At 38.7% G+C, this 54175-nt stretch overlaps 2 protein-coding genes across 2 annotated transcripts; both read left to right on the top strand.

Moving 5' to 3' along the window:
* The first annotated feature begins 296 nt into the window (after window positions 1–296).
* On the top strand, window positions 297–8874 carry LOC112053087 (trypsin II-P29-like). The gene is made up of 8 exons (XM_024092370.2): window positions 297–338; window positions 2063–2087; window positions 3027–3177; window positions 3506–3663; window positions 7626–7712; window positions 8170–8261; window positions 8520–8586; window positions 8819–8874. Exons 1-8 carry the CDS (start codon window positions 297–299, stop codon window positions 8872–8874), a joined length of 678 nt encoding a protein of 225 aa, XP_023948138.2.
* A 7138-nt stretch (window positions 8875–16012) lies between these two features.
* On the top strand, window positions 16013–31401 carry LOC112053085 (cytochrome P450 6B1). The gene is made up of 9 exons (XM_024092367.2): window positions 16013–16860; window positions 19298–19496; window positions 20943–21530; window positions 22434–22552; window positions 23257–23352; window positions 25500–25715; window positions 26936–27075; window positions 28658–28760; window positions 31201–31401. Exons 1-9 carry the CDS (start codon window positions 16569–16571, stop codon window positions 31371–31373), a joined length of 1926 nt encoding a protein of 641 aa, XP_023948135.2. The 5' UTR covers window positions 16013–16568; the 3' UTR covers window positions 31374–31401.
* The last annotated feature ends 22774 nt before the right edge of the window (window positions 31402–54175 follow it).

Below are 54175 nucleotides of genomic sequence, written 5' to 3'. Positions count from 1 at the left end.
TTAAAGATTATTGTGTAAGTTTTTATACCTCACAGTTATGGATTAATTATACAAAAAAATCCTTTAATACCCTCAGAGTTCAGTATAATAATGCACTCCGCATTTTGTTAAAAAAAGCCAAGACGCATCCGTGCCGTGTTGCGTACGCTCTATCTGAGTATTATTCTTTAATCTGTGCCGGATTTATAGATTTTATGGTTACCCTACAAAGTAGAATAAGTAGAGAGATAATAAATTAATTAGTTCATTGGTAATTACCCAAAAAAGTTGTAGTGGTTTATTGACTCTGGAACAAGATGAAGGCGTTCGCTCTTTTGTGCCTCGTTGTAGCCGTTCAGGTAAGAAAGAAATAACTATGGGTTCCTGAATAAAAGACAAGAACTACCGACATAACTTTTTTTTTATAAAGCCAGAACCTATACGAAAACATGTAGTAGCTAGATCTTTTTTATTTTATATTATGGTAATTACGGAATGTCTACCGTGGTGGCTTTGGTAGATGGTTTCCAGACCTTCAGTTATCCGATTATTATAAAACGTAATTTAAAATTATTTTCTTTCCTATATAACTTGTAACATTTCCTTGACATTTTTAATTCTCGCCTTATTGTATTTTCGTCCGTTTTGATTCTTGCCAGTGAAATAATTATTTTTTATAGAATTTGATTAGGTCTCAAAGCATAGAAAACATTGTATAGGTAAGCTCATACGAAATATTATACGTACTTTGTTTTTTATTCATCTTTCTCATAATGGTAGGTGTCCACAGATCCGCATAGTATTTCCAATTCGCATCGAATTTTAGTATAGAAAGTCAAAGTGCGTCCACTGATCCACCGTACGGACCAAACGGTTATGTGGACGCCTACGTTTAACAACCGATAGACGTCCTCTTCTGAACATAGGCCTTTTGCATGGACTTCAAAAAACCAAGGTCATCAGCATCCAGCGGCTCCCGCTGCAATCCGCTTTATATTCGCTATCCACCTACTGAGAGGTCGATCAACACTACTCTTTCCAGTACCTTGGCCTTGGGACACCAACGTCCATCGTCTCTTCGAACTATGTGGCCTGCCCATTGTCACTTGAGCTTCGCAACTCGTTGAGCTATGTCAGTGACTTTAGTTCTTCTACGGATCTCCTCATTTCTGATTCGATCACGCAGAGAAACTCCAAGCATAGCTCGCTCGTGACTCTAGGCTTTCCTATGAGGCAAATGGTTTCTTATTAGTTTGATCAAAATTCTGACTATGAATATCTATCTAATTATTCTATTAGGTTTTCCCCACACATTTTCATCGACGGAATCTAATATCTAATCAGATTAATTAGTTATACTGAACTAGATGATTGAATAATTGTAGATAGGTTAATTACAATTTTGCTAATTACAACGATTTATAATTTTCGAAACTATGATAACTATCTGCCTTTGGAATCGTTAGTACAGGATGTTAATATATAATACTATATACCTATAGGTAGGTATATAGTGTAGGTATTCTATTACCTATACCTACTTATTTACTTATACTTATTATTGTAAAGACATTATAGTGTTTTTCAGATAGCATGGGTACGGTGACAGTTGCCTTATGACGTTCATAATAGTTAATACGTACTATTATCGTTATTCGCGGCAAATTTTCAAGAGTGAAACGAACTGTCAACGTACCCATGCTACCTGAAAAACACTCCATTTGACTCCTAAATGGACGACCGGTCGTATCAGTTACGTGACATGTAAAAAAAATATAAAGTAAACCCACTAAGGGCAATAGGCGAGCACAGTATCATTTTTTACAACAAAAGATGCACAAGATTTTTTAAATGGCTCACAACGGTAGATTAAAACCGCATTCCTTGACTGTCGGCTTCTTCAACGCAGACGGGCTCACCGATAAAATACTCGCGGGCAGCGAATGGTTAATACGTATTATGAACGTCATAAGGCAACTGTCACCGTACCCATGCTATCTGAAAAACACTTTATAATTAGTTTGCTATTTATTTATAATATTAATATTAATTAACTAACATATTATTTTGAAATTCTTTTCAGGGCCGCGTTTTGGATGTGCCTGAAGGTAAGTATTTTTTTTTATTTGGAGAGTGTGCGTCGTGAGCTCCAGCATCTTGTAACCTGTTCCTATTTCCCAATAGGTATTATGAAATCATTAGGTACTTATTCCCCTTTCTACTACAGAACAGCAAGACGTCTCGAACAGTGGCATCCTTACGCGGTGGATATCTAGACAATTCGTATCTACTAAACGATTTGCATCAACAGTTCTATAGCTTGGCAATGGCAAGTTCTTTGATGACTCTCCCATGATATGCGGGGGAATTTGCCGAGCTATAATTCGCACGTTCCTTCTGGCATCTGTTTTCTGCCACCTATAAAAAATCTTTTTATAAAGGACTTACGGACCCGGTCAAGCTTTGCTTTGACTTATGTGCACTTCTTCCCTATCCCTACTCTATATTACTCTACCCCTACCCTACCCCTACCCTTCCCCTACCCTTACCCCTACCCTACCTCTATTCTACCCCTACGCTACTCCTACCCCTGCTTAAAACTCAAACGTTTATATGGGAAATAGAAAAGGGTTGATTTTATGGTTTTCCCAGCTATTATTCTAATTTTTCTCACCTTTTAAACCTTCCCTATACCTCCACGAACATTTCAAGACCAAGATGAGATAAATCCGTTCAGCCGTTCTCGAGTTTTAGCGAGAGTAACGAACAGCAATTAATTTTTATATATATAGATAGATAGGCTTGTGCTTGATTATAATTACGCCTGATGGAAAGCAGTAAAAAAGCAGTTCGGTCTAAGTTGGAGCGCGTTTGAAAACGCCTATTTATTTATGCCTTGAAGGTGTTTCAATGCTTTCACATATAAGCAATTCAGGCATCAGTGTAACGAACGTTTAGACAGAGAACTGCTTCGCGAGTCAGCGGGTTTTCATTCATTCCATCATGCGTAAAGGAGTTTTTACTTATTTCTTTTTCTGCCCTCTCAGACCAGTCCCGCGCTGTAGCCCAGCGCGGCGAGAACCCCTGGCTGGTGCACCTGCGCGTCACCAGGTCGACAGGCGGCGGGCTCCTCGACACCGGCGTCGGCTCTCTCATCGGCACCTCCTGGGTGCTGACTGCCGCGAGTGCCGTGCAGGAGTACGTATTGTTCACTACTAGACCATACCCGCGCTGTAAATAGAGGCCCCCTTACCGGTGCACCTGGGGTCACCAGGTCGACAGGCGGAGAGCTGCTCGACACCGGCGTCGGCTCTCTCATCGGCACTTCCTGGGTGCTGACTGCCGCGAGCTCACTCACACAGAATATTGTTCACTACTAAACCATTCCTGCGCTTTACTCAGCTCGCGGGGCGAGGCACCCTGGCCGGTGCACCTGGGGTCACCAGGTCGACAGGCATCTTTCAAAAAATCATTACTTTAAGACCAATAACTGACACGCATAAAGTAACACTGCTTATGTTCACAGTGCCCGCTTTATCTGGATCCGCTACGGCGCGGTGGACCCCTTCCGGCCAGAGCTGGTGACGGAGACCAGCGTGGTGCAGCTGCACCCTGACTACAGCGCCGTCACCGGCGACAACAACATCGCACTCGTCAGCATCAACAGGCTCGTGCAGTCTACCGGTCAGTGTGTAGTATTCTCCGTTCCAAGGTTTTAGGGGTTTAAGAGTCGCTATTTTGGGCAAACACTAGACTAGCGTAAGTCATTATTGGACGGACGCAGGACTTATAGAGCACTCTCTATCCAATACCGTCCAATAATGACTTACGATAGTCTAGTGTTTGCCCAAAATAGCGACTCTAAAACCCCTCAGGGCAACGATATTAAGGTCCTTCAGAATTGATTCATGGATCAGACCACGGACGCTCCATGGTTTATACGCATTACTGACTTACTTACCTGCTATCAAAAACTTATTTTGAGATGCCACCTACCCCTACCAACTAGTGGTTGCAACTACATCCCCGATCCCAACGCCGATTGTAAATCTAGAGTCTACATTACGTAATATTACTACTGGGCTCCTTGCACGGCCACGGGAGCGTTAGTCCCTTCCCTCTAACTCTAAGCCGAAGTCCGAGTCTCAGAAATATTTATATATTACCTATATAAATACCTACAGCCTGTAAGCATTTATTTCAAAGATACGGCCGAGTTACAATTCTGTTTATTTCTTTATTAACCGCCTCATTGTTATTTGTTATTACTCTGTCTGGTATAAAGTATTGACTAGGGGGACGGCGCGTCCGCAGTCCCCACTATCCGTCCAAAAATTGAGTTCGGTCAACCCAACCGCAGTGCAATGGAAGGGCCTACCAATTGTATCAATCAATCAATCAGTCATTCACATTTCAATACCTCTAAGCGTCAAGTCATACCATACGTAATAAAGCAGTCACACAAAACTCACCGGCGGAATAGCGCGAGGCTTAAGTACAATCGCACCGCGCAGCGACATCTAGCGTGAACGCGTGAAATTATGTAGATTCTGACGTTGCTGGTGTTGAGTTTACGTATGCAATGACATCTAGCGGGAACTGGTGAAACTAAAGGTACGTTACATTGCTGTAAGTTTAACGTTATCAATAGGTGTCAGGTGTCGTGACAGCAACTGAAATTATTTCTACATACTCGTACTTATTTACAAAAAATAAGTTTTCTCGCCATTTGAACTAAAAATTAAAGTACTAAATGGATTTTCATAGTTATAGTTTCCAATACTAGACGAAGTGATTCATGACTTACGCTATGCAGGGTGCTCGGGTGTCTTTCCCACTAGCGGACGCCCGCGACTTCGTCCGCGTGACCTCGTGAAACTCGATGTAAACTTTCAGTCCCTATTTCATCCCTTCTATTAATATTTTTGCATGTTTTCTAAATTGTAGGAAATAGTAGTCTCAAACGGATATGACGTCGCTCAATTTCGTTTTGGCTCGTGCCGACGCTAGGTGGCGCGACTTGTTTCCGTAAAGAGTAGGGATTTAGAGAGGGATAGTAATTGGTTGGCGGTAAAGGCGGAAATTTCTTGTAGTGTATGTCCAGATACTTGGAATAGGCGGGAAGAGTGACTTGAGTGGAAAAGAGGAGTGTTGGTTAACTGTCAAGGGACCCTTAACCCTACACACAACGTTCACAAGTTCGTGAGTTCACTCAAGGTCATTCTCTGCCATTCTAGGATCTTATTTTGGTTAATTTGATTTGTTAATTAAGTTGTACTGACAAATATTGTGAATATTGTAAAACTTTTGTTCTACATTGGTTTTCTTATATTTGTAATCCACTTCGGAGTCTGCTAAAAGTACATACAAAAAAAAAAAACAAAACAAGGAAACCGAATCTGTATCCATATAATATTTTTATCGAATACTAAAATTAAATAAAGTCATACTACTTACAGTGATTTAGATAAAATAGGCTCGAAAGCCTTAACTTCCTTATTTTTTTCATCGACTTCCAAAAAGGAGGAGGTTCTACGTTCGGCTGTATGTATGTTTTTTTCATTTAATTTTTCATTTATTTTCATTCACCAAAATTTCATTTAAAAGCTAAAAATTAGGTCATACCAAATCAAATTTATATATTTAACATTGTCGTGATATTATTATTGTCGTGATATTATATAATTCATCCACCAAATGCGGTTCACCCATTCATTACCAAAATTACGTTGTCAAAATACTTACACGGGTTTTTATTTCTATACAAAAACAAAGCACTGCAATCCGATCAACACATTTAATAGTTCAGTCCTGCAAAGCGATAGCCGTCCCAATTCAAAACTTTCCGTGACAAAAATCACGAACAATAGTTTTCAAAACTACCCACTATTTTCCCAAAACAGAAAAAAAAATCAAACTACAACGCGAAAGTAGACGAAAAAATAGGCCAAAAATAAAAACTAAACATAAAATTGGTTATTCGAAACTGGGCCGAAGTCGGCGCCAACTCTGGACGGCTCTTTAATTAATATAGCAGTCTGCTACGGATTTTAATTGTCGACCTACCCGCCGTTTGGGAGAAGTACTTTTGTATTTTTTCGAGTACTTAAGTGCAAAGGACCGGCCGACTTTTACAGTAGGTGGGTACGAGTAGGTACGTGCTTTGTCGCCGGAATGGTAATTGTTAACGTATCAAGACCCGTAGGTACTTCCAAATATGTAAGAATGTAATTAAATTTTGACTATATTAAGTCAGCCATTGACGGTCAATTATTCTCACGATCCTGCAGCGGAAACGTCAGCGAAGACGTTTCATAAGTCGAGTCGTCATGCACGCATTGACCAATACACGATCCGTGTGCCTAGTGGGGGTTTTCAATATTTTCATACTGTTTCTATCACGTTGACGTAAACGCAAATTTATTAGGAATTGAAACAGTTGTGCAGTAGTGCCACTAGATGGGGCTGTTTCAATTCCTTAGAAATTCGCGTTTACGTTACGTAACAGTAACAGTATCAAACTGCCACTAGGCCCTCAGTCATAGTCGTGGGTGCTGCAGAAGCTTGATAATAATTGATCATCAATGGCGTGCATTATGTATTTTTTATTTACATTTATAATATAAGTAAGTAAATTAGTGAGAGAAATCTGCCCGTGTGATGACCACACACATTTACCAAGGGTGGCAAGTATTCATTTTAATTTCATCATTCATCATTATCGACCCATATTCGGCACACTGCTGAGCTCGAGTCCCCTCTCAGAATGAGAGGGGTTAGTTAGGCCAATAGGTCACCACGCTGGCCTACTGTGGATTGGCAGACGTCCTCACGATGTTTTCCTTCATCGTTTGAATTTTAATTTGATTTATTTTAGTTTTATAGATGGGTACTGAAATGTTGAGTGCCCAAAAACAAGAAGGGTTGAATTTTGTTTTTATTTTAATAGGTAGTGTTTTGTATTGTATTTTAATTACATTGTTCAATATTAAAAAAAAAGGGAAATAAAATATCGTCGCGCATCTTAGGATCATCTCGTTTTAAGAATACCTATATGTTTAGCGTCAATGTGCCAATGGTTGTTTCAACTTGTACCTTGTACTTTAATAAGTAGTGCTAGTCATTGACTAGCACTACTTATCAATGGGGATGATGATTAGGTTTGAATATATTGATTTTAATGAGACATTCGGGTAAATAAGGTCAATATTAACTAATTAATATGTTAAAAACAAAGATTGACTGGATGTTTGTAAAATAAAATTTCAAAATCCACTAAAATTAATCGTAATTAAATTCATAAATTTTTAGCTTCCTTAAATTAAACGTGACATTTTTATTAACATAAACGTACAAATAACAAGGATATTTGTAATTTTTTTTTCTAACGATCAGCGAATCAACGACGTCAGTAATTCGTGCCATTTTGTATGGGGCATTTTTCAACGATCCGTGGTAGTGCCGCAAATCTGAATCTGATCCCTGTAGCTCCGAAAGTAATGATCGCAGATACCCTGTTACTTTTAGAAAATTGCTTTACTATTAGCATACTCCTAATTTATACCTACATACAATTTAATAACTGTCATCATCCTTCTGCAGCGGTAACAGCAACAACTGATCGTGTGTGTATTCTGTGGTTACAGCTAACATCAGTCCCGTGGCTCTGGCGGCGGCGGACTCAGAGGCGCCCTCTGCTGGTCGCTCGTGCGGATTCGGCGGCGACGGCGAGAGTGAGTAACTATGCTTTAAGGTCCGTCTATATCTACAGACATTTAGCGTGCCAGTGCCAGGCGCAATGGTATGCACGATGGATTTACAAGTCGGAGGTCCTGTCCTGGGTTCGATCCCCGGCTGGGCCGATTGAGATTTTCTTAACTGGTCTAGGTCTGGCTGGTAGGAGGTTTCGGCTGTGGTTAGTTACCACCCTACCGGCAAAAACGTACCGCCAAGCGATTTAGCGTTGCGGTACGATGCCGTGGAGAAACCGAAAAGGGGTGTGGATTTACAGTCTAAGATGGAAGCGGGCTAACTTGTTAGGAGGAGGACTCCTAACAAGTTAGCCCGCTTCCATCTTAGACTGCATCATCACTTACCATCAGGTGAGATTGTAGTCAAGGGATAACTTGTAAAGAACAAAAAAATGGTTCTCGCGGGATTTGTGAAAAACTGAATTTCCTTTTTTCCCAGCCCCCGGAGTGCAACTGCAGTGCGTGTCCGGTGACCTAGTCGTTGACGGAAACACCATCGTTGCTAAGGGAGCCGATGGAATACTCTCTAAGGTAATCTCAATTTATTAATATTATTTATTAATTATATAAACGCGAGGCATATATTTCATATTTAGTAGACGTCGCACAGAACGGATATCGACAGGCCCGAGTAAAGAGATCTGAGGGCAGACAAAGTCGCGGGTGTACGCTATTATGTATACAAAAGCTAAAGTTTTTATGTTCAAGTGTTTGGATTTTTGTTATACTATTTTCGGAAGATGGTTTAGCTTTGGTTATAGAAGTTAGCTAAAATTTTCGTTTTCACAGTTCGACGTGGGAAGTCCTTTAGTGGAAGACGGAGTCCAGCACGGAGTACTCTCGTCGGTTCTTGGTGGTACGTAACACTGACTTCTGCAGGGTTACCATAGAAACCGATTTTTGTGACCTTTGACCTTGAAATTTAATAGTTGCGTACACCCTACCATATGTAGGTTTTGAGACAACTTTTAGGGTGTCAATATACAAGTACTTACAAACTTACAACTGGGTATCTTGAATTCCGACATTCTTACCTAATTTAAGCTTAAATAACTGGACTGGACCACTAATGTTTTTCTTTTTTGCAGTATATTTGAAGGTTGCCTACTACCGCTCTTGGATCCAGCAAGTTACTGAAATATAAAACTGTGTACCGCTAGTTTCAAGACTGCCAGTGACGTCACTATCAAGATGCGAACACCATAAAAATAATAAATAAATGCTATTTTAAATTATTCATTAATTTCATTGTACCGTTAATAAAAATAAAATCTATACTAATATCATATGTTTTCTGTGCTAATGTTAAAAAGCTGAATTGTTTGTTTGTTTGGTTGAACGCGCTAATCTCAGGAACTGCTGGTCCGATTTGAAAAATTCTTTTAGTTTTAGATAGCCCATTTATCCAGGAAGGATATAGGTTATATATTATCCTACGGGTACGGGAACCACGCGGATGAAACCGCGCGGCATCAGCTAGTATTAATTAAATCTGAAACAAATCAACAAAATAGACAAACTTATTTTACTTACTTTGACGGCCTCCGTGGTGCAGTGGTATGCGCAGTGGATTTACAAGACTGAGTTCCTAGGTTCGATTCCCAGCTGGGCCGATTTATGCCGTTTCCTTTATGGGTCCAGGTCTGGCTGGTGGGAGGCAGTGGCTAGTTACCACTCTACCGTTAAGTAATTTAGAAACCGAAAAGAGTGTGGATTTTCATCCTACCCCTAACAAGTTAATCGCTTCCATATTAGATTGCATCAGCACTTACCATCAGGTGAGATTGTAGTCAAGGGCTAATTTATAAAGAAAGAAATAGTATGGCTAGTTGGATATGTGTAGGTAGTCTGTTTGTGTAAAATCGTGTATGTTTAAAATACAGGTAGTTTAAGCAATGATATTAAATATTATTAGATGTGTTACTCTCGCATGAAAAATGAGGCGCTCAAAAGAATACACAACTCAATGTTACTCAGTGTAACAACGAATAATTTAAACAAATAATACCTAAATATTGTCTACAATGGAGAGTTGTGTGTTCACGAAGTGTAAAAACTATATATACATAAATATATAATGGAATTAAAGACAAAATTGCGCATGTGTGCGTGAGTGCGTGAGGGTATGATTTTAGAAATTATCAATACTTTATTACGTATCGACCGTAAACGGTATTGATACCTGATTTTCAATTGGTCACTGCAGAGTATGGTCGAGATCTTCACGTTCCATACTTACTTCGGGCTCACAATTGGTATTTGGTACTTATAATTATTATTAGGAGCCTGGAACAGGAGAGGCGCCATACTTGGATTTCGCTCCATTCTAAAATTTACTTCGGGCCGGCGCTGGATCTATAGTATAAAATTATCATTGGCAGTAGGTATTCGTAGGATTGGTCCACGGCGAGCGGCGGCGTGAGGCAACCGATTGCATCGCACCCAAACTATTTGCAATCACCAATTTATGTGCGCCTAATTGCGTGTCACCGCTAGCCGAACCTGCCTTCGACATTCTACGTGGATAAGGAAAGGTCTGCTCAAAGATTTTCTCACAAATTTCCCGAAAGTTTGTATGGGTGATTTTTCCTCTTTCACGCCGGAACTATGGAACCGATATGACCGAAATTTTAAATGGAGATAGATTGTACCTTAGATTAATTTATAGGCTACTTTCTAACCCGGAAAAGTTTAGGGCTCTGTCGGGATTTATGAAAAACTGAATAGGTAAGTAGGTACCTACCTAGTTAATAAACACCGTTGAAATGAGAAAAGTGTAACTATAGTATCGATATCTGTGGTGGAAATCGATTTTGAAGCAAATCTATACTAATATTATAAAGCTGAAGAGCTTGTTTGATTGAACGCGTTAATCTTAGGAACTACTGGACCGATTTGAAAAATTATTTCAGTGTTAGATAGCCCATTTATCGAGGAAGGCTAGAGGCTATATTTTATCCCCTACAGGAACGGGAACCACGCGGGTGAAACTGCATGGTGTAAACTAGTTTGAAATAAATGAATTTTGATTTTTGATTTTGATATTATGTAGGTAATATTGTATCAAATTGTGAAATAGGTGTAGGCAATATCGTCGGGCGTAGGCGTTAAAAGTAATGAGTAAACTTGAAAGTGTATTTGACCCACTGCCGGTTGCCGCGTGTGTTATGTAAGCATCACGCCTCATTGAGCACGACAGATAGTGACGCGTGTGCCTTATGATTATATACAGCTCTCAGCGTGAGTTGCAATGCCAATCAACCAGTAATATGGGATAGATTCGATCAACGACCTTTTAACTATTATTATCATTGGATTCGATGTAAACAAAGACAATTTTCCTCTAGATTTTCACGCTGCAGTTGCTGAGCTCGAGTCTCCTCTCAGAATGAGAGAGATTAGGCCAATAGTCCACGCTGGCCCAATGCGGATTGGCAGACTTTACAGACGCAGAGAATTAAGAAATTCTCTGGTATGCAGGTTTCCTCACGATGTTTTCCTTCACCGTTAGAGACATTTGATATTTAATTTCTTAAAATGCACACAACTGAAAAGTTGGAGGTGCATGCTCATGACCGGATTCGAACCCACACCCTCCAGAATCGGAGGCAGAGGTCATATCCACTGGGCTATCACGGTTATTATTCTTAGCCTTATTGCCCAGAAAAAAAGTTATTCTTTTTCAAATTTTTCAAATTTTCATGCCAATTTTTTTTTTTTACAAATTGTCATTTCTTTTTCATATTGGTGATTAATGAAATCCAGTATAAAGGTATTATTATGTATGCAATGCACCTACCTGAAGCCGGTTTACCCGCGTATTTCCCATTACCGTGGGAATACGGGGGTGAAATATAACTTAGGACACTCAAAATTAACGTGACTTTATAGTAATAAAAAAACATTTAAAATCGATTCAGTAAATCCATAGATGACCCTTACGACACAATAAACTTTACTTCTTTATAATATTATTAAAAAAAATATAGTAGTAAAAAAATATAGATTGTGTATCTAATAAACCAACGAGTAAGTGCGCTCTTGGCTCCACTGGACCTGGACAGTACTGGTTAGTCTAAATGGCACAAAAGGTCCTGAATTCGAATCCTGAATTGTTTTTTTTTCTCCCTAGATCCTGAATTTCAGTCCTGGGCCGAGCAAATAATGATTGATTTTATTCTATGAATTCACTTCACAGACAATTATGATACGAAAAGTGTAAACTTTTGTCTTAAATATAATTTGGTTGATAGAAAGCTTACCACCCTACCGGTAAAGACGTACCCATTCAGCGATTTAGCGTTCCGGTACGATGTCGTGTAGATACTGAAAGCCGTGTAGATTTTCATCCTACTCCTAACAAGTTAGCCCGCTTCCATCTTAGATTGCATCATCATTTACCATCAGATGAGATTGTACTCGTAGTCAACTGGTGACAGAAGGGCTGGCTCATTTTTTGCGCAAAGGATCAGCCTGGCTGTCCAGCGCGGAAATGCAGCCAGTATTCTTGCCACCATTCCACGTGGGCATGATTTGTATAGTTAGTTATTAGGATAAGTTAGCTTAAGTTCCTTATTGTATTCTTTCTCAATAAAAGTAGATTTTAATCTAATTCGTTCCAGCTAGCACTACTTTCCACGCAAAATGACCCACACGCACCTACAGGTGATTACACTTATCGTCTAGTGTGCAAGATGAAAGCTAGGTCAATGTTGGAGTTGTGAAGCTATAGCGTGCGACCAACTTACGCAAGTCGACTCAAGCGGTCAATATTTAACGTTCATCTGTTAACGATTCTGCAACACATTCTAGAATATTGTCTATGAATCTATACTAATATTATAAAGCTGAAGAGTTGGTTTGTTTGTTTGCTTGAACCTCTGGAACTACTGGTGCGATTTGAAAAATTCTTTCAGTGTTAGATAGGCCATTTATCGAGGAAGGCTGTAGGTTATATATTCTCCCCGTATTGAAATGGCGTCAGCTAGTAGAATATATATTGAAGTATTTCAATGTATGCTTATTTTACAAGCTTTTTGATAAAGTTTTTTGATGGCCGGGTGGACCTCTTATTCTAAATTATAAAGGATTTAGAGCTTCAACTCACCACGTGGTGATAGGGTTTTATGTATGTTAATTATAAAAAAAGGTAAAGTTGTATTGTAGGGGGTAATATCTGGATCTACTAAACCGGTTTTGAAAATTCTTTTCCCAATAAAAAGCCACGTTATTTGTGAGTGTCATAGGCTATATTTTATTCGCGTATTCTCACGGGAACTGGAACTACGCGGCTGATAAATAAACCTCGCGGTGTAAATTAACGTTTTGATAGACCTACTACAGCAGGGCTAGCACGGGCAAGGGAGAAATTTATCCACGGGGAGAGGATAAAACGTTTATCCCCCACACTCGTTTTATCCACTCACCGCGCATGGGCACGTCGGTGGATATAATATTCCCGGTGGATAAACGGAGGGAAAGACTTGTCAACCCATTTGTATATATCTTATAAATTGGCATTAGGTATATTAATAGTCCGAAATAAACGTAAATTTGATATTTGGTTTTTTTGTGCATATTATTTATCTGTTTTCTGTTGGCATTGTTTTGTTTGGTGATTGTTTTTTGCGGTGGTTTGTAGTAGGTATCTATAGTATCTATCATACTAGCGGACCCGGTCAAGCTTCGTTTTGACATAAGTGCACTTGTTCTCTATCCCTACTCTACCCTTCTTTACCTCTAACCCTGCCCTACCCCTACCCTACCCCTACCCTACCCCTGCCCTACCCCTACCCTACCCCTACCCTACCCTACCCCTGCCCTACCCTACCCCTACCCTACCCCCCCTACCCCCCCCACCCCACCCCCACCCCACCCCTACCCCGCCCCTAACCCCCCTCCCCCTCCCCCAACACCCCCTCCCCCCTTACCCCTCCTACCCCCTCCCCCACCCCTACACCAACCCTCCCCCCCCCCGCCCCCGCCCCTACACCAACCCTACCCCCCCCCCCTACCCCACCTCTACACCAACCCTACCCCCCCCACCCCCCTACCCCACCCCTACACCACCCCCACCCCTACCCCACCCCTACCCTACCGCTACCCTACCCCTACCCTACCCCATATTGCGAAGCAATTGTTAAAGACCAAAACATGCGAGACATAATTGTTTTTTTAAGTAAAGTTTTATCCCCACATCAACTTCACAGGGATAAATTTATCGCGTTTAAATGTCAAAAGTCCCAAAGTATATCATTATATCCACTCCATATGCCATAGTCGAGGAAAAGATCTCCACGCGTAATGTCAATCGGGGATTAATTTGTCTTTCCCTTGTGGTCATGCTATGACGGGTGGATTTATATCCTTAGTCAGTGGATATAATGGGTGGATAAAAATTTTATCCCTTGCCCATGCTAGCCCGGCAGGACCAGACTTCTTTCTTATGGGGGATTTGGAGTTCCACCCACCGACCGACCCACCACTCAGCTTTTGTAATAAGGCTTGGCCACAGAATACATAGGTAGGTATAGTAAAAAACGTTCGTTTACGGTTAACTATTTACAATGCTCATCTATAAGAATTAAATCTGAATTAATTAGCAATGTTTATTTTACCGTAACTTGGGTAATTATTTGGTAATTAATTTATAACTCTTGACCGATAAAGCGATATAGACTAAGGGTATAACCACACTAATGTTCATCTATAGGTATACCTACTTAATATTATAGAGAGGTAAAGTTTGTGCGGTTGTGAAGTTGTAGTGAGAAATCTAAGGATCTAAAATTAAAATTCTTCTAATAATCGAAAGCCACGTGTTTTACGAATAACATTTGATTCCGAATTTCAACGAGAATAGAAACTACGAAGGTAAAACCGTGCTGTGGGGCTAGTTCATATATTTTGAATAATAAGTACCTAATCTTATTCCATAACGTTATAAAAACACGAACGAATTTCACTTCCCAAAAAAATCTCAAAATCGTTTCAGAAAAATTAAGTAAACTCCAAAAACATTTCCAAGTAGGTATATCTTCTAGGCCTCTTACATGGACTTCCAAACAACATGGTCTCGAGCCGCCAGCATCCAGCGGCTCCCTGCAACCCGCTTGATGTCTTCGGTCCACCTAGTGGGGGGTCGACCAACACTGCGCTTTCCGGTGTGGGGTCGCCATTCGAGCACCTTAGGACCCTAACGTCCATCGGCACTTCGAACTATGCGGCCTGCCCATTGCCACTTCAGCTTCGCGACTCGCTGGTTCGTTTGCGGATCTCCTCATTTCTGAATCGATCACGCAGAGAAACTCCAAGCATAGCTCGCTCCATCGCCCGCTGAGTGACTTTGAGCCTTCTAATAAGGCGCATAGTTAGCGACCAAGTCCAGCAGTGGACGTCAATCGGCGATCATGATGTTAATGATATCTTCTATGGAAAACCATTAATTAGCGAATGTCAATCGAGTTCAGTGGCCTGAACTGAATCTGAAAATCACCACAAATTATTATTATTGTACGTTATCTTTAAAAACAGATACTTATGTACCATCACGGACATCATACATCTGTGATAGAGGAATTTTCCATAATGCATATTTCTATTACATCTCGACAGCATTTGCGATAAAAACTTTCAGCTGGCTTTATTTTCGTCGATACTTCCAACAAATTGTCATCCAATTTCAGTCAATATACAAAATCTTGACATATTATATACCACAATATTATCTATTGGTGAAATTATTATGTAATCTTGTTTATTCAATGATGTTAAATACTGTTAGATGTGTTACTTAGGTCATGAAAAATGAGGCGCTCAAAAGAGGAAATTTCCACATCTCTAATGTTAGTTGTGGTCAACAACGAATAAACAAATTTTAAACAAATAATATCTAAATATTGTCTACAATGTCGAGTTGTGTGTTCAGGAAGAGTAAAACTATATTTATACATAAATAAATAATGGAATTAAAGAAAATTGTGCATGTGTGCGCTCAGTTTTGTAGCCTATTATTCGGATCACTTTTTGCGGTGATTTTGTATTGCCGTAACCGATCTATAGTATAAAATTATCATTGTATTTAGTAGTCTTTGAGTTTATAGCGGACAGACAGACAAACAGACGCGGCGAAGGACTTTGATTTATATTATTTAATGTTAATGTTGTAGGACATTCGGGTACAATGTGGCAAGACCCTAAAACGTGTTTACCAAAAATCTCATCATGCCTGACAATTGCGGTCCGAAACTTTCACTGTTACGTCTTCTTGCGCGCGTCATTAGCATTCGGCCAGTGCGCGCGCGCCTGCCCGCCGGTTTACGCGGGAATCCAAACTGGCGTTCAGAAACAAACGCCATCTTGGCTATCGTAATATTTCAATTGCATTTAATAGTACGCATGTTTCCGGCATATTTTGATGTTATTAAATAATTTAAACAAAGTTCACGTGCATTAAAGTTGTTAAACAATTTCAATTAATAACAGGATACAAAATTAACCCAAAAAATTAAATAAGATTTATGCGTGATTGATGTTTTCAGAACGAACAATATTTTTTTTATTCGACCAATCCGATGTGATCGAGTGGTTTTAAATTTTTTTTTTAATGAAAAATTATAATAACCGTGACAAACTGAATTGTAATTTTTTTATATTAATTATTTAAATAAGCGAAAGTTAATGTAGGTTAATGAATATAAATAGTGAGGGTTATATTCAAATAAAATATTTTCTAATTTGGAACTGGAAGTGGCAACACGTATTCAAATAAAAAAGAAATACAAAGAAGTGCAATGGCGGCGATATATTTAAAAAAATAACGAAAAATTGTGAACGAAAATGTTTGGTTTTAAAAACTCTCTGGCTCAATCCGTGGTAATACTTGCGTGGATTTTGGATAATAACACATTTGGAAGTGTTTTTGTGTACAATATTTTAGTGTTTACGCTATGTGCAAGTGTTTTGTTGTCAGTGCTTATGTATGACTATGACTATTGGGAGAATAGGGGTGTGTATTCGCCCCCCGCCTTGCCGATAGTCGGCCACATTGGACCCGTGGTCGCCGGGAAGGAGCAAGGAGGCGTGTGTTTTCAAAGGCTTTATAATGCTTATAAGGAAAAAAGGTTTTTTGGTAAGCAACGTTCAACATTAACTAGCAGTGTACCAAATCTGGTAAACTAACTAGAAAACAAGTAGCATAAAAGAATTGGTACACAGAATTACAAGGTAACAGGTACTAGATACCAGGTACCGAAAACAGGTACCAGGTTCCAGGTACCAGGTACCAATACCCGATACCCGGGGATTAAAAGTCTGGTACGTGAAAACCCTAAAACAGATCATTAAAAACATTTTACAGATAAGCCGGTTCATTGCTTGCATTAAATAAATATATTTATAATTAGAAACAAAATCACTACTTAATAAAAATGACACATCAAGCGCATATAGACATATTGTCAGTTACATTATTTTAATTCTACCCTATTTTTTTGATATTAAAGATCGGAATTGACAATCAAAATATGGTAGTTGACTCATCGACATTAAGGGTCCGAAATATATCGATATTAATAAAAGTTAAGAATTTCGTAATAAACTTAATTTGAAAATAAGCTAAGCTAGCCGTGGCTAGATACTACCCTACCGGTAAATACGTACTGCCAAGCGGTTTAGCGTTCCGGTACGATGTCGTGTAGACCGAAAGGGGTGTGGATTTTCATCCTGCTATCTTAGATTGCATCATCACGTGAGATAGTAGTCGAGGGCTAACTTATAAAGAACAAAACAAAAGCTAATAAGGCTGCAAGGCAATTATTATTATTGTCATCATTGATAATGATAATTGCCTCGCCGGGAGTCGAACGCGGTACTTTCCTTGAGAGAGGACTGTACCTCTGTACCGCGGTTAAAAGTAACGATTTCTAGTAACTTGACACGACAAAGGTTAACCTTCCGTCAAGTTTCACCGATCCGATTACTTGAGTTATGTTGCTAAATAACTAATGTTATAAATGCACTAACAATGGGCCTCATAATCATTCATCATCATTCATCATCATCATCATCATCATTTTCAGCCGATGGACGTCCACTGCTGGACATAGGCCTCTTGCATGGACCTCCAAGCATCACGATCTCGAGCCGCCAGCATCCAGCGGTTTCCCGCAATCCGCTTGATGTCCTCTGTCCACCTAGTGGGGGGTCGACCAACACTGCGCTTTCCGGAGCGGGTCGCCATTCCAACTCCTTGGGACCCCAAAGTCCATCGGCTCTTCGAACTATGTGGCCTGCCCACTGCCACACACATCATCATTATCAACCCATATTCGGCTCACTGCTGAGCTCGAGTCTCCTCTCAGAATGAGAGGGTTTAGGCCAATAGGCAATAGTCCACCACGCTGGCCCAATGCGGATTGGCAGACTTCACACACGCAGAAAACTAAGACAATTCTCTGGTGTGCAGATTTCCTCACGATGTTTTCCTTCATCGTTTGACACACACAACTGAAAAGTTGGAGGTGCATGCCCCGGACTGGATTCGAACCTACGTCCTATGGAATCGGAGACGGAGGTCATACCCACTGGGCTAACACGGCTCCTCATAATCATTAACAACCCATATGCGCCTCAATATTGAGCACGAGTATCCTCTCAGAATGAGAAGGGTCTCATAAGAATAACATCAATAGTTCAACGGTAAAGGGCACGGATTTACATTGAGGTCATGGGTTCGATCCCTGCCTCGACTGATGTCGTACTCTTAACACAGTATTTTCCGACTAATTGCAGGGCAATATATTGATGATACATATTAAAAAAAAGCGAATATTCTTAAAAAAAAGAATGCTCAGAGACACTCAGCAAAGAGAGAGTATCTGTGCGTGATCAAATCAGATATGCGGAGATCCGCAGAACTTCACTATATTAAAAGCCAATCTGAAGCGTCAATGGGCGGGAAATGTCCTATCTACTGATCGATTTGAAGCACTAAGCATCTTTGATGTCGGTTATTTTTTTTTGTTAAAAGATTACTTTGCTATTTTTAGTGTGTCCCAAAATAACTTCAGTGCTAAAAAGTCTCTAAAAATGTGTAGGACTTTGACATCTAATGATGATAACAAATATAAATTAACTAGCAGACGCCCGCGACTTCGTCCGCGTGAAATTTATTTTAACACAAATTCCTCGGGAACCAAGGATTTTTCGGGTATTTCGATTTTTTTTTTGTATTTTTAGGAACCAGTAGAGGATTTTAATAAAAATAAAGAAATACAAATTATTTATTTAGATATACAAATTATTTAAACAAATCAGAGAAAATTTTTAACAAAATACGTGTAGTTTCCTAAACGGGCAGGGTTTCACATTACACAATGTTGTCCGAAAATCGCCTGGAATTAGCGTGCAGCGGTTTATTTAGGCTTGCTTTTTATCTCTCCTCTGATGATATCATCTCAGTATTCCCCTGACGGTATTATCATTTAGAATTTTTACTTCTTTCCCTCGTTGTTCCCATCGCTTTGCTCTAAAGAACGCTTCTAAAGGACTAGTCTTCAATATTCCAGGTATCCACCAGTTCTACCGGCGCACGCTGGTGGTGTGCGAGCCCGAGCTGGTGCGGCGCATGTGCGTCAACGACTTCGCGCACTTCACGGACAGAGGGTTCTTCTTCGACGAGAGCCTGGACCCGCTCGCGGCGTCCGTGCTGTACCTGCGGGGCAACGAGTGGAAGAGGCTGCGCGCGAAGATATCGCCGATATTCTCGTAAGTTGCAGCGAAGATATCGCCATTTTTCTTAGAAGTTACAGCGAAGATATTGCCCATTTTCTCGTAAGTTGCGGGTGAAGATAATGCCAATTTTCCAATAAGTTGCAGGAGAAGATATCACAGATAAACTTGTAAGTTGCGGGGGAAGATATCGGCTATGTTCTCGTAATTAGCGGGTGAAGATATCGCTGATATTCTCGTACATTGCAGGTAAACATATCGCCGATTTTCTCGTGCGTTAGCGGATCATGAAGGTATCGCCGAATTACTCTTTGAATGCAAGTGAAATTATAGACCATATTATAGTAAGTTTAACCATAAAAATATGGCCGGTTTTCTCATTAATTGTAGAGAAGAGAATACTGATATTCTCTTAACTAAGTGGGTATATCGCTGATTTTCCCGCAAGTTGCAGGCGAAGATATCGCCGATAGTCCCGTAAGTTGCAGGCGAAGATATTGTCGATATTCTCGTAAGTTGCGAGGAGAAACATCGCTAATATTTTAGTAAGTTGCAAGCACAAACATCTCCAATATTCTCGTAAGTTGCAGACGAAAATAGTACAACTTTTTTTCGTAAGTAAGTGGGCGAAGACATTTTCTTCTAGATATTTCCTTGCAAGCTCTAAGATTCAGGAATGAATGTCACATAGCTAAAAAAAGGGTAAACCTTAGTTCAGCAAATCACTTATAATCCTTACTTATACCTATGAATGAAGTCTTAAAATAAGACTTCATTTATAGAATTTCTAATTGCAACATAGTTACATCGGCAACAATTTGTAAAATCTCATTTCCCGGCAGTTTCATAAAATGGCGTTCATGCGTTGTGTTCATTGTAGGCTGACCTTCAGCAATGCATTTCCCGTGTTATCACACTCTGTTCATTGGTCAGATTATCTTTAATTCATAAAGGTCAATTAGTTTTCAGTACTGTTTCAGATAATCAGTTTGATACTAGTTATTGGATTTGTACTCTGTATAAATAAATAAATTAAAAAAAACCCGAGTGCATAAAGTATAAAAAAAACTAAAAAGAAAAAACATGCTCAGTCCAGAAGTGTAGAAAGCAATAAGAAAACAGTACTTCAAAGGGCGTAGGTTCGAATCCGGTTCGGGAAATGCACCTCCAACTTATAAAGTTATATGTATTTTAGGAAATTAAATATCACGTGCCTCAAACAGTGAAGATCAAAAACATCTTGAGGAAACCTGCATACCTGAGAATTTTCTTAATTCTCTAGGTGTGTGAAGTAATCTCTGGAACTGCTTAAACGATTTAAATGGTACTTTTACTGGTAGATAGAGGAAGTTATTGAAGTTAGAAAGTATTCTATACTTATCGAAAAATTCATGGTTCCCGCAAAGATTCTGAAAAAAAATTGTTGATTTCGCTAATTTATTAATATAGATAGATTTATTACATATATTTGTATCTTTTCAGACCTATCAAATTAAAGGGAATGCTGCCACTAATAGAAAACACAGCGAATGACTTCGTTTTACGGGTAAAGAAACTTGTTAACGAAAACAATGAGCCAAATACGCAGATCCATAATAACCAGAATGGAGAATGTTGTACAGAGATATATAATCAAAATAAAGATGGATATGAAGATAATTATATAAATAAACAATTCACCAGTGAATCACTTAAAGAAGAATACATAAACTTGAAAACATCTCAAAATAACAACATCCATGTACTTGAACAAAACGAATCAAGTAAAAGAGAGTGTAATAATGATAGAGTAGAAGATTATAACAAAGAAAATTCACATTATTTAAATAATAATAGAAAAACAGAGAGTTGTAAAGATAAATTAACGCTAGAAGATAGTTTAATAGAGAATAATAACATAGAATGTTATAGAATAGTGGATTCAGATACATTGGTGGGAGGATATACTGCAGATGCGATAGTGCCGTGTGCGTTTGGAGTCAAAAGCCATGTCATGGATAACGCAAACGATCCATTCGCAGTAGCGTTGGGTGCGTTCTATGAGTTAACTTTTGCCAACATTTTTGAGAAGTAAGTATTAGTTTAAAGCACGGTATTTATAAATACATTGGAACTCACTTCTGTAATTTTTAGTTTAACTTAAGTTTATTCTCTTTAACCGTTATAAAAGTCTATTTTCATATAATACAATCACATAAGCGTATACGTCTTCATATATAGGATCCTCATGTCACACCCTCTTGTTTCCTATGTTCTATGTTTGTAATTTAGATTAGTCTTTATCTCAAAACTTAACCTATACAGTATTTAAATGATTCTTACATAGGTCTCACTTCATAAACAGTGTGATAGTCAACACAATCGATTGCTTTGGACAAATCCCAAAGAACACTAATGTTCATAAATGTTTAATTCTTTTATTTGGTTAAAGTTCATGATTAAAAAATCTCAAATAGATAAAAAGTAAAAGTTTTTAAAAGCTGAACTTTGTTTCAAATTTAACATATCACTTTAGTTTGATGTATACCATAATTATTTTTTTTTTACAAAATTTTACCTATAGGAAGAGGAGGTTTACAAATCGACGCGCATGATTATTATTTTTTTTAATGTTTGTTACCTCATAGCTTCGTCATTTCTTAACCAATTCTGTTTTTTTAAATTGTTTGAAAGATACTTCCAGATTGGTTCCATTTAATTTTCATGAAAATCGGTTCAGTAATTTTGTGTTAAAATGAAAGTAAACGAAATTGCCCGTACTGTGGCGCATTCGGTACTTATGCTAGGACACACTAAAAACAGAAAAATAAAACCGCCACATTCAAAGTGATCAGAAGATAGCACATACGATGTTATTTTTCGCTTTTTAGTTTATTTTTGTGTTTTTGAAGTTGGTTGAATTTTTTTGTTAAAAAGATTTTTACATAGTTGATTTTTCTAAAATATCGTTGAGTAGTATGATAACTATTTCAGAACAATGCGACACTTGTGGCCCGCTTTCGTGTTGTTCTTCAAGATACGTATCATTCCCAAAAAGACACACGAATTTTTCTACAACATCGTCAGCAATGTCATCAAAGAGAGACAAAATGGTGAGTAGTTTATAATTAATTAACCTTTCATTTATTTACATCCCTATGTTTATTTAATTTTTCACAATTTTTAACAAAACACTATTAAAAATTTGATTGAGGAGTTTTAAGTTGAACCGGTGGTCAGAGTTCCAGAGATTATATTACTCATAGATTATATTCGACCTCCTCACATGGGTTGTCTCTATAATATTACCACTTTCACTAACTATTTAAGAACTTTAAAAAAATGTCAACTAGCTTATTGCCGTCTCACGAAATGCTTTTTGTATATCTTGATTAGTCTTACTGATCTTTAATATTATTGATACTTTTGATTCTTAATCAAATCTTGATGAAAGATTTATCTGTTACTAATTGTAAGTATTTTCATTCAATCTCGTTGAAACTGTTGACACTGTTCTATGGCGATAAAACTTAACATCGTTATGATAATACTAGCGGACGCCCGCGACTTCGTCTGCATGGAATTCAGTTTTTTACAAATCCCGCGGGAACCATGGATTTTCCGAGACGAAAAGTAGCCTATGTGTTAATCCAGAGTAAAATCTATTTCCATTCCAAATTTTAGCCTAATTGCTTCAGTAGCCGCAGCTTAAAAGAGGAGCAAACATACTTACACACTTACACACAAACTTTCGCCTTTATAATATTAGTGTGATTAATGTCACCATGATGATGATGATGTTCCCATGGTGTTCCAGGTGCTCAAGAGAAGCGCGGAGACTTCATCGACATGATGATGGCGCTGCAGAGCGAGGACACCACCATCATCGACAAGGAAAACGACTTTGTCATCAGTAAGTTTTAGCTTGTCTTGAAAAAAAATTGTCACATATAAACGCCCAGCCAAAATTATCCATCATTATTTATGTAAATATACCCATTATTAGAGAGCTATAGCCCAGTGGATATAAAACCTCTGTCTTCGATTCGGAGGGCGTAGGTTCGAATCCGCACTTTCGACTATTCAGTTAGGTGCATAGTAAGAAATTAAATATCACGTGTCTCAAACGGTGAAAAAAAAAACATCGTGAGGAAACCTGCATATCCGATATTTTTTTTAATTCTCTGCGTGTGTAGAGTCTACCAATCTGCATTGGTTCAGCGTGGTGGACTATTGGTTTAACCCCTTTCATTCTGAGAGGAGACTCGTGCTCAACAGTGAGCAGAATATGTTAATGATGAGCGATGATGATGCCTTCTGTTTTGAAATTTTCTTTTTAAGCCCTATTTCATCACTTTAGGGGTTTAATTAAAAAAAAAATTTGAAATACATTATATTATTTCGTATTTTTTATGATTTATGAACAAATTTTTAAAACAGTAACTCTAAAAGTTAAGGACTTTCCATACAAACTTTCAACCCCTATTTCACCCCCTTCTTATTATATTTTCGCAATAAAAAGTATCTTTTAACCTTCTCTGTATTATGGTCTTTATGTAATCGATCCTTTGTAAGAATAGACACCGACTGTTCCGATGTATTTACTACAAAAAAGGGCGTACGACAAGGTTGTATACTTTCGCCGATGCTTTTCAACGTATACGGAGAATACATAATACGTAAAGTGGTAGAAAACTGGGAAGGAGGTTTTCCTCTTGGTGGAAAGCGGATATGCAACCTTAGGTACGCCGATGATACTGTCCTCATTACAACGTCAGTGGAAGACATGGAAAATCTTTTACAAAAACTAGAAGTAGAAAGTCGAGAGTTGGGATTGAGTATAAATAAAAACAAGACAAAGCTTATGATAGTTGACAGAGCGGGCAAATTACTTAATACCAACATCATACCATCAGTAGATATCGTGGAGGATTATGTTTATCTTGGATCTCAGATTTGCAGTGATGGCAGCTGTATGCCAGAAATAAAGAGACGCATTGCGATGGCGAAAAGTGCCATGACCCGACTGAACAAAATCTGGAAGAATAGAGGCATATCAAACAACACCAAGAGTCGCCTTGTCCGTGCCTTAATATTCTCGAATTTTATGTATGGAGTAGAAACTTGGACCATAAAAGCAAGAGAAAGGCTTAGGATAGACGCGTTCGAGATGTGGTGCTGGAGGCGCATGTTAAGAATACCTTGGACAGCCAAGCGCACAAACGTGTCTATTCTATCGCAGCTCGGAATCAAGGTTAGGCTTTCCTCCTTATGTTACCAACGCATACTGGGGTATTTCGGGCACATTATACGGCGTGGTGACTGCAGTTTGGAGAAATTAATATTAACAGGCATCACTGACGGGAAAAGACCGAGGGGCCGCTCACCAACACGATGGGCTGACCAGCTGAAGGAGAATAAAGGGACGAAGTTCTACACTATAGCAGCGATGGCCACAGCAGAAGCCGATGGAAGGCGTGGACCCGCAGGAGGCTGGGATCTTACCAGGACCACGATCTTCAGTAATGAAGCAACGACTATAGAGAGAGAGAGAGAGTATTATGGTCTTAAACCGTGCCAAGTTTCATTTGAATTCATTCAGTAATTTCAGCGTGATGCCCGAATAACAAAAAAAACACGGACAGACAGACAGACAGACAAAAAATCGAAAAAAATATTTTTACTTTCAGTATCGATTATTTAATGCCCCTAACAAAAATTTTCAAAATTGTACAAAATGTACAATGTAGAATTCGTATTATAAGTATAGATTCGAAATGGCGCTGGGGTCCGTTATACCACGGTAACGTTTGTTGTTACCAATGGTATAAGTAAAATCTCAAATTGTGAATAAATGCATATAATTCGACCAGTTTTAATAAGTAAAGATAGATTTTGATTTTAACGCAAAATTACAAACGAAAAAAATAATTTTCAAAATTGGTTAGTAAATGAGAAAGATAAGAGGTAACAAACATAAAAAAAAACATTCGCGTTGGAGCCTTTTTATTCTTTGAAGTCGGTTAAACATTCTCTTTAAGGTTTTGTTATCTCTTACAGCGGACATGATAATAGCAGCGAATGCTTTCATAATATTCCTCGGTGGGTACGAGACCACCTCCTCCACCCTGGCGTTCCTGCTGCTGGAGCTGGCGGCGCATCCAGAGGTGCAGCAGAAGATGAGGGAGGAGATCGCAGAAGTGATGCAGAAGCACGGAGGGAGAGTGACTTCGGAGGCGCTGCAGGATTTGACGTATATGGATATGGTTATACAAGGTAACTTAAACTAAAGTCCAGTCCTTCAGAAAAATAAACTTTCATCATAAATGGTAGTTGACTCATACGAGTAGCAGTAAGTAATAGTAATAGCCTTTATTTTAATAGCAGATACAATAAAATACATATTACAATCAATAATACCTACAATTATTAATACATATTTTTATCAATATACAATCTAACTTTATGTAATGTAAATTTAGTCATAATATTTTTTTATTTTGACTTTTTGTTGACTCATATCCGAAATATATCGATATCTATACTATAATAATTAATTTCTTATAAAACTTAATTTAAATATTGCGTATTTTTTCAAATTTTCCTAAGGTCAAAAACGCTGTCGTCCATTTTGTGACGTCACTAACACCTTGATGTACTAAACGTCAAACTAATTGTTAACTAATTTTTGTCGAACTCTCCGTTTGTAAGGGATTTGTTATAGTGACGTCATGAAACAGTTGAAATACAGACTGTCATGGCCGTCAGGCGTTTTGGCTAGTATTGTCAAAAACATACAACTTTATTGAATTAAAAACCAAAATTTTCATGTAATCACGTCTTAAACTAATATGAAAAATCTTTTTTCAATCTAATAGGACGATAAAGAACTATTTAAGAACATTTAAAAAAAAAGTGTCAACTAGCCTATTGTTGTGTGCCAAAAATGGTCGAATACAATTTTCAATGTAAGTGTTTCCAGCAAATAAAGAATTGAATTGAATACGATCGAGGTAGCTTCAAAATGATTAGTATACTCGTAGATTTACATCGATTTCCTATTAAAAAGTGGATGCACAATCAGCGACCAAAAACATCCCCACTCAATGAGTGCCAAACAACTTCTTGGCACTCAATTCAAGTAGTCGCATTTGTAAATTCAACTTTAAACTCAATCCTTATGTTTGAATTTGCTTTGAATTTGGGATTTTATTGAATATTGGACTATATATAAAGGCCTTTAGGTATAATTTTCTTTACCAATAATTCTAAAACTGTCAAAGCAAAATTGGCCAGTTTTAAGTGAAATTTTCTATATTATGATTGTGCGTCCTTTCATAAGAGGTCAATGTATATAATCATGTCAATGTATGATAGCACAAATATATTATTTTTGTTTTAGTGTTTTTGAAGTCAGTTGAATTTTATGAAAAAAGTGTTTAGTCACTCTACAACCCTATTACCTACAATAAACCCACCATAACTGTTTTTTCTAGAGACGCTGCGGCTGTACCCACCATTCCCCAGCATCCAGCGGATGTGCACCCGCGACTACGCCGTCCCCGGCAGCGACGTGCTGCTCACGAGTGGGACTATCGTGGTGTTCCCCACGCTGGGCTTGCATCGGGACGAGATGGTGAGGCTTTGGCGATACTACTTTTGTCGACGTCGTCTGAAGTATACGAGGTCCTGGGTTCAAAACCTGGTTCGGGAAATTTTCAGCCCGGAGTTGGGAAGTTGGTGGTGATACTCTTAATCCAGAATCCTATTTGTAGGTAGAATCTATATATATAAAAATGAATTGCTGTTCGTTGGTCTCGCTAACACTCGAGAACGGCTGAACAGATATCTTGCTTATCTTATCTTGGTCTTGAAATGTTCGTGGAGGTATAGAGAAGGTTTAAAAGGTGAGAAAAATTAGAATAATTGCCGGAAAAACCATAAACACAACCGTTTTCTATTTCTCATACAAATGTTTAAGAGTCAAGCGGAAGAAGTAGGGGAAGGGAGGGGTAGGGTAGGGTTAGAGTAGGGATAGGGAAGAAGTGCACATAAGTCAAAGCGAAGCTTGACTGGGTCCGCTAGTCTTGTAATAAAATTATGGTCTATTTATTACATATGTCCGGGCATCGATTTTCCACTTCTGATAACGTGGAATAGACTAAATTCCACTTCTGATTATCGAAGGTATACTAAATCACACGGACTGATATTGAATACTGCGCACTGCTATCGTAGTATGTCTCGATTAGGTTCTACGATATACGTCAAGGATGGCAAATACACAAAGTAGCATTATCAATAATCACCGAATCGATCACTTAATTTACAACTACAGGTCTACCGTTTAATTACACTTGATCAAGTATAGCGCTGATACTATAACATGTAAACCAGGATTAACTATCGTATAGCAAGGAGTCAACCACCAGCGGATGTCAGACTTGTAACTGATTCAGTTGGGTTAAATGGCCCTTTTACAGTTAACTAATACTCCCCCATTCTCCGCTCGTGTTAGCTCATAGCCAAGTAACTAACCTGAACCAAAGGCCTTACTACTACTATTAAACTCACCACTGACTCGCTACCGAACCGTCTCGAACTAACACAAGTGTTCAACTGCATAAACCTAAGAACTAGCGCGTCTCGCTTTCTCGGAGATCGTCAACTGACAGATGTCCACAGACAAACAACGGCCTCCGTAGCGCAGTGGTATGCGCGGTGGATTTAATGACGGAGGTCCTGGGTTCGATCCCCGGCTGGGCCGATTGAGATTTACTTAATTGGTCCAGGTCTAACTGGTGGGAGGCTTCAGCCGTGGCTAGTTACCACCCTACCGACAAAGACGTACCGCTAAGCGATTTAGCGTTCCGGTACGATGTCGTGTAGAAACCGATAGGAGCGTGGATTTTCATCCTCCTCCTAACAAGTTAGCCCGCTTCCATCTTAGATTAAATCATCACTTACCATCAGGTGAGATTGCAGTCTAACTAACTTGTAAAGAATAAAAAAAAAAAAAACTGACAGATACGTTTCTAACAGATATCGCTATTAAATTAGTAACTCTAATTAATGTAAGATGGCGCTATTATTATCTATCTCTCCGACACATATTATAATGATTTTTTTTGGGGCCAATGGAATAACGTTTAAGTTATTAAGCAATTCCCTGTGCTAACATTTAATATTCTACCATTTTAATGATTTTTCCATTGCAGTACTTCGAGAACGCGTCTCTCTTCGTCCCCACCCGGTGGAGCTCTAGCGCTCCGCCCCCCGGCGTGTACGCGCCCTTCGGCCTCGGACCGCGCTATTGTATCGGTAAGTCCATAACTCTCCTACTATTCAAGATAACCTCTCTAGGCCCTACGAGAACGCGTCTCTCTAGGCCCTACAAGAAAGCGTCTCTCTAGGCCCTACGAGAACGCGTCTCTCTAGGCCCTACGAGAACGCGTCTCTCTAAGCCCTACAAGAACGCGTCTCTCTTGACTATATGAGAACGCGTCTCTCTAGGCCCTACGAGAACGCGTCTCTCTTGACCATACGAGAACGCGTCTCTCTTGACCATACGAGACCGCGTCTCTCTTGACCATATGAGAACGCGTCTCTCTAGACCCTACGAGATCGCGTCTCTCTAGACCCTACGAGAACGCGTCTCTCTTGACCATATGAAAACGCGTCTCTATATACCCTACGAGAACGCGTGTTTCTAGACCCTACGAGAACGCGTGTCTCTAAGCCCTACGATAACGCGTCTCTCTAGGCCCTACGAGAACGCGTCTCTCTTGACCATATGAGAACGCGTCTCTCTATACCCTACGAGAACGCGTGTCTCTAGACCCTACGAGAACGCGTGTCTCTAGACCCTACGAGAACGCGTGTCTCTAAGCCCTACGATAACGCGTCTCTCTAGGCCCTACGAGAACGCGTGTCTCTAGACCCTACGAGAACGCGTGTCTCTAAGCCCTACGATAACGCGTCTCTCTAGGCCCTACGAGAACGCGTGTCTCTAGACCCTACGAGAACGCGTGTCTCTAAGCCCTACGATAACGCGTCTCTCTAGGCCCTACGAGAACGCGTGTCTCTAGACCCTACGAGAACGCGTGTCTCTAAGCCCTACGATAACGCGTCTCTATAGGCTCTACGAGAACGCGTTTTTCATCGCCCTACCCTACAACTAACTATGCGTAAACTCGCCATTCGGTCTTTGAAGTCGCAGGCGTAACAAGAGAGCCGTGATAGCCCAGTGGATATGTCCTCTGCCTTCATTCGGAGGGCGAAGGTTCGAATCTGAATCGAGGCATGCACCTCCAACTTTTCAGTTGTGTGCATTTAAGGAAATTAAATATCACGTGTTTCAAACGATGAAGGAAAACATCGTGAGGAAACCTCAGCAGTGGGCCGAATGTGGGTTGATAATGATGAGTAAAGGAAGGTGGTGGAAGGCTGTTTGGAACAGTGTGAATTTGAATAAGCACACACAACCGCAGAACCGTTCGGCAAACTCAAATTGCCACATCCAAGTTTCAGCAACTACTCGTATAATGCTGAAATTGCAACAATCATACTCCTCTATCTTACTAGACTTGCGACGCTATAAGAAGACCGTTTTGACGCTTTTAATAGTGTTATTTTTTACTAGCTAAGCCCTTGACTACAATCTCATCTGATGGTAAATGATGATGTAATCTAAGATGGAAGCGGGCTAACTTGTTAGGAGTAGAATGAAAATACACACTCCTTTTGGTTTCTACTCGACATCGTACCGGAACGCTAAATCGCTTGGCGGTACGTCTTTGCCGGTAGGTAAGTACTGCAATTGTTTCTTTGAATACAGTTGTCAATGCAAACAAAACACACTAAGTATTACAAACTTCAAAACGGTCACTGCATCGTGTCCTGACTGTACTTTAAACTAACGAAGTCTCAATACGGCACTAAGAAATCTGATGATACCTTATTGTTAGATAAATATTTTTAAATGTATATTTATGTATATTGCATTCACCTATGTTTTGTACTCGTGAGCAACCTACTTCGAGGTTATTGAATTGCATCTTCAAATTACAGTGAAGGCAAACATATTTATATAGAGAATTGAGAATTCTAAATGTAGATCTTACTAATTATTATAAACGCGAAAGTTTGTATGGTTGTTTGTTACTCTATAACGCCGCTACTACTGAAGCGATTTGGTTAAAATTTGGAATGGAAATAGATTTTACTCTGGATTGACACATAGGCTACTTTTTACCTCGAAAAAATCCATGGTTTCCGAGGGATTTGTGAAAACCTGAATTTCACGCGGACGAAGTTTTTTCATAATGTTTTTCCTTCACTGATTGAGACAAGTGATATTTGATTTTTTTTTTCTTTACAAGTTAGCCCTTGACTACAATCTCACCTGATGGTAAGTGATGATGCAATCTAAGATGGAAGCGGGCTAACTTGTTAGGAGGAGGATGACACACTCCTTTCGGTTTCTTCACGGCATCGTACCGGAACGCTAAATCGCTTGGCGGTACGTCTTTACCGGTAGGGTGGTAACTAGCCACGGCGGAAGCCAGCCCACCCACCAGCCAAATTTCTTAAATTTTTTTAAAATGCCCATAACGGAATAGTTGGAGGTGCATACTCCGTATTCGAACCTACGCCTTTCGGATCGAAGGCAGAGGTCATGTCATTGGGCTAGCACTGTTTTCAGTAGGTACTATTACTATACTAAAGAAGGCTGATTTTAATTTTTACTTTTTTTGTCAAGGTAAAAGGTTCGCAGTAATACAAATGAAGACGTGCCTGTTAAAGCTGCTACCACACCTCCGCATCAGCCCCGCGACGAGCGAACCCCGCACGGGGCCCTTCCCCGTCGACCTGCGGACCCCCATGACCTTGCACCCGGCGGATTCTAGGGTCAGAATCAGTTTGTTGTCATAATTCATTGATTCTCACCTTGGAATGTAACTAAGATTCAAAATTAAAAAAAAATCTGTGCGATAGACCTCTGCCACTAGGCACGTCATATTTCAAGACGCTAGAAAGAAAAAGGTCGACCAATAGCGGCGCAATTGTAAATGTCACTCTTTTAGTTTCGCCTTCGTTTCGTTGGGATGTCACTCTCTTTTGTTGCGTTGAGCTGCTGCTATTGGTCGATAATATGTCTTTTCTCTTCAGTAGTGCTAACATGCGACTAAGTGAAGAGAATTAAATAAAAATCTGTTTCGATTGTTACTTGGCTGCATGTTAGCATCACTAGAAATAAAATTGGTTTGGATAAGTGTACAGAAACTGGAGCGTTAGCAAAGCAAATTTATTTAATTATAATCTGTCTTTGAGTGGATGCTCATAGTTTATAATTAGAAACGACTTTCACCTATCTGTTTACTGCATTAACCATAATACTCGTAACTATAAAGATAGTTTGGCCTGAAGTATTTAGGTAATTTGCTCACAATATATTTTTAACATACAATACCAATCATTGTGGATTCACATAACAGAAAAATAATAAAGAAAAATCTTTTATTTTATATATAATCAATCAAAATCACCAAAAAGTTTTTTCTGATGAAATCGTGCATTTTACGAGAATAATGTAAGTACTTGCACATATTTTGTTATACAACTGCCATTCAAACTGAAATCAAAGCAGCTATTGTTATTTAATAAATTACACTAATTTGGACATTTTTTTTATTGGTTTACAAAACTGTTTTTTCATTCATCAAATCTGGGCCCAGAAATGTACGAAAAATGGTTAGTCTCCTATATTTAAAACACTTTTCATCCCATAAACAAACAGATGAGTGAAGATCGTTTCTAATACGGATCTTTTACTGTAACATTTTTTTAGATCTACTGAAAATAAATAAATTGTTCACTATACAAAAATATTTTTACTGGCATATCTTCTAAGGAAAATCATTAAATTACAAAATAATTCGGTAGCTTTTATTTCCTGCAAGCGAGCGTGTTAGAGAAAAACTCTTTGTGGTTGCCTTAAGTAAGGTACCAATCATCATCATTTAACAACCTAGTAGTCGGCTCACTGTTGAGCACGAGTCTCCTCTCAGAATGGGTTAGGCCGAGAGGCCACCACGCTGGCCCAATGTGGATTCGCAGACTTAATACACGCAGAGAATTAAGAAAATTCTTTGGTATGCAGGTTTCCTCACGATGTTTTTCCTTCACCGTTTGAGACACGTGATATTTAATTTCTTAAAATGCACACATCTTAAAAGTTGGAGGTGCATGCCCCGGACCGGAAACGAACCCACACCCTCCGGAATTGGAGGCAGGGGTCATATCCACTGGGCTATCACGGCTCCTCAGAAGAGTATACCTTTTAAAACAAAAATAATTTTTCAAATGGTCCAGGCGTCGTCGAGTAATCGGTGTTTATATATAAAAATCCTTTTTGAAATCGGTTAAAAATAAAGAAAAAGTTGCACCATAGTCAAAATTTTCATACATAAGTTTGCACATTCTACAGACTTTGTTGGCAGCGAATGTAAAAACAAAATGCCAGCGACAGGCGTCTTTGGATCCATTCAAAGTCCCTTCGTCAACTCCGCGACGGGAAGTAGGTTTTTCATTCCTTTTCACGTCAGTTACCATCAGTATCCTATCGTAATTACGATCTGCAGTGAAAAGAGGGTACGAGGCTAAAAACCCTCTGTGTTTTATATACAGCGAATGCAGTCTGTAGTGTAAGTATAATGATAAATGAATCCTTCAAGGAAAGGTGTCAATTGGACACTTCTGTATCCTTTAAAAAATAGTTAACATGAGTCTAGGCAACTTACATTTCGTCAATCTGTCGTCATTTTAATGACCCTCACTTGTGTGGTCAATATCGACCCCTAGGAATCAATGACAAACTGCAAAGGGTCTATGTCAGCGAAAAAAAATTTGGGGGTCCATTAAATGAAAATGGTTTCCACGATAGTGGATCATAACACATACACTGATAGTACCTATTTTTTACATCATACTATCTTATATTATCAAAACATATACATTATTTCAAAAGTAACTATTAAGTAATAAAAATATTATACATGTTTAAAAAATTGTGTAAGTTGTACGATACAGAAAACCAATATCAAATAAGTAGGGGGTCTACCCAACATGGAAAAACATGGCAAGGGGTCTACGACACAAAAAAGTTTGAGAAACTCTGCTTTAAAGGGATCGCTATACGTTTCCAGTGACCCTGTATTTATTGGTTTTAAATATTTTCGATGTGTGAGCTGTCCCTCTCAATAAACGTCAGACAATTTTGTTGGTGAATTTAAGTGCGAGACAAGTCCATAGGTATCTTGTCCGAGACCCAAAGCCATATTGCACATATCGCTGATTCGTTATATACGACCACAGAGTACATTGTCCTATATGTATACCAAGGAATCAGCACTTTTGCATCTCTCCCCCCCACCTCAGCTAGTACCTACAGCATGGTATGTTTTGCCTCCCTGCGCCAGCGGCCCAGCGCTGCTTTCAAGTTTCAGTGCAATTCACACCGCGCGGGTCGCCGGGTTACGAGTACCTACGTCAACCAAATTACTACGGAGGTATTTGCAGGGATCCAAAAATACAGGTCAGTCTTTTATACGTTTGGTTATGAAACTATCATACTTGTGCAAAATTAAACAACTGTAAAAAACAGTTTTTCTAATCATATTTTTAGTGTACCTACCCCATCTTGTAGCGACTCGTAAAACTATGATTACCTACCCTACATTTGTTGATTTTTTTTTATTCTTTACAAATTAGCTCTTGACTACAACCTCGCCTGATGGTAAGTGATGCAATCTAAGATGGAAAAGGCTTAACTTGTTAGGATGTGGATGTTGACTACAATTCCGCCTGATGGTAAGTGATGATGCACTCTAAGATGGAAGAGGTCTAACTTGTTAGAATGAGGATGAAAATCATCCTCTCTTCATCATTCTTTTGGTTTTTACACGACATCGTATCGGAACGCAAAATCGCTTGGCGGTACGTCTTTGCCGGTAGGGTGGTAACTAGCCACGGCCGAAGCCTCCCACCAGCCAGACCTGGACTAATTAAGAAAATCTCAATATGCCCAGCCGGGGATCGAAACCAGGACCTCCGTTTTGTAAATCCACCGCGCATACCACTGCGCCCCGGAGACTGGCAAACTTAGTACTAGTAGTTAGTATTTGACGAATACGACTAAATACATGATTGCCAATGTTTAGGTACGTCTTTGCCTCCCACCAGCCAGACCTAGACCAACTTAAAAAGACCTCGTTTCGTTTAAGAAGACCTCAAGCGGCCCAGCAGGGGATCGAACCCAAGTCCACCGCACATACCGCTGCCGATGCAGGCCGTCAAAAATTTTGACTTAAAATTTTGTTTGAATGAAACTAAATTGAATCAACACAGTCAGAATACTGTGACACAGTTCTTAGTAGGTCGGTAGGTAGGTAATATTTTGCCTATTTTAGAATGTATTATGAAGTATTATTTGGTATTTTTTTTACATTCATTGATTGTCATTTTAATATTGCTCGAAATAATATTAATTTGGTATAATATAATGTAAATTTAAGTAAGTAACTAAACTGTTAAAATCTAAATTTTAGAATTTAAACTTTTAATTTTAATTTATTATAAAACACGGCTAAAACTTACTTGAAACAACGTCGGAGTATGCCCGACAAGTTTCCAACCCATACGGGGCCCTTAGTTATGAGCTGGTTCTTGCCACGCGGCACGATTCAAACTAAATTAAATTAGCATAATAAATTAATATATTAAAATCTGAAAATTAGGGATATTTAAAAAAAATGTTTTATGTATCCGTATCTATTTATTTTATGTTTTTGAAGTCGGTGTTTGAATATTTTTTAATTTTTTTTAACATGTATGAACATTTGCTACTAATATTTTTACAGTTTATAAATTCCGTAAATTCATGAAAATCTTATGAAAGCTACAAAATGTCCTCCGACCTTTTTAATATACCTACCTATTCTGTTGTCACTAAGTGACAAATAGTGTCATCAAAGAAGCAAGCTGTGACAAATACGGTGAGACTGAATAATATTGGTAAAATTGTGGATTATTTTCGTGTAGTTTTTAGTGATTTTATTCCGTACTCTCAATATCGAGGTATTTACGTCATTGACTCAAGTCTTCGACATATTTTCTTGACAATTCCTTCAGAAAATACTGCCGACATGATTATATATGTCGCTTAGCAATTAACAGCAATACTTTGACCTGAAGGTAACAATCTCACTGGCTTAACATATATTGAAAGAAAGAAAGAAAGAAAAAAGCTTTATTGACCAGATGCCGCCACAAACACAGCACACAACAAGCATATTAACTAAAATAAACAATAATAATAACTTAAACTTAAAATAATACATTACTATTAACTAATTTATATAAGTATTTAAAATATTTGCCTTAGATTGTAGTTGCAACTCTTTATAATCAAAGTTGCAACTATATGTCTTAACACGTCTTAAGACATTCGGGTTCCAAGGTGCTGGAATGGCGACCCAAAACGGGAAAGCGCAGTATTGGTCGACCCCCCACTAGGTGGACCGAGGACATCATGCGGGAAGCCTCAGCGCTGGACGGTGGCGGCTCGAGACCGGGGAAGTCCATCCAAGAGGCCTATGTCTGGCAGTGGACGTCCATCGGCTCGCAGACTGTAGAGGACCATGGTTGAATATACTTGAGGGGCGGAGAGGGAGAGAGAGTTTAGCCGTAAACTAGTACCGAAGCGTGGCGATTATGTTACGATACCGATTAACCGATTAGTCCGATTGCTATCGTCTCTTCTTCTGATTCTGCTCGCCCAACACTCCCACTGAGATTCCATCTTGTCTACGGCAATTCTCAAGATAAAAAAAAAAAAAAAAATCAAAATTCATTTATTTCAAGTAGGCTCAATTTACAAGCACTTTTGACACGTCAGTTGACTATTTGTAAAGATTCTACCACCGGTTCGGAAGGCAGGTTCTGCTGAGAAGATACCGGCAAGAAACTCAACAGTTGCTCTTTTGAAATGAAAAAGTCATACAGTATTATAATTTACAATTGATAACAATTACAATTTCTTATAGTTTTACTTCCTGTGTGAAGGTGGAAGCTGATCCAATGGCCTCCAAGCACTATTACCTAGACTAAGTAAATGTTTTTTAACACATTGCTTAAAGTTGTGCATTGGCAAGTCCATCACAGTCTTGGGGATCTTGTTGATAACTACATCAGTCCCCCAAAAGTCCCCCGTGACGCCGCTGAGGTCCCATTAAGGAGCCAACAAAATTACTGAATCAGTTAAAAATATTGACGATTACAGTTCGTTTCATGTAGGATGGTGCGGGTGACAGTTCGTTTCACTCTTGAAAGTTTGCCGGGATTCACGCTATTACGAACGTTATACAGACGACTGCCATCGTACCTATGCTATCAATCAATCAATCAATTTATTTATTTGCAGATACATGCATTATATATATATATATACAGGTGGTCGGTAGATGTAGATGGTAAATGTATCTTGCCAATTTGGCATCTAAAAAAACACTTCGTAAAAGTTTCACTCATATTTAATTCAAATAATTTTTCTCTTCACAAAATATTAATGATTTACCATAACGTTACAATCGTTCAAAAGAATTCGCTGATTCGATGTATTTCGATACTAACTCGGCGCAGCTGCAATCGAGTTGAGTTAGCAAAGCTACTAAGATTACATTTTGATTGTACTTAGTACTCATAACATAGGTATCTACCAATATTAATGTACTATAGTTACTATACTATATTCGTGGGATGAGCATGGGTTTTTTCCAGTGTCTGTGTGTATTTATATATTATATAAGTATTTATATGTAGTATATAATTGTATATTAATATTATAATATCAACTATCTTAGCACCCATAACACAAGCTACTCTGTATGCTTACTTTGGGGCTAGATAGTGATGTGTATTGTTTAAGTATATTTATTTTTTAAAAAAAATAGTGTTTTTCAGATAGCATGGGTACGGTGACAGTTCGTTTCACTCTTAAAAGTTTGCCGCGATTCACGACGATAGTACGTATTATGAACGACATAAGGCAATTGTCACCATACCCATGCTATCTGAAAAACTCTATAATAGGTACCTAAAGAAAGACATCTGCTGGGAAATGTTTTTGTACACTTCATATATCATAGCCCAGTGGATATGACCTCTGTCTCCGATTCCGGAGGGTGTCGAATCCGTTCAGGGGTATACATCTCCAATTTTTCAATTGTGTTCATTAAATGTCACGTGTCTCAACGGTAAATAAAAAACTTCGCGAAAAAACCTACATACCTGAGAATTTTCTTAATTCTCTGCGTGTGTGAAATCTGCTACTCCGCATTGGGCCAGCGTGGTGGACTATTGACCTAACCCCTCTCAGCTCAGCAGTGATCCGAATACGAGTTGATAATGATGATCTCGATTCATAGCCAACACTTTGTTTTATTTTATAACATCTACAACTAGATCATTTTAAATGAATTAACTTCATAACTCGAAGGAAAATGTGCTATATCTTGCAATAAAACTTTGCCCACAATAGGTAGAGGTAGGGTTAGCTTGGGTAGGTGGGGTAGGGTAGATGTAGGGTGGGAGTAGAATAGGATAGGGGTAGGGATTAGGGAATTAGTCAAGACGAAGCTTGACCGGTCTACTAGTAAACGCATACAATTTTGTATATCTTATTTCAGGTTTCACAACGAGGTAATCTTGGTTTAGAAGAGGACGAATAACAACTTCAATGCAAAGTAATGTATCCAGTCGTTCGCAGCCCAGCCAATTCAAGAGCCGGATTCAAGAAAACTATCACAACAATATTCTCTTGCCTAGAATACCAATGGCGACGTACCACAGATCACCGCAAGCATATTCGAGATATTCGTATAATCATTACAATTATTCGAATCCATATCCAGTTTTCAATAGATTAATGAATGCTCGGTCGTACCCCAGAAACCCCTTCAGGACCCTAACACGCCCTCTAATAATATCTAATACACAACGACAACGAACGTATGTGAAAGAAAACACTAACATAAAAGCAATGCCCGAACAAGAATACTCTCCGCCGATTTTGCCCATATTGTCCTACGAAGCTATACTAAATATATTAAATAATACAGATTACAATCATCCTATTCTAAAAAGACAACATACAAGCGAGGAAGATGGTAAAATACCAGACAGAAATTCAGATTCAAAAAACATGAACAATGAAAGAAAAGTAACGAATACTGATTGTAAAGTAGCTAAGAAAATTTCCTTTAAGGAATATAAAAGACGTGCATCTCTAACTGAAACAATGAGTGAACAGAGTGATAATGAAAAAGATGTTTATGATTATGATTCAGATGCGACCGTCAAAATAGGTTTAGATAGTAACTGTTGATCGGATACTTTATCGTTAATTCGTTAGTTTTACTGCAGCGAAGTCCCTGTCTAAGAGCCGGCGTTAGAAATGTATACCCTCATCTGTTATTTATTAATGATAAGAATTATATGATAGATAAATATAATAACCGCAGTGACACTTTGCCAATAGGTTGTCTAGTTAAATTGCGGCCAGACCCATTTGTCAAACAAAATCAAAGAAACTATGAACTAGATCAAAGGCAACCTAATACAGTTAAATTAAGCATAATATAACATATCATATGACATATTAGACGAATAAATAACTGATGAGGGTATATAAATAATTTAAGTCAACTGTTTATATCTATCACGGTTGCAGTGTAAAAGCAGGCAAACTTTACTTTTTCAATCCTTTTAGGTTTAATCTATTACGTGTACGATTTTTTAAATTAACCAATGAGGGAAGGATATTAAATAATTAAAAAAAAAACTTAATTCTGTCCGCCCGCAATTTAACTAGGCAATCTATGTGCAATGTGTCAATGTGAATAGTTTCTATATTTAATTTCTTATCCCAAATAAACAACAGATGAGGGTATATATTTCTTATGCCGGGTCTTAGACCAGGGGAAAAGGCCTTCAATCTCCGCTGCAATATTGCAATATGATTAATAAGCATAGTTTTTTACATTTTTGTTAAAATATATATTTTTGTTTTCCTTGCATCTTATTTTAATTTATTCATCATGTACAATAACTTGTTAACATCTATATTAGTCCTGCTGGCCTACTTTTCTATAGTCTTTATAATAAACCTATTAAAATAAATATCAAGTCAATTGACAACATAATACCATTGATAGTGAATTAGCCTGCTGAAGGCTTAATCACTATATTATACTTCTTTATAGACTACAAGCCCTTGGAAAAAATCAACCTGTGAAATGAACCAAATGAATTCAGTTTTTCACAAATCCCGCGGAAACCGGGATGGAAATGTTAATCCAGAGTAAAATCTATTTCCATACCAAAGAACATGTCCCAATTTTGTATGGAGGCTGAGTCTTTATTCCGAGTGTTAACTAAGCAGAACGATTAATTTTTATCTTAAAAAAAAAATATATATAGGGTTTAAAACCTAGAATAAAATTTTTTTTGGAACCCGCATTTTTTTCATTAATAAATAAAAATAAAATGTATTTTGTTCATTAGTTTTCATGAGCTGACAACATTAATTGAGATTTTTTATTATGGCAACACGCTTGTAAGTTGTAACACCCTGACAGATTGTCAGTGATCTTCGCGTAGTCCCGTTCGTTTAAGGCGTATAAAAAGCAATTTAAGGATTTTTTTTTGTTGCATGCTTCTCCACGGACATATTAATTTATAGTCCTTGTGCTTCTCTGTCTACGATTTAATGTTTCTTTTTAACTTGTGTCATATAGACATTTGACAATATTACATGACATTGACAACTTACACCGGATATGAATTCACTTGTAGACAAGGGAGCGGAACAAAAAAATATTTATTTGATTAATACTGATTCCAAAAATTCTGAAATTTTTTTTAAGCAACAATTTGTGTCTTCTATCCGTAAAAACCCGTTAGAAAATTATAGATAATAAAGGCCCATTTTGGGACATGTCTTTTTAGCCAAATCGCTTCAGTAGCCGCAGCGTAAAGGAGGAACAAATATACATAATAAACACACTCACACACAAACTTTTGCCTTTATAATATTAGTGTGATGAAAATCGTGAAGACTGGATGACCTCTTGTTATCGCCGCGTTGCAACGACTTGCGGTACGGACGGCTTCAGAGTGCTCGTGGCGTTCGAGCCGTCCACATCTCTTGTTGTGTAATTCTTTATGAGTTACTTGGGATATGCGGGGAGAGTGACTTGAGTGGAAAAGGGGAGTGTTTGATAACAGTCAAAGGTACCTTTAACCCTACACACAACGTTCACAAGTGCGTGACTTCACTCTTATTTTGGTTACAGTTTGATTTGTTAATTAAGTTGTCCTGACAAATGTTGTGAGTTTGTTCGACATTAGTTTTCTTGTTTTTGTAATCACTTTTGAAAGAAAGAAAGAAAAAAGTTTTATTAGTGCCACACAACACAATTTGTTCTTTAACAATATCCTGCGATGTGTGGCACAACCCAGTAAACGGATCCAACTCAGCATAATGCTACATACTCTTTAAATAAAAAGAGCATGCAGCGCTGGTTTTCAGTTGGAACCGTTGACTAGATGCCGCCACAAACACAGCACACAACAACCTTATTAACTAAAATAAACAATAAAAGGAAAAAGTATCAAAATACTTGGACCTTGCTCACGAGATCACCGCCATGTGGAATGTTGAGTCAACTATTATTGTTCCGATAGTTGTTTCAGTCAATGGTCTTATAGCGAAAAGCTTCGACGAACACCTTAAGAAGCTTTCGCTTAACTGTTGGATCAAGAGTCGGATACAAAAGGCAGTGATTCTTGAGACGGCGCGTATTGTGAGGAGGTTCCTCACTCTGGAGCCCTGACCACCGGTTGCTTGGGCACTCAAATGTCCCGCAGCGGGAGGGTGAATTTTTTTATAAATTTTTAATAATGTTTTGTATTTTATACTTATATTGTTAAAAATTAAAAAAAAAAGAAGTAATAAATAAATGAGAGAAAATAAAGATAACTTAAACTTAAAATACTTACTTAAAAAACAACTTAAAAAACTTTTGAGTCTGCTAAAACCCTGTTGTGAACAGACCTTTATTGCTTTTATTACACAGCTTAACCAGAATTCCGTGTCCCCAAAGCAGGGAGTCGAGCGCGGACTAATATCGCAAAATATGAACGCCACCCACTTCGTTGGGCTTGTCATACATTTTATATTAAATTCTAGCTTAGTTTTCAGATATTTAGGCTGTGATATGTGGATATTAGGTCGCCGAGTAGCCTAGATATTTAGGAATTATGTACTTACTTATTTGTAATATACGGTGTTAAATTAATAAGCAACTTTTAACTAATTAAATACGGAAGGTATTATAGAAATATTTGCATCATGCTGTCAAGAAGAAAATCCATTCATCTGATGTGTTTTAAATTTTTATTATTTTACCTACTTGAAGCCATCTATAAAAAAGGATTTAGTAACGTATCAGTAAAATTTTAACCGAATTTTAAAGAGAAGAATGTGTCGGTCCCTAAATTAGTTGCATGTTTATTTCTTAAGGGTAAAGAATTTCTTTTAAATAATGCCTATAGGAATATAATAGCAAGTTTTATCACAGTAATTTGATTGAACTTACAGGCGTTAGAAACATTTATTTTCGGTTCAATCATTTAATACGTAATTAGGTTCGGTTCATCCAATTTGGATGACTACAGCAATCATTATTAAAGCCTATTTATCTCCCTCCTTATGAGAGAGGGGGTATGGAACTAAGACCCACCATGATGCTTCAGTGTGGAATGGCAGGTTTAGGGTGCTAACCTTATCGACCACTATCAGATGTTAAGTCACCGAAATAGTTCAACGATTTACAATGCTGAAGTGGCAATGGGCGGGGCATAGTTCGAAGAGCCGATGGAAGTTGGGGTCCCAAGGTGCTGGAATGGCGACCTCGCTTTAAAAAGCGCAGTGTTGGTCGACTCCCCACCAGATGGACTGACGAGCGAATGAGTCGCAGGGATTCGCTGGATGCAGGCGGCTCATGATCCTATGTTTGGAAGTCCCTATACAAAAGGCCTTTGTCGTGCAGTGGACGTCTATCAACTGTTAGGATGATGATGATGATGAAAAGCCAAAGGTCACGTCAAGGTCAATATCGAAAAATCGCTTGACGAGTAAAGATGAGATTTGGTAGTGAGGCAGTTTATAGTTATAGACGTCCGCTTAGAGCATTTTGTGACAAGGTCGGATTATAGGTGGACGAAGTCGCGGACATCCGCTAGTAAGTATAAATGGAGTTGTATATTTTGCTGTTTCAATCTCAATTAATCATTTCGGAAAACATAAACATTCATAGCAGCGCTGGAACTTTTACTAACTATTTGGAAAATATCCAACTGAAAGGCATTTTCTCAAAGATACAAATTTCTCCGTCGAAAACTTTGGAATGGACGATGGCTCTACGCTGCTTTGATTTAATGTTCTGCCTCCGGGTTGTTTTAAAATAAATGTATCATTCTACGCGGCACCGTAGGTATCTGCTCCTGTAGCCAAGTGCCACGTGGATTCTTTTTCTACGATCGCAAACGCTTCGAAAAATAGAAAAATGTATGGTAATGACATTTGCTATCGACAGGTCACATGATCAAGACCTGTCATTCCCAGACTCAGACCAATTATAGAAGGACCTGTATCACGCTCATAGTCACAAGCAAAATTGTCTGTCATTTTCTGAGGAAAACGAGCTTAGATTTGGTATATATCTTATACTAAACTAGAAGTTTTTGCCCGTTTTTTACACCTCCTTCAACTTGTCAAAAACAGAATTTTTTAAGGAGCTCTTTAATCGACGAACACAATCACAACTATTTAACATCGATTCTATAGAGACAGTTTTTGTAATCGCATTAGATCGTTGATCATATACTTTGACAGAAAAGTAACGTCTAGCGAGGCAGGTCCAATACAATAATTGGTCTGAGTTCCCAGACATTTTTCTAGTTTTCGAAGCGTTTGCGATTGTAGAAAGAGAATCGACGTGTTGGGTTTGAACGCTAAATCGCTTGGCAGTTCATCCTTGGCGGTAGGGTGGCAACTAGCCACAGCCGATGCCCGTCATCAGACCTCAATCAAGTTAAAAATAATAATATTCTAAACTATGGGCCTACATTAGAAGGCTCAAAGTCACTCCGCGGGCGATGGAGCGAGCTATGCTAGGAGTATCTCTGTGTGATCGAATCAGAAATGAGGAGATCCGCAGACGAACCAAAGTCACTGACATAGCTTAGCGAGTCGCAAAGCTGAAGTGGCAACGGGCAGGCCACATATTTTGAAGAGCCGATGGACATTGGGGTCCCAAGGAATGGCGACCCCTAACCGAAAAGCGCAGTGTTGGTCGACCCCCCACTAGGTGGACCGAGGATATCAAACGGGTTGCAGGGACCCGGTGGATGCTGTCGGCTCGAGACCGTTGTGCTTGGAAGTCCATGCAAGAGGGGTCCGGCTGATTATGATGAATGATGATGAATATCCTAAACTTATCCAAGCTGGAGATCGAATCTAGGACCTCTTCTGTTAAAGCACTACCAACTGTGCCGGACAGGTCATCAAAAGCCTACTAGAGCTACTATTAACGACCCGCATAGTCACTTGTTACGCTAAGAGCTCCAAGCCGCCTGGCGTGTAAGCTCGCTCGTAGCGAACGCAATGTCGTTAATTAGCTAATTAGGCCTGTTAGTGCTTAATGTGCCCGCTGCCTGCATTGTACCGATTTGTTTAGTTTCAGAATTGGGTTGACACAGTGACGTAGCAATGTTTTGTCATCTATCTATCTTATCTTATCTCATATATATATGAATTGCTGTTCGTTAGTCTCGCTAAAACTCGAGAACGGCAGAGCGGATTTATCTTATCTTGGTCTTCAAATGTTCGTGGAGGTATAGAGAAGGTTTAAAAGGTGAGAAAAACTAGAATAATTGCCGGGAAAACTATAAAAACAACCGTTTTCTATTTCCCACAACACAAACACACAAACGTTTAAGAGTCAAGCGGAACAAGTAGGGGCAGGGAGGGGTAGGGTAGGATTAGAGTAGGGATAGGGAAGAAGTGCACATAAGCGTGTTCAAAGCGAAGCTTGACCGGGTCCGCTAGTTTGATAATAAAACACAAAAAGTGTGTGACAGCTCCGACGCACGAATGGAGTTTACTCTTTCAGATCGACTGTCTAAATAGGTGTATGTTACCCCGCAGCATACACTATGTACGTCTCAATACCTACGGCTGAAAGTGAAAGGTGCGCAACCGAAGAGCAGCAGGCCGCGGTGTATGACAACAGTAGGTGAAAGGTGCGCAGAATAAGTTGCGCACAAAAACGTAACGCTGTCATTCGTTCATCGAATTTTACTGCTCATATATTTTTCATACCGGGGGCTATATATGAAAAATCGATTCTTAAGTAGAGTAAACTCCAAAAAGTGCAACCCATTACACAATTAATAACATAAAATTTAAAATTATGAAAAAACCCCCGAAAGTCATGAAATTATTAATTACACTATCGATCAAGTCACCAATATTCTCTTTCAGTGCGCTTTCATTTGAGACCTCGTCACGTCATCAACCCATATTCGGCTCACTGCTGAGCTCGAGTCTCCTCTCAGAATGTGAGGGGTTAGGCCAATAGTCCACCACGCTGGCCCAATGCGGATTGGCAGACTTCACACACGCAGGGAATTAAGATAATTCTCTGGTATGCAGGTTTCCTCACGATGTTTTCCTTCACCGATTGAGCCACGTGATATTTAATTTCTTAAAATGCACACAACTGAAAAGTTGGAGGTGCATGCCCCGAACCGGATTCGAACCCACACCCTCCGGAATCGGAGGCAGAGGTCATATCCACTGGGCTATCACAGCTCGAGTATATTTGCAGACATTCGGTCATTCTTCCCCACTTTCAACCCCAGAACTTTTAAACGGCTCAACCGATTTTCATCAAACATGCCTTAGAACACTCGCCCATAAGCCAGCTTTTAAACAAAAAAAACTAAATTGAAATCGCTTCATCCGTTCGGGAGCTATGGTGCTACAGACAAACAGGGGTTTTTTGTTACGGGCTCACGTGATCAACCTATCCCTCGGTTATGTTATACTTTTAAATCAAGCGATAGCGTGTGTAGAAGGAGAATCGGCATGTAACTTGGTTAGAGCGTCAGGCCTACTAGATTATAATCGTCATAGCCAGTGTTACATTAAGAGGCTAAGAGCTACTCGTAGCGTGTGTAAGCTCGCTCGTAGCGAACGCAATGTCGTTAATTAGCTAATTAGGCCTGTTAGTGCTTAATGTGCCCGCTGCCTGCATTGTACCGATTTGTTTAGTTTCAGAATTGGGTTGAAACACGTAGTGATGTGGGGCAACGGGTTAGTTGCCCCGGACGGCTTACTAAAGGGGGGTATCAGGGGTTACACTATAAATGCAGGTGAGTTGTGCGTGATAGCCCAGTGGATATGACCCCTGCTCCCGATTTCGGAGGGTGTGGGTTCGAATCCGGTCTGGAGCATGCACCTCCAACTTTTCAGTTGTGTGCATTTTAAGAAATTACATATCACGTGTCTCAAACGGTGAAGGAAAACATCGTGAGGAAACCTGCATACCAGAGAATTATCTTCATTCTCTGCGTGTGTGAAGTCTGCCAATCCGCATTGGGCCAGCGTGGTGAACTATTGGCCTTACCCCTCTCATTCTGAGAGGAGACTCGAGCTCAGCAGTGAGCCGAATATGGGTTGATAACGATGAGTTGTGTGACTTTGGAGCAGTTTCTGACAGGAGGCCGTAAACTAATCAGGCACACCAGCTCGTTTCAGGTGCTTGATAATTATAGCTATACTAAAGTATAAATCATCAAATAACTTATTTCACCATTTTCAATATCGTAATGTATCTCATTTCGCACTTGTACCGTAAGGTAATGTAACATGCACATGTGTCGTATTGTAATATAAAAATACCAATTTATAAATAACTAAAAATTTATTGATATTTTATTTTAAAACTTGGACATTATTTTATTTTAAAACTTGGTCATTGCTCATTTATCCCATTATTTTGACAATTGTAATTGAATGGATATGTTTATTTAATTTTATTAGCGTTAATTAATCTACTATTATGACATTACTATACTTGACATTTATATTATTTAAAATCTTGAACATTCTAATTTAATTCTATAAATGTTCCGCTCAAGTTTCTATTTCATTTTTATCTTATTTTAATTTTGTCTAATGAAATGTATTATATTTTATCTCTTATTATTGCATGTAACATTATTATTTTTAGCAATGCCCTGACAGGGCCTCATGTATCATGCATGCTAAGCTTACGTATTAGTTTTGTAAGTGCATGGATGCTGAGTAAATAAATATCAAATAACAAACCGCCCGGACTGATACACTCAGGCCAAAACACCCTTCCCGAACGGTCCTCTAAGCCGAAGTCCGAGTCTCAGAGGAGACGCCCTTAGAGAGTCGTTCCGCCCATCTACTCTGCTTCTGCCTTAGACCATTGGTCTAAGGCTTCTGCCTTCTGCCCATCAGGCGTTGCTTCTGCCCATTAAGGAGCCAACGACACTTACACAATCAGAAAAAAATCGAATAGTTGATTTACATAATAAATAATGTAGCATATTATAGTAAATTGAGAAGTGTGAGCGTGCTAGCCCAATGGATATGACCTCTGCCTTCGATTCCGGAAGGTGAGTTCGAATCCGGTCCGGGGCATGTACCTCCAACTTTTTATTAGTGTGAATTTTAAGAAATTAAATATCACGTGTCTCAAACGGTGAAGCAAAAACATTGTGAGGAAACCTGCATACCAGAGAATTTTCTTAATTCTCTGCGTGCGTGAAGACTGCCAATCCGCATTGGGCCAGCGTGGCAGACTTTTGGCCTAACTCCTCTCATTCTGAGAGGACTCGAGCTCAGCAGTGAGCCAAATATGGGTTGATGATTATAGCAAATTAGATGTGAAACTTTGTAAAGGCATTGGGAATAAAATTTTCGAAACATCTCTTGTCCTGAACAGTTTGTTAGTTCAAGAGATACACCGGAATGCTATCTGCTGCTTTTAATATCTTACTATTCACCAACGCTTCACTCTAAAATGGATCTTATTCTTTTGATCACAAGGTTTGTATTTAATAACGCGTTGGGCGGATATATTATGATGCTAAGCTGCTTTGGAAAAGTTATTTCACATGAAATACATTTTCCTACGTTGGTATAAAGTTTTAAAGCCGTGAAGGATGAGTGGTTTAGGATTTCGCGAAGGATGTACATACATCGGAGAGTTTTCTATTCTATTTTCTAGTAGTAAAGTCTTGGGAAAAATAAAAAAGTCTATAGAAAACTGTAATCTGACTAGGGGTAAATAAATCTGCGATGTTTGAAAGAAGTTAGATGTTCCTGTATTTTTTCCTACTGTTTTTATTGAAGTTTTCTGGTAGGTAGGTTGTAATGTAGGTACCTACATTATAATAATGTCTCGTTGGTCGAGTGATTAGCCTATGTGTTAATGATTTTAAACTTATTTCGTGGTTGTTCATTATGAATGTTAGTTAAACGGGTACATACCACGATAAAAAGACGAGATTTTTATTGTCGATATTTCGACCCAGTTGCATGGATCGTGGTCACGACGGAACTGAAGTTGCGAGATGCGAAGTTGACATCAGCTGTTAGGAGCAGAATCGAACTACCCTCTTTCTAGTTCTTGTTCTTTTTCTTTTTTCAAGAACCTCATGTTTTTGGCTGTTTAGGCAAACCACACTCACGGCATAGCTTTTGTTATTATGCGTATCGCGGCGCCCTCTTGGTTTGCACAATTCTACCACCGGGTTCCACTCGCTGGCTAGTTTTAAACTATCTTCCCGATTTAAATTATTGTATTTCGAATTTCAATGGCTTCTCGAACTACTCGGAGTATATAGTGGCGGTCCGTGGAAATAATGCCTGGATTATGGATATCACTCCAATGTTTAGTTCCCGGTTGTAGAATGTGATCAGCATGCAATGCAATGCACGGATGTCACAGCCAAATCCAAAATTAATTAATTTAAGTAGCTTTGTTTTTATCATTGTCATTGTCATTGTTAATTAGGGTACGATGGGACTGACATGTTATTTATAATAAAAGTCCCTTAAAACTTATAGATTAAAAAAAAAATCCAAAATGCATTACATATAATACATGGACAGTCAACGTTTTAAAATATGCTGATTAGGACGACCTCCATACGTTTCCGAGATAAAACGACAGAAAGACGGACAAATTGATCCTACAAGGGTTCCCTTATTTTCCTTTGAACCCAAATAATAAATCATTTTTTTTTGTTTTTTACAAGTTAGCCCAATCTCACCTGATGGTAAGTGATGTTGCAATCTGAGATGGAATCGGGCTAACTTGTTAGGAGGAAGATGAAATCCACACCCCTTTCGGTTTCTACACGATGTCATACCGGAACGCTAAATCGCTTGGCGGCACGTGTTTGTCGGTAACTAGCCACGGCCAAAGCCTCCCACCAGCCAGACCTGGAGAAAACCTCAATCGGTCCAGCCGGGGATCGAACCCAAGACTTCTGTCTTGGCATACCACTGCGCTACGGAGGCAGTCAAAAATTCAGAAATGCGGAAAAATGGCGGTAAACTATCACTATTGTCTTAAATGAAATTCATTCAAAAATGTTCAAATAAAACTAAAATCCCGCAGCACAATGGTAACAAAGGGTATCAAACAATGCTGGGTAGTGGGTAGTTGGTTCGGTTCCAAGCCATCCGCCCGTGAAGGGATATCCGGGGAGATAACGCGAGTTTGCACGATTAAACATGGAATGACGTAATTCGCTGAATAATACCTATATTGTCCGGATCTACTCAATGTTTTATCTATTAATGGGTGGAATAGGTTTATATTTTGGAATAAGAGCCTGCGATCGCCTGATCTCCTTGTGTACACGAAGATTTTATACAATTAGACACAGATTAATCAATAATATACAGATGGAGCGTACGGAACACGACGGTGTCGTAGCCGCTCTAAATACAAAATTCAAAAACGAATACATTCTCGAGTCAGTACGACACGAAGCGTCGCAGTAACTTTCAATATTATTCAAGAAGAAACGGCATTTTATGTTTTTAAATATTTATAAACTGTTCACAAAAACTAAAGAAATAAGATTGAGTGTTCTTTTTTTCGTAATTATTATTGATTATTATTTAATTTACGTAATTGTTGTTAGTGAAATTTTGAAAAAAGTTTGTATATGCGGATGTCAAGGAGACGCGTGGCTTTTTTTCTTTACAAGTTAGCCCTTGACTACAATCTCACCTGATGGTATAAGATGATGTAATCTAAGATGTAAGCGGGCTAACTTGTTGGTACTTGAAAATCCACACTCCTTTCGGTTTCTACACGACATCGTACCAGAACGCTAAATCGCTTGGCACGTCTTTGTCGGTAGGATGGTAACTAGCCACGACAGAAGCCTCCCACCAGCTAGTTTCACCGGCTTCAACACGCTGTTTCTAAAGACTCATTCTGGATCAAGTTTGCTCTGTGTCTAATAGTACAAAATCTTTGATGCCAGTACACTCAGGAGCTGGGCGTCGCAGTCTCCTGTTCCAAAACGGATTAAATTGGAAAAACTCCTCATGTAAGTTTCTCAACTCGTAACAAATTATATTAAAGCATTTCACACAACTGTTTTACATTTCAGCAGAACGGTAGCTGGCGTGCATTACGTTGAATTAGCACAAAAAGTATTCTCTTGCGACACGTGCAAAGTAATTCGAGTGGTGCAGTGCTTGAATTAGTAGGGACACAATGTATTACAATAATCACAATGTAAGGCAAAGGTTTTCTATAAACCAGCACGGTATGTCCAATATTTGATGCTAGTATATGGAGAATTGTACAATGTACAATGTACATAATTCAACATTTATTGTATGCCAGCCACTGTACGTGATAGTTACAAGTTAATTAACAAATCAAATTGTAACCAAAATATGACCCTAGCATGGCAGAGAATGACTTTGAGTGAAGTCACGCACTTGTGAACGTCGTGTGTAGGGTTAAATGACGATAACAATATGTATCACAAAAATCAATTGAATCAAACCTAGTCATCATCCCCATTGCTGAAAATCAAAATTGATTCACAGATTTGCCTCCATCCATAAATGTATAAAGGTAAATATCGCTGTTATTCAACAGAGGCATAGTTAAAACTTTGGCATCGCATTACAAACTTTTTGGAGGGAATCCAATTGGGCTGTAGTCGGTGGAACAAATATACAAAATGTTTCACATTTCTGCGCTCTTGGGAACTGACGATCAAGTACATGAAGAGTTTGGGATTCAAATATTTCATTTAGTAGTGACAGTAGAGCTGGCATTTTTTGCGCAAAGGATCAGCCTGGCTGTCCAGCGCGAAAATGCAGCCAGTATTCTTGCCACCATTCCACGTGAACATGATTTGTATAGTTATTAGGATAAGTTTGCTTAAGTTCCTTATTGTATTCATGAGTAGTGATTAATAGATATAATACTCAGGTAATTAAAATTTTTATACGTTGTACCTGAACGTTAAATCGCTTGACGGACGTTTTTGCCCGTAGGGTGGTCTAGGCACGCCGAAGCCACCAGACCACTGTGAGCCAATTTAAAAAAAATAAATCATGAACTCATCCGTGTGTGGAATCGAACCCAGGAGGAGGAGCGCCTGTTACTGTTACCAACTGCAACTGTTTAAAAAAAATAAGCCCTGAAATCGTACATATTCTTAAAAGGTAAATAAAAGTACATAAACTCTGAAACATTTAAGCCTATAAAGATAAATGCAATTCAATTAAAATAAACATTGAAATCATTTTTCAATAATAGCCTAACACAGCGTGCATGTCAATTTAGGCCGCGTACACACGATAAAAGTGAAAACGCACCGCGCGTTGTCCGCCATCGCGATAATTGAACAAACAATCATCGCGCACAAATACAGATAACAATTTGATTGTATACGCGAATGCTCAGCGTAATAACGTTTTTTTGAAAATTTCCCGCGATGATTGCAACGTAACGTGAATTTTATTGCAAACGAACGGTATTTGTTATGAAAATAAGTGTTTCGTGTGTAACTAATAGATACTCGTATACAAGTATAGTAAGGCTTTTTGTGACATGACATGGTTCGGTGAATTTAAAAACCAACCTTTTAAAAATAAACATCATATAAATTGAGAAATGTCATCTATCCACCAGTAAACATCAGATGACATTTGTTACATATAATCTCAATTTTTTATATGTTTTTTAAAAAATAAATTAAATTTATTTCCAAACCATAAATACACAGTAGTTATATAATTACAGTGGGATAACTAAATATAAGAATAGGATAAAACAAAACAATGCGATATTACAAATTACACAGAATACAATCTTACGGTAATATTAAATATTTTACAGTTTTCATTTATTTATATATTTATTTTTAATTAAAAGTTACAGTATTATTACGTAGAACTAAGTGCATATTATTATTGTGGGCAGGCCACATGGTTCGAAGAGCCGATGGACGTTGGGGTCCCAAAGTGCTGGGATGGCGTCCTCGTAGTGTTCAACCCCCCAATAGGTAGACCGAAAAACATCAATCGGGTTGCAGGGAGCCGCTGGATGCTGGCGGCTCGAGACTGTTGTTTTGTAAGTCCATTCAAGAAACATTCAACAGTCATAGGCTATAATGATGATGATGATGAATGTTTATTATTTATGCAGCCATTTAAGATTTATTTTGATCTGAAAACTATAGGCACACGCAGGTTAGCCTATCACTCAGCCGCATATTTGACGGTTGCAGAGCTACTTATACAGATATTAGAAGGCTTGAATATATTATATCGATAATATAATAATATTAATAGTATTAGGATTTACAAAATATAGGGTTATTTAAGCCACGCGATTTACTTATTACGGGAAGTTACTTAACCGTCTGAAGCGAGCCTTATTTGTAATCTCTGCTATACGTACTAACATTAATCCTCAGTTTTTATAAACCATTCAGCTCACATATTTTTACCTTTTGAATAATATTTATTTCTGTTATTTCAATTAAGGTGAATCATGAAATTCACGATGAGATTGCCGACTGCGGTCCAAATAACTCAGTTATGAAATCTTTGGTCGAAATGACGGAGCATATTTAGAATTATTGTCTTTAATAGGTACTATTCATAATGTCTATTCTATGTATTTGATGTAGCTAAAAGCTATAATGTACTTTTAGAGCTTTATTAAAAACAGGCAAGTGCGAGACTTGTGTAGAGAACGTTAAAAGGAAGGAGAAAGAACCTTGTAGGTTACTGAAGTTGAAAGAAGAATAAAGAGATGACTAGGATAGCAACGCCGACATTGAACGATATTTTGTCTATTTCTATTCACTTGTCTATTTGTATTGGTCGCATGTGCATCCAGGCTACTGCGAATTACAGCTACTGAGAATTTCTTACAAAAAGAATAGCACAATATTCACATCCTGATCCAGGATTCTGATTCCAGTCCAGCAGGGATATTCTGTAACGATGTTCTGTATGATTCGCAATTGTGTGTTTCTAATTCACACCTATCTCTCTCTGTCTATCACGATACTAAAGAAAGAGAAAGATAGAGGTGAATTCGTAACTCGCACTTGCGAGTTATACAAGACAGAATAGCCCTCCTGCTGGGAGTTTTTTTAAATATCGTAGCATTGCAGGTTCACGTATTAATCCGTAAACACATGCATATTTACGAGCCATTTGGCAGCCTCCCCGCACTCAATCAGAGGATCGGTCATTTATCTCTCCCAAGCGCTGAGGGTAGGCAAAACTCGCAAAACTACATAAAATTTGTGTTTGCCTTATACCGAACTACGGTTAAACTGGAAACACTCCAACAACTTTTTGGGCGACCGTGCCAAAAACTCGACCACGTCTCGATTAAATGCCCAAATGCGCTTTACCTGTGGCCCGTTTCGAGAGACGAAAAAAATAAACAAAAATTCGTTTAATTCAAACAAACTACAGCACAGAATACATGATAACAGTCTATTAGGCCTCAATTGCACGAGAGTTAAAAAGCGCTGCGTTTTACCAGCGTTGACGAGTGTAGCGTATGTATGAAGTTGCATGTGGTATATTTCCAACGACCAAAATTGAAAATGCAACACTGCTCAATGAAAAAGCACTGTCGTGTGAACATATAAGTAATTACTTGGGAATGCATTTGTTTGTATTTGAACGCTTTATTATCGTCCGTTAAAAAAACTCTCGTGCGAATTAGGGCTTATAGGTTAGCTGCACACGCGTGCAATATTGTTTTCTAAAGTCGTACCACAGTGTAAGGATTAATATATTAGTATTTCTTTACCTACGAGTTAGAAACCTTACTAGTCTTTTGTGTCAATTGAGTCTTGTCGAAAGACAGACAAAAATGCATAGTTTACGTCCTGGACGTGTGACTGGATTATGTCAGAGTCTCTCTGAGAAGTAGCCAAAATAACCATTAGTTTAGAAAGAGACGTTTCGTTCTTTCTATTCATCTAGCATTACGTTTAAG

The sequence above is a fragment of the Bicyclus anynana genome, chromosome 17 (genome assembly GCF_947172395.1).
Source record: "Bicyclus anynana chromosome 17, ilBicAnyn1.1, whole genome shotgun sequence".
Taxonomy (NCBI): domain Eukaryota; kingdom Metazoa; phylum Arthropoda; class Insecta; order Lepidoptera; family Nymphalidae; genus Bicyclus; species Bicyclus anynana.
This window is presented reverse-complemented; position numbering and strand designations above follow the sequence as displayed.

Excerpts from the sequence above, each read along its gene's own strand:
- LOC112053085 (XM_024092367.2), top strand. The coding sequence starts at position 16,569 with ATGTTTGGTTTTAAAAACTCTCTGGCTCAATCCGTGGTAATACTTGCG. Across the intron at positions 23,353-25,499 it reads GGAAAACGACTTTGTCATCA|CGGACATGATAATAGCAGCG; the intron begins GTAAGTTTTAGC and ends TATCTCTTACAG. Across the intron at positions 25,716-26,935 it reads TATGGATATGGTTATACAAG|AGACGCTGCGGCTGTACCCA; the intron begins GTAACTTAAACT and ends TGTTTTTTCTAG.
- LOC112053087 (XM_024092370.2), top strand. The coding sequence starts at position 297 with ATGAAGGCGTTCGCTCTTTTGTGCCTCGTTGTAGCCGTTCAG. Across the intron at positions 2,088-3,026 it reads CGTTTTGGATGTGCCTGAAG|ACCAGTCCCGCGCTGTAGCC; the intron begins GTAAGTATTTTT and ends CTGCCCTCTCAG. Across the intron at positions 3,664-7,625 it reads CAGGCTCGTGCAGTCTACCG|CTAACATCAGTCCCGTGGCT; the intron begins GTCAGTGTGTAG and ends CTGTGGTTACAG.